Consider the following 72,089-nt stretch of genomic DNA (forward strand, 5'->3'; position numbering starts at 1 on the left):
GAAGTTTCAGATGAAGTTTCATGTTGTTCCATGAACCAGAGGTGGGTAGCAATTACTTCAGAAGTGACATGTCTTTGGGGACTGGGCTGTCCAGCCAGTGTGCTCCTGGGTCATGGCATAATCTTTATTTTTAGAAGTGATTGCCAATTGGGGATGATTGAACACCCCACCCAGTCTCTCACCAGGTCCAAAAGACTCACTCTTCCTTGGTGTCTTATTTCTGTTGCGGTGGTGAGTATTTATGGAAATGGGCCAATGTGTTGGGTCAAGGCTGGCTTAAGTTTGTCCTTTGGGAGTGTTTCCCAGAGTCCAGACGTTTTATGTGGAAGGTTGTATTCCTGATCTTCTCTGTGAGAATGTCCAGGCATTCCACTGTCTGGGACATAATGGCAGTGGGGACTTCTTAGGCCCCATGCCAGCCCTTCTGGAACTTTCTTCTAGTAAAAATGACAAGCACCACTATATTGACAAAGAGGTTTAGTTAAATTCAACTGAAGATAAACTGTCTTAGCAATCATTGTGTACTGTTTTAGGTATGTAAGTCAAAGAAAGGAAATTAAAATGGAATATCCACTGTATATCAGATACTCTATTGGCCCTTTCCTAAATTTTATTCTCAAAGGACTCTCTAATGACCCAAGGAGTTGAATGTTATTAAGTGTCTTGTCCAGCCATAGCTGGGAGGGGAAATTTAACTAAGAATCCAATGGCAATGTAATTATGTAATTACCTTCTGCCAAGTTGCCTTCTACAGGCTGCTGATCAGAGCAGGTGTTTTAACTTCTGTTTTGGGGCAAAATGCATGCTATTTTTATGCATCCTTTTAGAATTTTGTCTTCTACTCCTTCTTTGCCTATTGGGTGAGGACACCCAAAGGCCCAACCGGCTCTTTTCCTCAATATGAGGGGAAGAGTCCTCCCTCTCAATCTTCATCTCGATTGCTTCTGTGAGTGCCATCTGTCCAACTCCATAGGAATTGAATGATGTTGGTGTTCTTCTAATGGTTTAGTGGTGAGTTGGTTTCTCCCAGTGAGTATGTTTACCTGAGTATGTTCCCAAGATGCTGACCTGACCATCTTAGAAATATGGACTGTGAATTGCTCAAGGATGATGAAGGGTCAAGATGATGCTTATATCCGAATTCTAGCTTTACTGGCACTAGAAGGGCATGCTTCTGTAGCAGAGAGAGAAGGGGCAGAATTGGAGGCCAAGACCTAAAGAAATGGTGGTTGTCAGTTTGCTATGCTCTCTTAAGTCACCCTCTGCCTTTCTCTGTACTTGATATGATGCAGCCTCTGGGCTGTGCTCTTGTGGGATCCTGTGTCCTAGATGAAATCTACCTCTGTGGAAGTGAGTTTTAGTAACATCTTTTCCCAGTTAAAGAATCACAGAACGTTAGAACATTAAAGGATTTCTAATCTAACCAGTTTATTTTACAAATTAAGAGCCTATGATTTCAAACATATAAATGGGCCAAAATCCAAACCTACATCCTGTTGATATTTCACATTAGGAGCGTGTTTGTAACCATCCACAGTGCTGTATCCTTCTATCTATTATCAGGGGCAAGTGACTTTATGACCATTTTATATTGCACTATTTCTGAGACAACCAGTCAGAGGCAGCCCTGGAATTGGAACCCCAACCCCCTGACTTCTACTTTTGCTGGGTTTTATTTAGCTCTCCAGGTCTAAGCCCCTCATGATCTGGGGTAGCTGAAAACTGTGCTCTTTAGCCTGAGCCTTGGATGTTCAGGAGGAAGCTATAGGAAAGACGTATTATACATGAAGTCAGCGGGACCTTTTCAGAAATTATTTTTGTGGTTTTGCAAATGGACACAGTGACAGAAAATGAACAGAAGGGATTGAAGAGAATTTGGAGGCTGTGGTTCTTTCCCTTTCATTTGCAGGAACTGTGAGGATGCAGTAGCTGTCAGAAGAGAGACTTCTCAGCCAATAAACTCCTCTGTATGGTTAAGCCAGGGCTTATGGGATCTAGCAAGGGTGGCAGAGCTGGCAGGCTGTCTTAGAGTTCCAGGCCCTATTACTGCAAGGATGGTGTTTTTAGGGAGCTGGGGAAATCCTGGATGCAGGACAATAATAGCTGTAATCACTGTCACGGGCTGCTAGGTGTTCGGAGCTGATACCATTAGTATTTCCTGCATTCTTGACCAAACACATCCGCTATCTCAGGGGAAAGCCCCTGAACAAGCATTATTTTTGTTGCTGACCTAGTATCTCCCAAGAGCGTGATTTCTGGACATCTGTGTGACACTGCCAGCCTGTCTGTAGAAGGGCCTCATTCCCAGGAACATCTGGACATCTGTGTCCTCCTCAAGTCCTCAACCTAGTGGGTGGGGAATCGTCCTTGTGCAGTGCAGCGGTGGGTGAGTGGCATCATTGCAGACCGCCATTGTCCTCTGGGCAAAACACACCAGTTGCTTTTAGGCTCCCCGGGGGAGTGTTCCGTTGCCACCTCACGGAGCCAGTGGAGGAGGAAAAAAGAATTGGTGCCAGATGAGGCTAAGCTGGAGCGTGCAGCAGGAAATCTGAATCCAATACCACCTCTAACGAGCCTGTTATTAGAGGCTCTTGGCAGAGCTAGGAAAATTGAATGCTAATGAAAAGCAGTTTCTGGGAATAGTTTAAAACTTAGCATCAACCCCATTACCTGCTCCCTTTGTGTCACGGAGGAGGAGGATGATTCGCACATGAGCCGGGCTTGCCACTGAAACGGGGACTCACGTGGATTTGCATGTGAAAGAACTGGGCAAGGATGGCAAAATTAACAGCTGTTTAAATAATTTGATGCAGAGGCTAAGGCTGAAGGAAATTGTAGGTTCATTGTACAAGTTTTTAATTATCTCAACAGCTGGCCCTCAAATAGCCTGACTGTGCTGTCGGGTAGTGGAAGCCGTTGGAGAGATCTGGGTGAGTGGGACCACTGAAACCTGCAGTGTAAAGGAATTTCATTGCTAAGTACATCCCGGATGTACTCAAGTTGAAACAGAGGTGACCAACGGTGTTGGAGAGTGTTTGGTTCTGTGGAACTGTTGTACCCAGCCCTCCCTGGCTGATCCAATTCTCTATTGCTTTGTTCCATCTCCACTGTCAGGGGATGTAGAAGGGCAGCCTTAACAAAGGGATAAGCACCCACCCTTGCACTGACTTGCTGTGTTCATCCAGTAGTCCTACCCAGACCAAGTCTTGCCCTTTCTGCTCATTGTCCCAGAAGCAAACCCTCAGGCTATCAGGATCTCAGGACTTCCATCTGTGCCCAACTCAGCTCCCTGTCTCTGGGATCTGGGACAGACATTGAAGCTCCAGAATATTCATGATGGCAATAGGACCCAGCAGTACTTATTTGACATTCATTTGAATCAGTGCCTGGGCTAAAATCCCACATGTGGACAGCAGAGGTTGCATCTGCAGGGAGCTATAGGCTCTGGGATGGGTACATCGATTTCCATATCCTGTGCATTCCATTTATTTGCTAAGCTTTGGACAAATTTCATTTATAATTTGAGTAGATCCCTCATTTCTTCCAGGTCTATGTTTAAATGTCCCCTTATCACAGAAACCTCCCTTTGGCCACTTGAAATAAAATCATACTGCCTTCTCACGTGTTACTCTCCATCTCCTCCGACCCTCCACTTGTCCTTACTACCACTTGCAATAGATTCGTCCACCGATTTGTTCTCCCACTACAATGTCCACTCTTGAGAGTAAGGGCTCTGTCTCTTTTGCTTATTGCACTGTCGTTAGCATGTCCAACATGTGAGGCCTTTAGTATGTGCCCAGTAGAAATATGTGGGATAAAAGCAAGACTGGGAAGAGCTTGCTCGTTGGCACACTGCCAGCCTGTCTGTAGAAGGGCCTCATTCCCAGGAGAGAGCAAGGCACCCATTAGGGTTACTTTTCAATTCCTGATTTCTTTAGCCAACATTTATCGAGTACTCAGTATTAGGTGTTGAAGAGCTCCATCCTACTCTCTCAAGGCTTATCAACTGGTGGAGGATGCAGACATTTAAATTAAATCAATTTTTAAGATCCACTTCAGAAATCAGTCACTCCTGGGGGCCTTTCTTGAACATCCCTCCTGCCTCTCCAAACCTGGGTTAGGCATTCTTCTTATGATTTTTCATGGCATCTGTGAAGAGCTTTGTCATGGTCCATTTGGAAACCAGCAAGCACAGTGCAGTATGCTTTCTAAGCCTTTCCTTATCAGTAAAGGCTTCATCAGAAGGATTGTTCCTTACTCATTATTGAATATAAATGCCTGATAGATAAACAATAGTCAATAAATATGAGTCAGCTATTATTACTGCTGCCTCTGTATGCATTCAGTAGCCAGTATTTATTTAGCTGTGTGTGTGAATGCATTTTAATAGTACCTGTTCTTCTGAAGGTATGCAGGCTTAGAAACAGCTTTATATTATGTTTCGTTCTATTTTGCTATTCTCTATAATATTCTCCATTTCGGGCTCTCTTTGTGTTCTGGGAGATGCAGTCATTCAACTGGTATAGAATTTTCACAAAGAATTTTCAGGGGACTCCTTGTGTCCCCAGCTGTGAGTTGGAGCTCTGATTTATTTAAAAAATTTTTTTTTGATGTGCATATGTCAGGAACTCTTAGAAGCATGGAGTATCTGTTTATTCCAAGAAGGGCAGTTATGGGAATTCTCTCAATAAATACTTGTGGGTTCATGATATTTTGATGCTGCAACTTTGATGTGGCTGTTTTGATTCAGGGACATTTTGTCATGGCCTCGAAAGCAAACCCTTAGACATGCAGCAATTTTGTGTAGCTAAGAAATGTGCACAACAGGCATCCAGCCACATCCCAGGGCTCAGGGTTGGGTGTGTATGTTAACCTAATATTTGTGTTTTTTCATCTTGACGTGGCTGTTTCGATGCCTGAGGCTTTCATTACATCATATGGATCTTACCAGAATGTTTGCTTTAAATATTTGCTTGTCTCACTTGAATACCGACCATGTGCCTGATTCTAATTTCCATGGCAGGAGGGATGCAAGTGAAGCAGAAGGCAAGGGGATCAACAATCTCAAGGGGACCCCGAGTTTTGCCAAGGGCTGGCTGAGGGAGCACATTCGCCATCGCAGAACGCATGCTACCTCTGTTCTTGTGGGCTGTTTCCTGGTTTAGAGCTTCACATTACAGTACTGGCTGGAGAAATGTTTAAGAATGGAAAAAAAGATCCCAATGCAAACGCAGAAATATGGTCTCTCCATGTTAAACAGATCATTTTGATCATTTGCTCCTGCTGTCTTGCAAAAGTACTTTTCCTTCTGTTTCCCATGGTGATGGGAAGACGTGGTATTCACTACTCACTGATCAGAAAGGCTCTGGGCCGCAGGCTGGGAGAACCATGCCCTATTTTCTTCTTTAGGTGATATGAGGGATCATTAAATACATATGCCAGGGGTCAAAGGTTGCCTCAGACCTTGACTAGATGACTAGAAACAGAGGCCATTAAGGGGAGATTGAGAAGTGTTTGTTCTGACCAATGTTTTTATCTGAGTTTTCTACCAGATCATGCAACATTATTTCCAACTTTAAAACATTTTGGTAGCAAGTATATTAAGTGGCCTGTTATTAAAAAAAAAAAAAACCTAAGTCATCATCTTTGGGTCCCGGATCTTAACTCTGGGACTGGAAACTCAGTTCTTGGTGTCTTGATGGAATGTGGTACCACTGAATAAGTTGCCCAAATTTATACGTCACCTTTGCCATGAACTTGTCGAGAATGGTCTCTTCCTCACGTTCCCTAGAGAAAGGAACTCCTAGATGACGTACCATAAAGCATGCCTGTGCCTAATTTTCACAAGGTGTAGGTACCAGGCCCTTCTTGCCACACTCCACACAGTGAGTGAGTGACAGAGTCAGGATTTTAAGCCACAGCGCTCTGACCCTGAACCCTCGCTCTTCCCGTTATTACCAGTCTATAGATTGTCATGGGCTCCAAATGAGGGTCTGTCCAGTCTGTGGTGAGACTATCTGGGGTGGGAGTAACACTCTGGTGTCTTGGAAGGCACTGTCCTGCCATCTATTGTCATCTATTCAGAGATGGAGGCCTATCCTTCTAGGTATTGAGGATCCCCCCGCCCCTCTTGTCAAATGAGGTGGTTGTAAATGGCAGTTGCAGAAATGTATTAAGTTGTTACGTCAAAGTAAAAAAACTGTCACCCCTCGTGCCAATGCCCAGGCTTAATTGTGGAACAGCATGGGCCTGGGCCTGTCAAAGGTGGGCAAGGAGCAGCTGCAAGGGCAACCTGGGTCCACCTGGGGTTTTGCAGCCACAGATGGAAGGGACCAAAGTGCCTCTTAGATCCCTACATATTTCACTCTGTGTGGCATTGGCCTGTGGCCAGTTTGACAGTCCTCATTATACAAGTGACCTTCTAAAAGCCCCAGTAGACTGAACTTTCTTTTAGCTGGATAAGCTAGCTTTTCCTACGGGGTGTGGTGGGGTAAGGCTTGGGTTATCAGCCTCTGTAACTTTTCTGTGTCCAGGATGTGGAAGGCTAGAGCTTGGAGGCGTTTTCATCTTGGCCTAACTCAGGCCGTGACGCTCCTGAAATCACCATTTGGCTCTTATTTAAAGAATGAAAGAGCGATTGTATATCTTCTTCTGCGAAGTGTCTGTTTAGTTCAGATATTCAACTTCTCTAGTAATTAGAGAAATGCAAATCAAAACGACTCTAAGATTTCATCTCACTCAAGTCAGAATGGCAATTATCGAGAATACAAGCAATAATTAATGCTGGTGAGGATGCAGGGAAAAAGGCACACACATACATTGCTGGTGGGACTGCAAATTGTTGCACCCACTATGGAAAGCAGTATGGAAATTCCTTAGGAAACTTAAATTGGAACCACCATTTGACCTAGCTATCTCATTCCTCAATCTATACCCAAGGGACTTAAAATCAGCCTACTATAGTGACACAGCCACATCAATGTTCATAGCAGCCTAATTCACAATAGATAAACTGTGGACCCAACCTAGATGCCCTTCAACAGATGAATGGATAAAGAAACTGTGAGATACACACACACACACACACACACACACACACACTAGAATATTACTCAGCATTAAAAGAGAATAAAATTATAGCATTTTCAGGTAAATGGATGGAGTTGGAGAAGATCATGCTAAGTGAAGTTAGCCAATCCCCCAAAACCAAAGGCTGAATGTTCTCTCTGATAAGTGGATGCTGATCCATAATGGGGGAGTGGGGGCATGGGGAGAATGGAGGAACTTTGGGCAAAGGGGAGGAATAGTGGGGAAGGGGGCATGGGGGTATGAAAGATGGTGGAATGAGATGAACATCACTACCCTAGATACATGTATGACTGCACATGTGGTGCGACTCTACATTGTGTACAACTGGAGAAATGAAAAGTCGAGTTCCATTTGTGTACAATGAATTGAAATGCATTCTGTTATCACGTATAACTACTTAGAACAACAGCAACAAAAAAGAATGAAAGAGCTCAGGTTTTAGATCCAGACTATCTGGATTGGCATCTCCATCTCCTTTAGGCTTTGCAACCTTAGGCAAGTTAGTCTTTGTAAAATGGAATGGGGAATGCTTCTCCCCCACCCACAGGATGCATGGTGGGGTCTCTTGAAAACCTGACCACAGCTTGCGGTCTTCTTTTCTCTACTGCAAGGACCCAAGGAAATGGGAGTAAAAGCATCACTCACATAAGTGCTCCAGGTGTCCTACTGTCCTGCTTATAGGTGAACTGGAACTCAGCATGCCCTGCGTCACTCTTTTTTGGGAGGAGGGGGTGGTTACTGGGGATTGAACTCAGGGGCACTAGACCACTGAGCCACACCGAGTTGCTTAGAGCCTCGCCTTTGCTGAGGCTGGCTTTGAACTCGAGATCCTCCTGCCTCGGCCTCCTGAGTCACTGGGATCACAGGCGTGTGCCACCACGCCCAGCCTGCATCACTCTTGTTTTTATATGCCCAGCTGTGCCTGGGGGAGACCCCTTTACCTGAGCCTCTGAAGCTGCACAGGGAGGTGCCCGCTGACTGCACTCACCACCGTCCCTTCTGTTGCAGTGCCAACAATATGCCCAAGCAGGTGGAAGTACGGATGCTTGACAGCCACCTCAGCTCAGAGGAGCCGAAGCACCGATCTCTGTGCCTGCGCTTGTGTGACAAGCTGGGGAAGAATCTCCTGCTCACACTGACGGTGTTCGGTAGGTGCCAGATGCCATGTCACTCTCTCTTCTCGGGGGCTCTCCTGGCTCTGCAGCCAGCACTCTTACAAGAAAGGGAACCGCGTGCTCTGCCCAAGGCCTGTGGCCTAGGCAAAATCTTTCCCATCACCTACTCTAGCCATTTGTTCTGCTTTGGACTCTAGTAATCCTCAAGTGTCAGGCATAGGCTTGTCCTATGGGTGTGTTAGCACGCAGATTCCCAGGCTACACTCATGGAGACCATCTGAAGTGAGGCCCTAGACTCTGCACCTTAGCAAACCTTCTAGGCGATTCCAAAGAAGGTGGTCAGTGGATCACATTACCTGCATCAAGGCCAATGGCTGCAGGAAACCCCACTAGAAGGGCTCCCAGGCGCCTTCTGCAGATCATTAACTTAGGTTCACTGGGCACGTCAGCCAATGAGAGCAGCGTGCAAGAAGCACATGGTGAAGCATTGATCTGCTTCCTCTTCCTCCTGGCTTCAGGCCACGTGCTGGGGTTGTTCTTCTGTGTGGACTGTTGCTAAAATCTTGGTCTTCAGGTTTCCAACCAGGGTTTTTTAAAAATGGGGATAAATGGCAGTTTCTTGCAGTGACAGCCACATCATTTCCCTTTGAAATCCCTCCCTTGTTCTCCAGCCCTCACTTAGCAACACAGAGAGGCGATGATGGCTCATCCTCCCCACCCCTCACACCCACCCACACACCCTCCATCTGTGGCCCAGCCTGTGAGCCAGTCATCCTGGATGCCAGTGGACCAGGGTCAGGATGCAGAATTTGGCTCATTTCACTTAATAATAGGAAAACCATAAGTGTGGTTGGATTTTCCAAGGGTTTCCCTCCATGTAAGCAGATCTCATTCATCCTAGGACTTCAAGTTGGACAGTACCATTTCCACCTGTAGAAGAAAACGTGACCAGGCCTTCAGCCTCATTGCTCTGCCCACATTCTGGAATTTACTCCCAAAACCTCACACCTGGAAATGCCTCCCCTCCCTTCCATCCTGAGGTGCTGTGACCTCACTTGTGGGTTCCACAGCAGTGTGTAGGGCTGGCCACCCTTGTCAGGGGTCTGAAGTTTTGCTTGGGGGGATCTGTGGGTTTGTGAGGCTAAAGCCTCCTGCCAGCATCTCTGCTGGATGGGGTTCCTCCCACAGTCTATATTTTCAGTGTCCTTGAGCTCCCATAAGACCAGCAAGTTCAAGGATCAAGTAAAAGGGCAAACATGGAGGGTGAGCTATGGGGAAGTTATTGGAAGCCCCCTGCCCCCCACCCGCTGCCCCACCAGAGGACAAAAAAGGAATGCATAGTATTTTGGTCAGTCATGTTCATCTTATCTGGCCTTTGGTTAAGAAGGAAGACACATGCTTCGTGCCAAGTTGTGTGGCCAGACCTGGGCTGGGAGGAGAAGCCATATGGGGCACTGTGAGTTGTTTCTATTCATGAACAGTCAATATCTTCAAAGATGGTGGAACCAGGTCTTTTTTTTTTAGCTTGCATCAAGCCTTGAGAAGGCTCTCCTGCCTCTCCTGGAGCTGCCTGTGGGAACAGTTAGCGCTCCCCAAGGGTCTCTTGCTAATTGTCAAAATTAACTTCACTTACCTTGTGCTTTTATTACATTTTATTCATCTTCTAATAGGGCGGAGCATGAGAACGTTGAGTAGCATTGAAGTAAGTCCTAGAACTATTTATTTGACCGTGGCAAACAATAAACCCAGACTGTCCCCTTCCTCCTTTCCTTCCTCCCAGGTGTCATCCTGGGGGCAGTGTGTGGAGGGCTGCTTCGCCTGGTGTCTCCCATCCACCCCGATGTGGTCATGTTGATAGCCTTCCCAGGGGATATCCTCATGAGGATGCTAAAGATGCTCATTCTCCCTCTCATCATCTCCAGCTTAATCACAGGTAAGCCCCTCTCCCTATTGATGGACAATGGAGATTTTGAATTGACTGAAGAATCGCAGTTTGGTTGAGTGAGCAAATGCCTGTGTCATTTCACTTTAGAGCCTCCTTTTCCCAGTCTCTAAAATGGAGATAAGCAATCCTAAAAAAAGAGAGCGCTTGCTCTTTGTGTTGGTGGACCCATCTTTCCCTGTAACAAGACAAGAAGGAAACAACTGCGTGTTCAAAGGGGTGATATCTCTAGTGATTTTAAGTCTTGACATGCACTTTTCTCAATTTTCTAAATTGCGTTTTGTTCAGAAACTGATAAAAGTGAGGGATGGGAAAGGACACTGTATTATTTAACTTGGCATGGACGAAGGTGCGCATTAAAAATAAATGAAATGCTAGATATGAAAGCCCTTTGAGTTTCTCAGAACAAAGATATCCTTAATGGATGTCATCATGGTTGCTTTTTGTTTTTGTCTAAAAGAATTCATGACTTTATTTGAGAGAATTATTTTCCCCCCTCCGTGGGCTTATACTGATTGTTTCCTCCTGCCACGTCCTGTTGTTCAAGCAGGGAATATGTTAGTGTTTAAGACTTGCTCTGAGTGAGGGTGGGCAACTGGGCCTTCATCCAGGTGACCTTGAGGAGTTGCCCTTCTTTCTGGACTGTGCGCCTTACGAAGGGAATGAGGCTCCAGCAGCTCCAAGAGATTCAGATGCTAAGCCAGTCTTGCAGCGGGTTGACCAGTGAGCCCACTGGGCAGGAGGGCTGGGGTTTGGGATTGCATGCTCAGAAGCTAGCCAGGGTCTCATCATTCAGCCCTGGATTAAGTGAATCTGTTTTTTACCTCCAATGTTTTCCAACAAACCAAGAAAATTATTTAAAAAAAAAAATGTTCTCTGCTAACAGATGACCAGCCTGGTAAGGAAACCTGGCCTCCATCGCCCAGAATTGGACTGTAGGTTGTAAAGAGAAGTAGGTCGTATGTGGGTCAACTCAATTCAGAGAAGTTCGCATCAGTGACTTCCTCACCCACAGCAAAAAGAACGGATCCCCCGAAAAGGGCTCCATCCTCTGCCTAGCAAAAGCAGGAACTGAAACCAGGAAATGGACAGTTTGAAGAAACAACTAGAAAAAAACCCAGTGAAGGCTGGAGTTTTTGTGACTGGCTTGGAATTTTCTCTCACCTCCCTTCGTAGAGCTGAGGGCCACAGCTGGTGGCTGCTTTGCCAAATGCTCTTCAAGTCCCACGAGGCTGGGGGATGAGGACCATCAGCCTGCACCTCAGGGAGATGAGAGAGCTGTGCTCAATCCCTGTTCTCCTCTCTGTGTCGATGGCCAGTAATGTATTCAAAAGACACTTCGAGTATAGCATGGGTCGACCAACTTCTTATTTTCCTAAATAAGGACCTTAAATAATAATAAAGTGAAACACTGGCAGGTACCAGCACCATCACTCTACAGAAAGTACCTTAAAGCCACAGAGTAGAAAGGGCAGAGTGTCAGAATTTTAGATGGAATAGATTCAACTTTAACTCACTACTGTAGACCAATAAACATGTCGTGACCGGCCACTTGCAAACTCTGAACTGTATGATCCCTTACTCTCTCCAGTTCTCCAAGAATCTCAAAAATATCCTTGGAAAATAGAATTGTAAATTGTAGGCTAGGTCAGATGTTTAGTGGTTGGGGTGTAGTTGACCCCTGATGCGTATGAGTAACGGGGAGCCAAGGCTTAGAGACGTGCAGACGTGTAGCCTTAGCAGAAGCCTGGCAGCATTAATCCTTCTGGATTTCTTTTCCTCCCAGGGTTGTCGGGCCTGGATGCTAAAGCTAGCGGACGCTTAGGCACGAGGGCCATGGTGTACTACATGTCCACAACCATCATCGCCGCCGTGCTGGGGGTCATCCTGGTCTTGGCCATCCACCCTGGCAATCCCAAACTCAAGAAGCAGCTGGGGCCGGGGAAGAAGAACGACGAGGTGTCCAGCCTGGACGCCTTCCTGGATCTTATTCGAAATCTCTTCCCAGAAAACCTGGTCCAAGCCTGTTTCCAACAGGTAACCTGAGGTTCTGATTTTCTCTCTTCTCCAAACTTCTGAGTTATCAAGGAATGTCGAGAGAGGCCATTTCCAATGAACCAACTCTGGGTAGCAATTTTCTTAATATTTAATTATCTCTCTCCAGGCCCAGGGATTGGATGAAGTGGTCTGGGGCAGGATTTGGGATTGGAGTCTCATGTTTTTGTTTTTTTTTTTTTTAACCTTCCCTTTTCTCCTGCTCTCTTAGTGTGTGTGTGTGTATGTTGGTTTCTTCTTTTGTCTCTTCCTTTCTTTTCTGCTCCTATCTCCGAATTGTGCCTGACATATTTTAATCAGTCTTGTTTACAACCCTCTGAAGCTTAGTAGTTCTCAATCTTGGCAGTATAACAAAACCCCGTGTGGCACTTTAAAAAAAGTTCAACTACCCTGCAAAATCAGAATTTTAAATCCATCTTTAAGATAGATGGGTGGCTCGGGTATTTTTTTTAAAGCTGTGGAAATAGCACATGTATGGATTGTGAAAAGTTTAAACAGTATAAGAGGGAGATAAAATAAAAACTAGAAGGTCCCTTCCCCCACTCTAGAGCCACTTAGGTTGAAATTTGTTTCTTTCCATATATATATATATATATATATATATATATTTTTTTTTTTTTGGCCACATATGCATGTGTGCCTGCACTTAGAAGTTCAACCCAAGTGCAGTGTGTTACATGCACCTCTTTCTTTTTCACAATTGTATAATATTTCTATGGTGTAAGTTCCTAGAAGTGAAAATGCGCTGCCAGAAATCTTGGTACTTCGAATTGGCTGGATATTGCAAAGTAACCTTACAGAAAAGGGTTGAACTATGTATTCCTGCTGACAGCACACATGAATTTTTTTTTAAAAAACTGTGACTTTTAAAAACAGTTGATTCTGCCAAGTAGAACCACTGAATAACCACTGAATCAGCTGCCTAGACTCTACTGGCTTATTTTCTGTCCCCAAGGCCAGTTAGAACTTACCGGAGTTCCCAGCAGCCCAGGGAGGGGCGAGGTGACAGCCATTGAGCCTCTGTCAACCATTTCCAGGGAATCACAAAAGAAGGAACTTAGGAGACAGAAGGGAAGTCTGTGTCCCCAGTTGACCCCAAGATGCAGTTGCCAACCTCTGCTGAATCCAGAACACATGTGTTCTCTGATCTTAGATGCTATTTTACAAAGAAATGATAAATATTTGAGTGACAGATATGCCCACTATCTTGACTTGATCATTATACAGTGTGTACATATATTAAAACATCACATTGTAGCCCATAAATATTATAATAATTATGTTAACTAAAAACAAAGTAAAACTAAAAAAATGCTAGTTTGGTAGTACATGCAGCATGGACCTGTATCCGAGGAAATCATTCCAAGAGGAGAAGTATAATGGGAACCACTAGAATTAGACTGGAGAAGAGGGTGCTTTCTGTGCCCACCCCCCACCCCCCGCCATTGTGTCATGTGCTTGCCCAGCCGCCAGCCAGCTTAGAAAGATGAAATTACTTGCTTTGGAGTGACAGACGCAATTGGCTGCCAAGTCTATTCTTAAGATTTTGGAAGGAGCCCTCTGGAACTTCTGGAACTGTGACTCCTGGGAGCTGAGCTAGGAGGAGACTCTGGAGGGTCGGAGTGTGGGAGGCCCTGGGAAGGACAGAGCTGGGCCTCCCTCCCTCCTGTGCCTGCTGCTGTGCCTCCAGATGCACTTCCTCTCAGTCTGGAAGGCAGGCCCACGAAGCAGTCAAGCCCTTGGAGCTGTGGTTCCTATCTTAAAATGAATTTCTGTGATGTCCGCTGGGTTCATATTCAGGGACCTCTCTGTCTTTGCAGATAGCTGTCCATGGCAAAGGCCACCGTCTGTGACCCTGAAATAGAGGAATGCACTATTCTCTGCCTCACCCTGGCTTGGTCCTACCCTCCAGTGACCAAAGTCATATGAGAACTGAGCTTTAGTCTCTAACTCAACCCAGGATTAGAGTTCCTTTCTGTTGGGACGACCTGAGGAATAATAGTGTAGACTCCTTTACCTCATGGAGCAGATTCCTTTAGCCTGAGTAGGAGGAGGGCCTTGGAGGAGAGGAGGCCATTCTTATACAGCAACATGGCCTTGCAGAGAGATGGGGCAGGAGAGGCCCCTCTGTGCCCATGAGTCACAGCAGGAGTGGTGTGATATGCCGGTCTCCAGTGGAGCAGGCTTCCTGATCAGAGAAACAGAGACTAAAGAGGAAGAAAGGGAGCTGTCCCGAGCGAAGGCTGCCTTACCCAAGGACCTGGCTCGCTGGAGTCAGGCCCTGGGTCTCTGAGAGCAGGGAGGCTTCTGGCTTGGTGTTTAGGACTGACCGGACCAAGGTGAGGTTTCCAAGGGAGCAACTGGCTGTGACGTGTAGCCTGACAGCACAGCTCCAGTCCAGCAAGAGGCCACGCAGGATCTTTTCTTCCAGGGAACTCAGCCAATGCCTGTGGGCCCTCTGCTCAGCATCAGATGCCCCAGGAATGAGAGAGGAGGGCGCAGCTCCAGGGCTTATGCATATCCAGGGGGAGGGAGAGAGCCCCAAACACGTGTCAGGTGAATACACAGGATAGGTGCCTTCTGAGGGCCGGATGACGTGGGCTGAGTAGTCACTAGGGGAGATATTTGAACTGAACCGATAGGAAATCAGAATGAGCTGGGCCTGTGGGAGGCTGGGAAGAGAGCCTTCCGAGCTGAGGCAGAGGCCAGTGGGTGGTGTTTAGAAAGGAGAAGGGAGGCCAGCGTGAGGCCACTGTGTAGGGAAAGAGCAGGAGAAAGCCCAGCACAGGGGGACCTGTAGGCCAAAGGCAGATGTGGGTTCTTCCAAGAGGGCTTGAGCCAGGGAGGTGACTGGTTTTCTATTTAAAATCACAAGAAGAATAAAATAATGAATCTGGCAGATATGGAACTATAGGCAGCTATAACCGTAGATGGTAGGTAGACAAGAAGGAAGGTGAGTGAGTGAGTCAGGAGGGGTGTGTGTGTGTGTGTGTGTGTGTGTGTATATACTGGGGATTGGACCCAGGCACTTTACCTCTATACTACACTCCCAGTCTTTTTTTTTTTTTTTTTTTTGAGACAGAGTCCCACTAACTTTCTGAGGCTGGCCTTGAACCTGGGATCTTCCTTCCCCAGCCTCCCGAGTTGCTGGAATTCAAGGCGTGCACTGCCACACCCGGTGATTCTGCAGCTCTTAAGCTGGGAGGTGAGGGTGACCTGGACTCAGGTCGACTAGAGCTGGCACCCATGTGGGGTTGTCCACCCCAGACAGGCTCTGTGTCTCCGGGACTCAGGCAGAGGATTAGGCCTGTGTTTCAGTGTTCCCGTGTCCTCAACTTCAACTTCAGTTCCTGGCCTGTCTATTTGGAAGCTGGATTTTGGAGTCAAGCATAATACCTTTTGACCCTTGCTTCTGTCACTAACTAGCAATCTGCTCTGGGGTTGGCCACTGACAGGGGCAGTAGGTGTCAAACCTGGAGCGCCTGGCCTTCTACCTGATCCCTGCAGCCACCGTATGCTGGGCCAATGACCATGGCTGCCTCTAACACGAGCCGTGGCTTCCTTTTGCCTCCTCAAGATAGGCTGTCAGTTTTCTTTCCTGGGAGCCTGATTCCGCTCTGTGGAGGCTTCCCCTCTGACCAGTCCTGTGTCTCTCTTTCCTACCACCATCTCCCGGAGCAAGGGGCCAGCAGGCTGCCTCTTCTCTCCTTGCACAGCCTGTCCCTGCCCTAGCGCCTGGGCCAGGCTGAGAACAGAGTACCCGACTCATCTCAGAGAATGCTGGCCTCCCTCTCTCCCATTTTTATCATCTGGTCAACTCAGCGCTGCCGCGCCCAGCGGCAGGAGGATTGGGTCCGCCTAGTCTAACGTGCAGCACAGGTAGAAGGAGCAACCTCAATGATGGTCAGGCCATTTGAGCTGAAGTCCCAGTTCTGCTAGTGACGATGACGTCTGAAGATCACTTGGCTTCTCCATGCGTCCTCTTTCATATCTATTCAGGTTCAGCCATCTGTCACCTTCTGCATGCCAGCTCTGACATTCTAGGATTCTGCCTGAGTTCTATTTTAATATCCTTGGAGGTGGTGCTTTTGGGGGCTCAGATGTGAGTTTTCACAGCGGTCTGTGTGCAAGGTGCCTGACACCTTTAAAAATAGGGCCGCTGCCCGGATATCGAGGAACGGCATGGGAGGTTCCTTGGGGGCCATCTGCGTGTAGTGACGTAGGGAGCACTGAGCTAAGGACAGTGGCTGGTACTGCCCAGAAAGAGCAGGTTTTCTTTCACCGAACACTACATTCAAAATACAAGCACATGCTCCTGCCATGGTGGCTGCGGGCAGCTGTCACACCTGGGGTCCTGATGGACACCCTGGTTCTGGAAGGAATCCAAAGTGAGAGTTGGCTTTTGATGACTGTCTGACAGGCAGGGAGAACCACCTCGCTGGGTCTCCAGCTGGACATTTGATGTTGTCCCTGAGGCCCAGAGGTGCAATCATGGTAAAGAAAGACACCCATCCCCGACTTTCAGCTTGCGTTCTGTCGCACAGGACAAGCTAATTAACCAATCCTGTAATTATCTTGAGATAAAGACAGTTGTATCTCACGGTATGTGTGTAATAAAATATCATTTCTTAAATACAAACATATAAAATAGTCTCCAATTCTCATAACCTTGTTTTGGCATTTCTTCATTATTTTTAACATAAGGGACCCTTAAAATATATGAGTGGCGGGGCTTTTTGTGACCTTTCAGATCAAGTCTTATCTGTGTGCTTTTTTTGTTTTGTTTTGTTTTGTTTTTTTTGTTCCTCCATTAGATTCAAACAGTGACAAAGAAAGTCCTGGTGGCACCTGAGTCAGAGGAGACCAATGCAACCAACGCTGTTGTCTCCCTGTTGAACGAGACTGTAATGGAGGCTCCCGAGGAAACTCAGATGGTTATCAAAAAGGGCCTGGAGTTCAAGGATGGGATGAATGTCTTAGGTAGGCAAACTGATTATGGGGGGGTTCCTGGCCCAGGGAGGCACCTCTGCCCGCTGGACGCAGCCTTTCCTGCAGTTCAACCTCCTCCTCTCAGCAGCTCCACCTCCCTCACACCTTTTCAGAAAATTAACTCTGCTGACCTCTAGGTGGAGCAGGAGGCTCTCTCTGGGGAGCAACCTGAGTTTCTCTGAAGCTGATAAGAGCAAGGGGAACCGGGCTAGCAGTCAGGTATGGGAAAGAGGAGGGGGCTGACATTCACCGGGCACATTCCCTGCCTCTCTGATGTTGGCAAGTGATCTTATCCGAATCTCCATGTTATTCCGTGACACATGCATTTCTTTTGCTGCCTAAGTGTTGTTTGGTGCTGCCTGTCTGTACCAGTGCTGTGCTAGACAAGGTGTCCTCCCGTCTGTAAACAAATGCAAAGCTACCAATATCTTGGAGTATTGGAGTAGGGCCCCAGGGGCTTTGCAGATGGTCTGTTTAACTTTCTGGGATTCCAGGGAGCGCTTACCGCCAGCCAGGTGCCTTCTTAGCATTCCACCCCGGGAGTTCTTTGCTGCTGGCCAGACCTGGGTTTGGACCCTTTGTGGACCGGTCACTAGTTCTCTGACTTGGCACAAGTAGCTCCACTTTTCTGAGCCTCTGTTGTAAAATGGAGATGGGATTGTCATCTCCTTTGTGGATCCTTGTCAGGGTCACATGAGATTGTATATATAATACACAATAGTGCCTGCATGTGCTCCATTCAGATGGACTATGATCATTAATAAAAGTGGCTGAAGCCGGGTGTGGAGGCACACACTTGTGATCCTAGCAGTTTGGGAAGCTGAGGCAGGAGGATAGCAAGTTCAAAGCCAGCTTCAACAACTTAGTGAGGCCCTAGCAACTTAGTGGGACCCTGTCTGTAAATAAAAAATAACAAGGACTGGGGGTGTAGCTCAGTGGTAAAGCACCCCGGGTTAAACTCCCAGTACCACAACCCCTATAAGTGGCTAAAGAGCTGGGGAGCTCAATCAAATGCACCCCCACAGAGATCTCCCTCACGTTGGTCGTTACACTTTGACCAGTTTACTCTGCACTCCCCCACATTATGGGGGCATGCTCCCCTTCATAATCTCCACCCACCACTAGAATGGAGTCCCTAAGACAAGAAAGAGGAACATTTATTCATAAGAGAAATGGGGAATCTGGTTTTCTGAGCCAGATCTTCCAAACGACACTTTGAAGAACTCAGCTGAGAGCATGTTAGATCTCAGCTATCTAAGGGGGCAAATGCTCCGTCTCCTTGGTTGGGTTGCCAAGTTGAAATACAGGGTACTCAATTAAATTTGAATTTTAGATAAATAATAAGTAACTTTAAAATGTAAGTATGTCCCAAATATTGCAGGGGATGTACAAATACCAAACAACAACAACAAAAAGTCACTGTGTATCTGACATTCAGAATGTAATTGGGGGGTCCCGTTTTTATTCTAACTCTTCTAACTTTGATATCCCTACTGCTCACCAATCAAGACTATTGAAAGGTAGTGCGAGCAGGACTTCCCAGTTACTGAGAAATGGAAGTGGGATCTCTTTTATTTGGCCTGGCAGATAGCAGGTTGGGTAAGTGATTGAGGGAACAGATAAGCTGACTAGGTTGCCAGGCAACAGGAATATCAATAAACATTGTTGATCATCAGTGGGAGGGGAGGGGTGGAAGGAGAGAGGAGAAAGTGGGAGAGTTCTGAGAAGGAGGCTTTGCAAATATCCTTGGCCTGTGAGCAGCTTCCTCCAACTGCCCAGATATCCATGGCCCTTTCAGGACCTTCCCAGTGCCCCCTGGTTTCTTCTGACAGGTCATAACTGGAGACCTAACTCTTTAAAAAAAAAAAAAAATTTCAGTAGTAGGTGAACACAATATCTTTATTTCATTTTTATGTGGTGCTGAGGATGGAACCCAGTGCCTCATACGTGCTAGGCGAGCACTGTACCACTGAGTCACAACCCTAGCCCCAAGACCCAAATCTTTGTCACAGTGTCTGCCCCCAACTCTGGAGAAGGTGGGGGTCCTGAATAACGAGGGGTCAAGGTTTTGGAGTGAATCATTCAGAGTCTTGGTGGAAAGTCACATGACCTTTGGCTGCGCTGGGGAGTTTCAACACAACTTGCAACCCTCCCAACCCCAGTGACCGCGCATCTAAGAGGGCTTTGTTCAAGTGAAACTCGCCAGTCCCAGTGAGTGATTTCAATTAGGCAATGTTTACCCAGGGAAACGACAAGTTGTATATGGGTTTCCATCCAAGTGCAGATCAAGGCTCTGGAAGCCAAAGGAAGTTAGGCTATTGAGAAACTTCCCATGTACCAATCATGGTCGAAATAAGGTTCTTTCCATGATCTTCCAGGGGTGGAGATGGAGCCTTTTTTGGTTTGGTTTTGTTTTTCCGTCTTTCTGCTCTTTGGCTTTGGAAAGTCCCAAGGATCCAACACATCAATAAATGAAGATACAGCCCTGGCTCTGCCTCACACTCCTTTAAGGACCTGCTTCTCTCCTTTAAAAACAAAACAAAAAAAAAAATCTGAGCTCCATCTTAATCCCAACTGCTTAAATCAACTCCAATAGCTCTTTTTAAAATCTGTCTTCTGACTCATACATACAGTCCCTGTTCACTGACCCAGGGGGAAGCTTTTTCATTCCAATTCTTCGGGACCTTGAGACCCCATGCATTTTTCTCTTGAAGTTTTCAAATGGCATTAACCAAGTAAAACTGGGTATTCTCGGCCAGAATATCCACAGATTTATTATTTTTCACTCAGAAAACTGCTTTCCCTGGGCTTGAGAGAAGGGTTTAGGAGTAGCCTGAGATTGATCTTATACATTATTTAGAACTAGTCTGCTGGGTTCTGGATCCAATCTTCCCTAAGCCCTTGTCTTTCTTGGGTGAATAACTCACATGTGAAGTCACTAGTTAAACCTTATGGCCAAAAGCTAAAAGTGGAGATATTAAATGTTAAACATTAGCAATTTAGAAAGCATAAGAGTTGGATTCTTTTTGCTGGAGAGAGAGAGAGAGAGAGAGAGAGAGAGAGAGAGAGAGAGAGAGATTGATTCCCACAAAGGTTAGCTAAACAATTTGGGTAGAGATGTGCTTTTTACAGGTTGCGGTGACTAGGGAAAGCATGGAGTCCGAGATTCAATGACAGAAATTGACTAAGAAAGTCAAGTTATAATGCTATAATTTACCTGACATAGGTCAGAATTCCAAGCATAACTGCACACAATAGGAAACTGGATATAATGGGGAGAGACTGGAAATAAGGGCTGCCAAACTGGGACAGGGTTGGTGTGGAGATAGAGAATAGAGGGAAGGGGGTAGAAGATGGACCATGCTTCATGGTCAGGGTCAAAACCACAGGACAAGCAAAGCCTGTACCAAAGGTATAACAAGATTTATACATAGTTCACGCAAATAGTCAGAAATAGCCCCCAAACTGAGAATAATGAGTCAGAGGTTGGGGAACCCATAGCAATTGGCAATCAGAAATCCAGATCAGCCTCAGGAGGTACTGGGGATGTCTGTGGGCCATGTGTGTGCCCCAGTCCCACCAGGTTGGGGTGAAATTCTGAGGGGGAGAGTGGAAAGGATTAACTGGAGTGGCAGAGGGAATCTTCTAGGGAGGGAAAACCAGGATCAGCCTTGGAGGAATTAAACTTCAGGGCAGATTCCCAGGACCTCAGGCGCAGGTGATGAGGCAAAAACTAACACAGAAATAAGACCCAAGGTTGAGAGTTGGACTTAGTCCAGGACTTAGTCAATTGCATGCTGACTGACATCAAGAGGGTGGGGACCCAACTTCTCAAATCCTTCCCGCCTGGGATTAGGATTGACCCTGGAGGCTGGCATGGGGCTAAACTAGGATGTGAAGTGAATGGAGGAGAGGGGAGAGGGGCTAGGGACTAGCAAAATCTGACAGTGAAGTCTACATTCAGCCTTTATGATCTTGAAAAAGATAGATAAAAAAGAAGGTATTCTAACCATTTAATCATGAAAATAATTATGACAAATTAGAACATAAATAACAGGTTGAATTCAAACAAGATAAATTGGGGTTTCCCAATTGGCTTTGGATTTCTTATCACTTTCCATTTGAATTTTCAACATTCTTCCTCCTTTTCACGTTAGGTAAAAAGAATAGAAAGAATAGAATATACAAGAATAGAAAAATAATTTTATCTCTAGGGTTTTCCAAGAGTGAAACATGCCAACCATTTATTATGTGGGGAATAAGACCCAAATAATCTAGACATAACCCTAGCAAAGACTTTATTAACTAATTGGTCTCTGCTGTTCCAATATTGGCTGCAAAGTTTGCATGATAATCTCCAAGTCCCAACAAGTCTTTCTTCATTAATCTATGTAATAATGGAATCTGCTTACACGTGGTTTCACAGGATTTCACAAGTGAGGAGGGAAAGAAGAGAGCACTTTTTTTTTTTTAGCTAGAAATGAAAATGAATTAATTTTCTTCAAGGAACTGACACTTAAACTACTTGGAGTTTAACCTGCTGATGTGGAAAGTGTTAAGGAAAGTTGTGATTATCCAGGGAGAAAATACTTTCAGTGTGAAATATGATGGTTTTGTCTCTTGATTCCCAGGGTAAATGGCTCCCTCCCCTACATTGGGAATGGTAAAGACAGAGGGAAAAGAAGCACATGGTTTATAATTTGCCCTTATGTGTAATGTGATTCCCCCAACAGGTCTGATAGGATTTTTCATTGCCTTCGGCATTGCCATGGGGAAGATGGGTGAGCAAGCCAAGCTGATGGTGGAGTTCTTCAACATTTTGAATGAGATTGTAATGAAGTTAGTGATCATGATCATGTGGTAAGTTGTGTGTTCTTTATCGTAGTGGGGAATGCCAAGGCCTAGGGGTCCCCAGAGGATACTGGACCCTCCCTGCAGGAAAGAGTGGGTATGCACTGTCAAGTGGCTTTCTAGAAAGACCTTGAGAAAAGATGGAAATATTTTCTTGAGCTTCCCCTAGAACAGGGGCCAACATATAGTGACCGTGGAGTCAAATCTGATATATCACTTATTTTGTAGGTCTTATAAGCTGAGGATAGGTTTAACTGTTTTAAGTGTCTGTCTTAGTTCAGGCTGCTGTAACAAAGTACTGAGTAGCTCATCCATGACAAAGATTTGTTGTGCAGAGTTCTGGAGGCTGGCAGTCTGAGATCTGGGTGCCAGCATGGTTGGGTTCTGGTGAGGGCCCTCTTCTAGGTTGTAGATGACCAACTTCTCACCGGATCTTCACTTGGTGAAAAGAGAGTTAGAAACCCTCTTATATCCTTTATAAGGACATTCTTTCAGTTCATTCCAGCTGCTATAAAAAATGCCTTAGACTGGGTAAATTATGAAGAATAGAAATCGACTGCTCATAGTTCTATAGATTAGGAAGCCCAAAATTAAGGCATTAACAGCCTTGGTGTCTGGTGAGAGCCTTTTCCTCATAGACGATTCCTTCTATATGTAGAAGGGGCAAGCAGGCCTCCTCAAGCCTTTTTGATAAGGACACTAACCCCCTTCTTGAGGACTCTCCTCCTGAATGGCCCACTTGCCAACACTCTGCATGAGAAATTAAGTTTCAATGTATGAATTTTGGGGGGAAACACAAACATTCAAAATGTAGCAGGCACTAACCCCACTTAGTAGAGCTTCACTATTATAATCTAATCACATCCAAACAACCCCCACCGCCTAATATCATCACATTGGCAGCTACAATTTCAACACATGAATGGAGAGGGGCACAAATGTTCAGCTGATTGCAATGCTTAAAAAGCAAAGAAAATCAAAAGAATGGTGTTCCATGACACATGAAAATTATGTGGAATTCACATTCAGTGTCCATAAACAAAGTTTTATTGGAACACAGCCATGCCCATTTGTTTTTACACATTTCCTGTGGCTGCTTGCTTATTATAACAGCAGAGTTTAATAGTTGCCACTGTGACTGTAGATTTCCCCAAAACTAAAGTATATACTGCCTGGCTCTTCACATTAAAAAGTCTGCTGATCCCTACACTGGAAGAAAAAGGAACAAGACTGAAAAACCAACCAGTAATACTACAGATGAACCGTATCAGAGATGTAAGACCAACCCAAGATACCAGAGACAAGGCCTGATCCAAGGATTGTGGAGATTCTGATCCAATATTCTAAACTCCAAAAGTAATGTCTTCCACCCGGGTCACTCGTGATTCGTACAGAAGAGGAAAGAGGCAGTTGTCAGCCATGTGGGCAACAGTGAGGTTGCAGAGGTTGTGCTAAAACCGGACGTGCTCTTAGAAATCTGGTCCCACCCACTGGTTTCCCAACTCTGCTGAGTGTTTACTGAGCAATACTACATAAAGCAGAATAGGCCTCTCGCCTACATATTAGAATCTGCTCTTGTTCCCTAGAATTCACAGCACAAGGTACATCCTTGTTCTAAAGACACAGTTTATATTTCTGAATATGATGCCAACCATGTGGATAATGTATAAAAATTGTGTTCATCTATACCAACATCATTTCTACTGAACCCTTGCAGAAAATAGAATCTTCTAGGCAATCTGATGAGTCAGGGGGATAGAGCATAGTCTCCCTTCTCCTCATGGGTGAAGGGTGGTGTGGATTAAGAAGTTTCCCATTCATTGAAACCAAAACTCTTACAGATTTAACCTCCTTCTCTGGGAGATGAAGGGCCATTGTGAGGCATGATTCCTGACAGCTGTCTGGTTGCCTCATCTAGGTAGTCAGGAGGGTGTTCTACATACGAGGTGCCAATTCTACACATTCTATTCATTCTTTAGCCACCTCATGAGCAGCATCATCATTTGATAATGATGTAGTTGTGAGAAGGCTCTGGGAAAACAGCCAACTACCCTTTAACTGACCCCTCAAGTTAAAATCATCAGAGTTCTTTTGTATTCTTCTCTATGTAATAGTAAAAGTTTGAAATAGTAGCAAAATATAGCATTGAAAAACTAATAATAGTAATTATTAACTTTTAACAGTTGTTAAATTCTTGCTATTTGTTCATTATTATTGTGATTACTGTATATGTATTAACCCATCTATTATTGAGGAAATTATAGTTATTATTGTTAAATCACAGTTAAGATTTACCAAATTCCTGCTATATGCTTGATATAGTTCTATTTATTTTACATGCCTTAACTCACTCATTCCTCACAATAGTAACTAGATACTTAATAGATACATAAATAGATACTTCTTTTAGCCCATTTTCCAGGTGAGAAAACTAAGCACCAAGGTTGACTTTCCCAAGTTCTTTGGAGCTATATGAGCTTCCTAACTCAATTTCTTTCTGTCTTCAGATCAGATTGAATCTGAGATCCTCCTGTTACAGGCTGTGTGAACTTAGGCAGGTTAGACACATTCTAAACCCCAGTATCTTCACTGTAAAATGAGATGATTGTAGAATTCGTGTCATTGGGTTGCTACGAGAATTAGATGAGACTGTGAAACAGTCCTGGAACATTTCCTGTGTGTCAGGAACTATCTGAGTGCTTTGCACAAATTAGTATCAAAATGGTAATTTTGAGATCAGCGTCATTATCATCAATTTGAGCCGTATCTTGCATATTTCTGTGTTCAGGAATTCTCTACAAAGCCTGAAACACCCTTCATTTTGGTGTGATTTTTTTCATATCCTCTTTTTTTCTTTTTTGGAAAATCTGAAAAACTTAAGTAGAAGGTAAAACTCTCATAATCTTCTACTCTGAAAACAAAAAGGAGTAAGTAAAATCTCTATGCACCCTTCTAATTCTTTCTCCCACTTAACCACTGCCTTCCACCAACCGTCCACACTGTTAAAACGAAACTTCTTAGTGATACTTGTTAAGAAAATGAGGAAGGCATTATTCAGGACCATCTTGAGGTCTGGGGACCGTGGCAATGGATGATGCTGTGGGGGAGAGAGAATAGGCTCCACCTCTAGTACAGCTGGGCAAGTGGGGAATTGGGAGCCAAGGAGCAGGCTGGAGGTCAGTGGAGGGAAAATTTCTAAGTGGTCATCAGGAGTGAGAGATTGTGGCTAAACTGACTTAATGGGATTCTGGCTACAGACAGGTCAGGGTGAAGACATCAGCTGGGAGATGGAGGATGAGGAACCTGATCAGATATGCACAGTGATGAGAAGTGAGGATGGGATTCCTGCTAAGTGACTCAGAAGGGCTCTTTCAGGAAGTACAGGGGTGGACCTAGAAGGTGGAGGAGCCCCACTAAGTTTAGTCAGCCCGTCTATTCTCTCATTCAGTACATATCTCTTCTGTCTATCATGGCGAATAAGACAGAGGAAATTCTCTGCCCTCATGAAGCTTACGTTCTAGGGAAAGGAGAGAAGAGAGAACAAACGGAAGCACATAATTCAAATAGTAATAAGTTCTACCAAGACAATAAAGCAGGGATGTGGGATAGAGTGATATGGGGGTGAGGGTGAGGGGCCAGGCAGGGCTCTCCTGAGGGGAAGGCAATGCCATGAAGACCTGAAGAGTGGGAGGGTTTTGAAAATCAGGACAAAGGTCTGCAGTGGCCAGAGTGTGGTCAGTTGGTGAGACAGGGATAGAAGGCAAGGGAGGTGGACAGGCAGATAGATAGTAGGCAGAACAGGAAGACCCTGCAGGCCAGCTGATGGACTGGGGTTTATTTACTTGTGAAACTAAATCCATGGGGTTCCCCCCACCCTTTTTTTTGGAGGGGTGGGGAGGTGGGCAACAACCCTGGAGTCTATATGAACTGAATTTTACTCTTTCCAGATAAAAATTCTAATCTACATGTGGTGACTCTCAACAAAAATTCCTCTTGGGTAACTGAAATAACTATCCTTACCTGGGAAAAAATTGAGGTTTGGAGCTTTTCTGAGCCTGAGTCCAGACAGCACTTTGAATCAACTCTTGGGATGTGGGGTTACCTCTTTATTGATGGTCTCTTTTAATTCTGAATTCTCTTGAGATCCATCCCAAACTGTCACATGGGGGTTGCTACTGGAAACTATGGGACAGAACCAGAGGGAGTTTAGAGCAGGACTGAGAAAGTCCCTTGGCTTACCTCCATTCCCAGAGACTATCCTACCATCTGTCCCAAGCTTGAAAGTCCCAAATTTATCATTTTAGTGGGTTGGACGTCAAAGGTCTTGAGTAAATTGGAGCTAAGGTAAATGGTCTCCAAAGGCTAACCAAGTTCTATTTGCAGTTCCTCATTGGCCGATGAGATGTCTGTTCCTTGAAACAGTGGTTTCCAAACACATCAGGCCAGCTTTAGGTGGTGAGTTTTGGGAACACACACTGTTAAGACAGCCGGGCAGTGGTGACGCAGGTGGCCCATGAGTGCAGACACTGGTAGGTTGAGTGCTGGGGATGAGTTTGTGGAGTGGAGACCACGGGAAGGGGTATCTTTCTGGGCAAGTGGGGAATTGGGAGAACTGAGGTTCTTAGTGGGTAGAGGCTGGAATGGATGTCATAGCAGTAAGAACAAGACTCAGGCCAGCTCTTGATGATTAGTGGCCTTGACACAATGAACAGAACTGAGAATATCACCAGCTGAGGGTGGCATGGGAGTGAATTCACACCTGCAGCTCAGGGCTCATGTCCTTCTAACTTAGAAACAGGCCCAAGAATGACTGGACATCACTTTTTACTTTTCTACAGAACTCTCAGTTGGTCATGTAGCCTCTTGACTTTGTTGGTTTGTGACTTTCTTGGCTTCGTCTCAGAAACTTTGAGTGGTGACTGACTTTAGACCCTGGGCGTAGACCCTATCTTTTCCATGGAATGTCATTTTCAATGAGATGATTCGTTGATCTGGAAGCCAGGAACTCAGAATCTCAGCTTCTGAGTGAAGACTTGGTATTTGTTTAAAAAACAGTTGCAGGGAAGTAACAGCCCCTAACCTTAACCCAGAACAAAGGCTCTTTTCTTGTCCTAATCAATGCTCATACGAGTCCTGGACACAAGGTGTTTGGTAAACAAGGGCTCCTGCATTCCATGTTTATTGACCAGAACACTTCACCTTCTGTCCCTTGACTAACACTCTCCATTTACACTGGGAGCTCCTGCTTTCCCCTTGAGCAGAGGACTCCAGAGGTAAACTCCTGCCTCTCTCTAGTCCATTTGGCTCTGGCTCAAATGAGCTCTCCAGGGCACTCCAATAGCTGGTCTTCCTTGGCAAAGAGCCTTGAAAACATTTTCTCTCCATTCTACAAACTGCTTGACCCAGATTGGGAGAGGGAGGGGGAATGGAACGGTACCCCAAACAGCTCATGTCTGTGTTTTTTTTCTGGACATTGTTAAAGGGTGATTGGTGCTTGGGAAAGAATTGATCTCTTGGTTTATGAAGATAAACATTCTGGCTTTATAAGAAGGTGCGTTTCTGCTTAGTTATTTACAATGAGACTACCCTGCTGATTTATGAGTTTTTGTGACCATGGTTACAGCAGGAGAATGTAAGACAGCGGGAAAGACAACGGATCAATGTCATGACAGAGGTTTCAGCCTTGCTAATGTTTAGGAAAGTAGGCCTCAATCATGGCCAGCCTGTGCCCCAGGGAAAGGATCATAAGGGCCAGGCTGGATGGTCTTCAGGAAAGAGAGGGGCTATGCTCCTGTTCTATCTCACTACTGTCAGTTACTATCCTGGCTCACCCAGGATAAACTTCCTCTTGAGATAATATTTTGCTCAGAAAAGCATCTGCCATTGGGTGGCCTGCGAGATGTCTTAGGAAGCCTCGTTAATTCCGAGTTGACTCATTAAGCATTGACGATGAGGGGACACTGGGTATACGTGTGACCCCAGAGCCTCTGAGGGATTCCTGTGTCAGGAGTCAGAGAACTAACGGTCCTGGCAGGCACGGAGGAGGAGATTGAGTTTCAGCCATGCGTTCGTATGTGTGTTCAAAAGTTTCAAACTCACAGCACCAGGTGAGGTTGGAGTCAGTCTCCGTACACCTGGACAGCCGTGTCTGTAAAATGGGAATCAAGGTCATATAGTGGTGACGCAGGTGGCCCATGAGTGCAAGGTCACATAGCTGACAGGTGGCTGGACCAGCCTTGTGTCTTCTGCTGTTGCCTGTGTGACTCGCACCTGCTCTTCTGTAACCCAGGGAAGGACTTGGTCCAGGTGCAACTGAAAAACACAAGTTCCTTGAGGCAAGTGCTTTCTTTCCAGACTCCCTGCCCCTGCGGGGAGCCTTATATGGGGGCTCCATCCACCACATGGTCTTTCTCACAAATATGTTTATCATTTTAAATAACATATCAACCTTCCTACAAATATGTTCATTTCAGCCAGAAACTATCACAGGCCGAACAAATTCATGTCCCAGCAACACCACATGGGATAAAAGAGAAGAAGAAGGAAAAACAGGATGTTGCCAACACACAGAGAATAAGCTCAAGATGAGAGAGAAAATGGTTGGCTTTCCCAAGGGTGGGAACCAAATCAGTTCCCAAGCTCTCCATAAAACAACGATAAGCTAGGGATAGACGATAAGCTTATAGGGCAGATGGGGATGCGGTGGGTTGTCTGCTTATCTTCCAATAACTGGGATTCCTCACTAAAGGGAAGTCACTTGGCTTGAGAGAGGAAAACCCCTGGGTCGTGGAGATCCACAGACCTGAGTTGTTCTTTTACTTCCTGGTCTTGTGGCTCTTAGGCTGCTTATTGAACTTCCCCAAACTACAGTTTCTTCACTTGCCATATGAGAATAACAATGTCTAGATTTTAGTGTTGTGGTGAGAATTAAATGAGGCTCTAAGCCGGGTGCGGTGGTGCATGCCTGTAGTCCCAGCAGCTAGAGAGGCTAAGGCAGGAGGACAGAGAGTTCAAAGCCAGCCTCAGCAAAAGTGAAGCCCTAAGCAACTCAGTGAGACCCTGTCTCTAAATAAAATATAAAATGGGGATAAGGCTGTGGCTCAGTGGTTGAGTTCCCTGGTCAATCCCCAGTAAAAATAGATAAACAAACAAACAAATAAATAAATAAAGGAGGCTAAGTGTCCCTTTCTCACCAGGATGCTTGAAAACACAACGAACAGTGGTCAGCTTTATTGTTAAGGAAGAAGTAGTTTCAGGCTTAGAAGTAGTAAAACCACACTTCTCTAAATGCACACTTTGGTTTCAGGTGGTTTTCTTATTTTGGTAGTGTTTCTCTCTCTCTCTCTCTCTGTTTGAATATATATATATATATTTATTCCCTGCCTTACAAACAAAGCAATGCAAATTTACAAACCCCAGTTTATAAATTTCTGAAAAGCTCTAAAAGTTATCCCCAATGTCTAAGAAGGAGCTGCAGGGCACAAAAATCCAACAAGTCAGTTTCCCAGAGATAGAACCCTCACCTCTCACTTTTTCACTTGGCGGCTCAAGAAAGACGGTTGAGGTGAAAGGTGATAAGGCGAGTCCCTCTTATTCCCCAAACACACCTCAGCAGCACAGTGTGCCTTTGGACTCTTCGTCAGAGCAGGCGTCACTAGGTGCATAAACCAGACTTCAGTTAAAGCCATTAATCCAGAGGAAAAACAACATCCATTGAATCTCATGACCCCTTTTCTGAGCAGAACTCTTTTTGTGCGGAAAATGAACGGTTTCCCTGAGGGTGAAGCACATAGGAGGGCCCAGATTTGAGTTCTGAATCCCCTAATGATCTCTTCAATGCTCTTTCTTTCCTGTGTGTTTTTCAGGTACTCTCCCCTGGGTATCGCCTGCCTAATCTGTGGGAAGATCATTGCCATCAAGGACTTAGAAGTGGTTGCTAGGCAACTGGGGATGTACATGGTCACCGTGATCGTGGGCCTCATCATCCACGGGGGCATCTTTCTCCCTTTGATTTACTTTCTGGTGACCAGGAAAAACCCGTTCTCCTTTTTTGCTGGCATTTTTCAAGCTTGGATCACTGCCCTGGGCACTGCTTCCAGGTAGAGAATATGAGAAATCACCTTTCTTTCTATTTCGTCCTTTGCCCCATTGGCCACTTCCCGTTTCTCAAAATCCTCCGGTTGCAAAGTTCAATGAGAACACTTTTCACAAATTATTAAAATCCTTTAGGAAAGGTGAACACTTCAAATTTTTGGCCTTTTTCTAGGAACCTCCAAGCCTTCTGATGAACATTTTTGTTGCTGTGCAACTGAATTGGAAACATGATATTATATTTTTAAATGAATGCACACTATCGATTTGCATGCCTAACTTGCTACATAAATCATTGATTCAGTTTGGTTTTATGTCTTTTCCAGAAGGGTGTTACAGGATGTTGTTCAATTAACATCCCACCTATGATTTGTAAAAATGATATAAAAAAGTTTCACTCTTGAGATTTGGGGAAACAATTTTTCAAAAAGAGGAGGGCTTTTACAGGGTGAATGGTATATTAAGTGAGATTTTTCCAACAAAATGAGCCAAGCCTCAAAGCCAAGCCTTTGCCCTCAATATGAACCTTTAATGGGCCATTCCGCCCCAGCTTAATTTTTTTTTTCTCAAAATCAAATTGACTTGACTTGACCTTGACATAGAGTCAGATCCTCCATGACCTCATGCCAGTGCCTAGGGAGCCAAGGAGCATCGCAAATATATGCAAGGAAAATAATTTTTTAAAATATAATCTTGGAGCCCAATTAGCAAAAGCAACACATAATAAAAAAATAAAGAAATATGAATACATAAGAAATGCCTGGTTATTCAGAATTTCAAAGGCTAAAAGACTTTTATTACTTCAGGATTCTATAGTTGTTTTTGCCTCTGTGTCCATAGGTCACAAAATCAAGTCTGAGATCATGAAACAGATGGCAGTGAGGGCCAGCAAACTCTGAATCCCACAGCTTGAAGCCAGATCCTGGTTGCTAAGCCCACACACCGCTGGTGAGGTGGCCCCTCTGTGACACAGGTGTGGCCAAGCTGACCTAAGGCTACTGAGCAGGCCGTCAGTTTTTCCTGAAATGACCTACCAGGCCCAAAGTGGTAACCACCTGGGAAGCCAAATTATATTTCCGTCTTGCAAATCAATGAGAATTTGGCATTAACAGAACATAGGCTTTCATAAAAAGCTAAAATATATACATACCATCCTGGGGACCCAGATTCAGCATCCTATTTCCTAAGATGAAGGGAAACACTTTAAAATTTGCTTTTTTTAAACTTGGTTCTATAAATTATCTGTGACTAAGTATCTCTATCTATAATGACCCTCTCCCTTTAGAGGAAAAGTAAATCTTTTTTTTTTTCAAAACTAAAAACAACCTTACTCGATTGATTTTATTTTTGTTTACTAATTATGAGTGTGGTATTTGCTCATAGTGATAAAGTTCAGATAGTAAATAAAATTTTGAATAACATAATGAACATGACAAGTCAGTTATTTTATCCCCAAGTGATGATTGCTAATAACTTTTTAGTTAATCTTTATAGTTACATATATCTGTCCAGGCTTACTATGTATATGTATTGATTTAGAAACTGCTATTTTTCACTGATCAACATATAATAAAAAATGATGTTCATTCATAGATTTTTTTTACTACTATTTTGTAAAGTACTGTATGTACTATGGTACAAACTCCATCCCTTTCCACCCCCAGTAATATACATTTAAAGCCTGTCTATTAAAGGGGGCTGTGACAAGAATCCTTATAAGTATATCTCTGCAAGTTTGTCTGATGATCTGTGGAGGACATACGTCTAGAAGTGGAACTCCTGAGTCAAATGGTGTACATATTGACAGTTTTGAAACATATCACCCAATTGCAATTCAGAAAAGTACACTATTTTATGTTTGCACTAACTAGAGTGAGCCCTTCCCTTCCTACATGCCAGGAAGGCCAGATATTCTGAATAAGTGTCAGTCACTTTAACACATTCCATTCTCATTGGTGAAAAGCTATCTCATTGAATCTGTATATCTTGGAGTACTAACAAGGGGAAACATCTTTTCCTGTGCTTATTGATCCTTCTCCCCTCCCTGCCCACCCTGCACTACTCTCCCCACCTTTTGAATTGTATGTGAACCAGCTCGTTTTTTGTTTTGTTTTGTTTTGTTTTTTAAATCCTCTTCTGCTCTGTTTTCAAGCTTTTTTTGTGTGTCCTGTGCCACATGTTGCAATGATGCCCCTCCCACTTGACTTGGCCAAAAAAATTCACAGTGCTCTTTTGCCACCAAAAGTTTTAAATTTGTCCCTTGTCAAAACTGTAAACATTTCCCTTACTATAAGGAATTTCAGTTTTGCTCAAGCATATGTTTCTATTCACATTTTCAAAATATTACTTTGTTTTCTTCTAGTACCCTTATGATTTTTATCTTTAAATGGTTTCAAAAATATACATATTTTTTTCTTTTGAATGAGCAGACCATTATTCCAGTGCTTTTTAGGATGAGTCAAGGCATATCCTCGTATTTAAATCAAAGATAAATGCTTGGACCAAGACTACAAATATTAGAATTATTTCTCCCTTTACCCCTGCATTTCATTTGAACAAAACATATGGTTTTAATCTTCCCCTAAAAACATAATTTTTGCCTGGATGTCGAGTTTCCTTTTTGAAAAAGGCAATGTGGCAGGAATCATATACCAAAAATTAATTGAGAATTTCTTTGTCATAATGGACACAAGGGAGATTAAAAAAAAAAATCTCAGGGACAGTCTGTTAAATACACTTTCTGCTTCTTTGGACCTTATTCTGAATGAGGATATTGAAAGTGGTTGATTTGCTCTTCTGGATGGGTACAGAGTCTGGTGACAAGGAAGACAGATGGAGGGGTGTGGCCCAGATCAGACCTCTGTGCATCCCTGGGACTTCAGTGTATGCCATTAAAACTCATCTGGAAAGCAGGAAGACTCTCCAGAATCTGACATTATTATTAGCAACATTTGAAGACAGTCCTATGGCCTTTGAGGCAGGAGCCAAAAAGCAGTGCCAGAATGCCAGCCTGTCAACACAGGAAAGCATTGACATTCTCAAGTCCTGGTTTGGATTGATTGGGTCTTTGTGGATTTTCAAGACACAAATATAAAGTCTGTCCAATGGAGAAATAGAGAATATTTTCATGCCTTACCAATATTTTTTCCATTTTTTTTAATTGTCTAAAGACCCTTTGATGACATTTTGGGAAAATGAATAATAAATATTATGCAATAATAAAAATTAATATATTCCAGTGATCCAGAAGTTTGCTTAGGGCCATGTGATAGAGGATCCAGCTGCCAGCCATGACTGAGCAGCCCTTTTAGACCAGCTATGGTGTCCTGGCAACCCTTTGAAACAGTCCCAGGAAATGATGGGGGTAAAGGGTGAGAGAGATAAAGAGACACTAATTTCTCATTAAAACATCTGGGCAGCAAGCCAGGTACAATGGCATCTTATGCATGCAAAAAAACAGCAAAACAATGTTTCTACTGGGCTTATAATGTTTTAGTAATGGGATAACCCCCAGATATACATTTCTTTTTCTTATGATGAGGCATTATATAGACCTCTGACTTATAATCACAAAGGATGTTCTGGCAAGATGATTCTGAGCCCCCTAAGGTTATTATTATTAGCTTGTAAGTCTGTTTAAGATGCATATCAGACCTGTAATCCCAGCGGTTTGGGAGGCTGAGGCAGGATGATCGTAAGTTCAAGGCCAGCCTCAGTAACTAAGCAAGGCCTTAATCAATTTAGCAAGACCCTGTCTCAAAATTAAAAAATTAAAAAAGAAAGAAAGAAAGAAAAAGGGCTAGGAATGTGACTTGGTGGTTAAACAGCCCTAGATTCAATCTCTAGTACCAAAAAAAAAAAAAAAAAAAGTGCAGATTTGGATGTCTCTAATTTTAGAGCTTCTGGGTTCCCTGGTCCTGAACAGTATCTGGGATCTGCACTTCACTTAGATGTTGGTCTTCTCTCACTCTGAGAAACCTGGATTTTTGTTATCTGTCTCTAGCCTATTTGGAGCCCCAATTCTGACTTGTAGAAAGTAGTGATTATGACTGAGGCTCTAAGTGCAAGAGAGTAGACATTTCCAAATGCTCTCTGCATTCAGGGTTTTCCAATGCACTGTGCTAAGATTTGAATAGGAAACAATTCAAAAGAGAATGAGCCACGAAGTGCTCTCATGCCATTTGAGTGTTCTACATTGCTTTCCATATTACTTAAACTTTGAAGCAAATCTGCCCAACCGCCTATGCACCTCTCCACAAGGACATCATATTCTGGCCTTCAGCAGCCTTTGTTCTAAGAAGTCTCTATTTTAGAAGCTATATGGAGATGCCAGGATTCTAGGCTTTGACACTGGGTCATATGGTTTAATCTCCAACCCACGCCTGGGAGGAGTGTGAGTGAAGTCACTCCATATTGTCTTTGATTAGCTACAGATCACATGCCTTACTGCCCCAAGTCATTGTAGAGATTTAGAGTTGGCTGATGGCCATATATCAGGGAGTTGGACTCTATGTGAGGTTCCCCCAGCTTGAAGTTTGGGTTCATGCTGAAGAGTAACTTGACATTTTTGTCCTGCATTCTCTAAATTAGCAGGCCAAGCTCAGGGCAATTCCCAGGGGCTGGATGCAATTCATGTAGTCATTTTGTTGGAAACAGTCTTTCTAGCATGAAATTATGGGTCATTCAAAAATTCCTCAGTCCATTTTACTATTGACAGCTGATTCTTTCTCAGCTTTTTTTTTTTTTTTGCAGCCCAATTCGTGTGGGCAATCAGATGTGCTTCAGTATTTAATCCAAGATGGAAATAGTGACCAAAAGAAAAAGAGAACTTGAAGCTCTGAGTAGACCTCAAAACCAAAACCTACAAAAATATCTTTCTGCCTATTAGCATCTTAATAAGATTGAAGTTGAGCCTCTAACTCACTGGTTTTTAATTTGGCTCCAGATACTGCTTTTCTGCATGTCACATTGCCTGATGAGAACAAAAGAACAAAAAATTTGCAGTGTCATTCCATTTGTTCTTTGTCCTAATTCTCCAAAGCAGACATAACCCTCTTTCTCTCTGTTTCTTTCTGTCCCCCAGTGCTGGAACTTTGCCTGTTACCTTCCGTTGCCTAGAAGAAAATCTAGGGATCGATAAGCGCGTGACCAGATTTGTCCTCCCAGTTGGAGCAACCATTAACATGGATGGTACAGCCCTTTATGAAGCGGTGGCCGCCATCTTTATTGCCCAAATGAATGGTGTCATTTTGGATGGAGGCCAGATTGTGACTGTGAGGTGAGAAAGTGGATGGGGACAGGGCGAAGGGGGATGAGGACAGCAGAGTGACAACCTTCTACCCTGTTGCATCTCCACACTAACTCCATTTGACAGAGGCTACTTGAATTTCAGTTTTCCTAGTGGATGAAGGAAATAACAGAGGAGGAATTGTTGGCCACCTTCAAGGGGAAAGGTTGTGATAGAAAAGCAGCAGACTCATATGAATCCCTTCTGTTTGTATTACACATATTGACTCTATCCAGCAATTTAATATTATTTGATTATTGACAATCTTGTGGTACAGGCAGGACAATTATTTCTATGCCTATTTAATAAACAAGGAAACTCAGGCTACAGGAAGCATGGATATTTGTCCGAGGTTACACCACTAGTCAGTCCTGAGTTGGCAAGGCTTTAACTGGGGCTGACATCGGCTGATTCTGGATCTAATTTTTCTTTCATTAAATATTCTTCCTTTAGTATTCCAGGCAGTGATGGCAGAAATTATGAAATGCTGGAAGAAACGATTCCTCAGTATGACATATAACATTTTATTACAAATAAATAGCACATATTTTTGTTTTTACTAAAGCTATTTAAAAAAATTCAGAACACTCCCAAGAGGTCATTAAAAATGCATTGCTTCTCTACAAACTTAAAGATCACATTTACTAGCCAGGCCAACTTTTTAGCTTCTTGCTTAGATGTTATTTAAAACATCAGTCTTCAAATGGTTCTGTGTATAGACATTATAGCATGAAATAAAACTCTTTGCAATCATCATTTTAAGATTATCATTCCCAGTCCAACTAAGAGTTCAGATAAGTTAGAAGACAGTTTTGGGCTTTGATTAAAGTCAAACTAAACAAGACAAAAATAATTAGCTGGCTACTGGTCTTATTCATGTCCTGTTTCTACTCCTAGATTCTCCTTATCTGCAAATAAGGAAGATATTCAGAATTAGGGACTGTAAATTGGTAGTTCATGGGCTGAAGCCAGCTCAGAGTCTCACTTTGTCTGCCCTACAGTATGTTGTAAAAAGTTAGAATTTTACTGTCTTGTAAGATGGGTTCTTTCCAGTTCTCAACAGCCTCCCCTGCTCCCTGTTATTTGTACCTGGTCCTTGTCACCTACACCACTGTTTGGCTGTTTAAGACAGTTGAGTTTGTGACCTTTGGATTCTATGATTTACGTTTTCTTTCCTCCTCTGAGATTCCACGAGATCAGTAAATGCAGGGGACAGGAGGATCACGTTCTGTGCAACAAAGGCACTTAGAGAAGGAAAATTTCAAAACCTGTGACGTCCAAGTCTCAGGCCCAGTCTGAGAAAAACAAATAAGTAGATACTGAAACATACTTTTAGTCCCTAAAATGTGAGTAACTCCATTCTTTTGGAACTTCTGAGGTGGAAGTCTCTTTACATATGTCACCTTGAATGTTTCCAATAATCCTGGAGAGAACCATAGTCACCATCTCCATTTTTCAGAATAGTGAAGTGAGGCTCAGAGTATTTATATGACAAACCTAAGTCTCTATGGGTGCCAGAGGCAGGAGGCAAATCAACTCCATGGCCAACTTTTTTCTGACTCATCATCCCTGCTTTCTGACTTTGACACAAAGGAAAATGCTAGAATCATTATTTGTTGCTTCCCCCTCCACTGGATGGTCAGAAAAGGCAGAGGCCTTTTGTTAAGATTAAGCTTTTTCCAAACCCTAGATAACACTGTCAACCTTTACTTCAGAAATGCTGGTGATAATCAGGTGTCTGGTTGGCCCACTATTTATTTGACAGATCATTCTCTGGGAGACCTTTAGTGGCCTATGGGTCACTTCAGGAGACTTCTCCTAAGAGATGGGGGCCATTCATGTCTGATTTCTCTACAGGCTGTGCTTCTTGAACACTCCAAACGCAAGGGCTGACCAATGTCTACAGTAATACTGGAATTTGTGTGTTCTGCTGGCTAATATTGCAATGGAACCATGTGTCAGAACTTGGCTTGATCGCTCCAGCTCTGAGGTGTTTAAGAAGCCCAGGGACATTTTTATTGGCTCACCCATTTCTCATCTCCCCTTATGACTATTTCAAAAGATTTGTTAAATATCCCATATGCATCTGAGCTCAGTTTGGCAATGAAATCAGAAAACAGAGAAAAGGAAAACTTACCATGTGCAACACACAATATGAAAACATAAATAAAAATCAGATTTATTTTCTCAGCAAGAATGCAACAGCTGAAAAGTTTCCTAGAAGCTGTCTTTATCAAATGCCTTTCATCTAGTAGATAAGGAAAGGGAGGCTCAGAGAATAGGTCACACAAAACCAGATAGAGGAATCTTCAAATTCAGGTTTCCTTGAATTATGTGGGCCTCCATTTATTGAGAATGTTAACTTGTGTTTGCAGAAAGAGACCTGGAAAATAGGTGTTGGGTTTTATATTTTGCAGATGGAGAAAATGAAGTGCAGGAAAGTGAAATAACTTGTCTAATGAAAGTGGTAAAAATGGGATTTGAATCCAGGTCATCCACCTCTGGGGTCTGGCCTTTAACCACCGCACACAGTACCCACACTATTCTAAACTGTTGGTTTGCATATGTTAATTTATCTAATCCTTACAACCACTTCATGATGTATGCCCTATAGAGGGACCTCAGTTTCCTCATCTCTGCAATGAGGACGACAATCACACACTCCAGGGTGTTTGAGAGCATTGTACTGGTGTATAGTATAGTCAGCCGTCAATACACATGAGCTGTTAGAATTGTTACTATTAAAATACAACAGGACTCCTGTAATATTTAAAAAAAATGTGGCAGTGACATAGTGAGTGCTATGAGTTTTCTCACGATGGAAACTTTGCTTCAGGTCAGATTCTGAAGCCTTCTACATCATGTCCTAACAGAGAGCATGTGAGACTGCCAACTCCCTTACTTTAAAACTCCAAGGGCTTAAACCCTTTACCAAGTAAAAATGGTTTCTGGTCCCTTGATTCCTGGTCTTGACGCAACCCTGGCTCCCCATCAAGTTCATTCTGTCAGGAATTAAGAGATGGGAGAATGAATCAGTGACTAAGTGATTCGATTGTGCTGGAAGGTTTCAATTTTATCTATGTAGCGTTTATATTAATAATGATAGTGCTGAGAATTTTCACTCAGGAAAGGATAAGTTTGGCCGTGTATATTCAAATATCTGGTCTCTGGCAAGTGCTGCCAAATCTACCTTAATGGTAGATACCACAAGGGCTGCCTCTGTGGGACCTGTATAAAGTGTGTGCAGTTCACTGCTGGAAATTTATTTGGAGAAAAATAACCAAGTCCAGCTTAATGCTGTTACCAAGTAAATCCTTCATGCTTTCCTTCCAAGGATCCCAGCATATTCATTAGGTCATAGAACTTCCAGGATGGGGGTGGGAATCAGAGACATTAAGAGCCAGCAGGGATTTGGAATCAAGCTGACGAGTGTTCAAATCCCAGCAGATCATGTTCCATCTGTGTTACCCTAACTTTCTCCGTCTAGCTAGTCCACTGTTTCCTCATGATGAAGCCAAGTATTACCACACATGTATCTTGCAGGATGACTGGGAGGTTCTGCTTTATGTTGTGTATATAGCACCCAGCACAGTCTCCAGAACTGGCCATAAAGAAGTGAGTGGAAGGCCCAGCAAAGCAGAAAGGGTAGAGGGGCAGTATTGCCTAAGGAGACTTTGCAGCTGTTGCTTGGAATTACACAGACGCTGTGCCCATGGGAAGATGAAGGTATCACTGGGGCGAAGGAACTGACTCCCAGGAAGAACTTTCTTTATAGGATTTGTCTCACACAACCAAAAATAAGCCAGATAAAATGGCTACAGTGCAAAGGATGTGTAGAGTGATTCATAACAGAAGAAACTGATGCTGTAAATAAAATTCAGAGGCCAAGATCACTGGAACTTGGAAACATTCCCTTCCCTGCTATTCTGTGTTTCTTGGGGGAAATGGTTGAGAATTCCCACCTTCCAGCTCTGGGGCTTTTGGGAAGTTTCCATTGCAAAGCAGTCTCCCCCTTCCCCTGATAAAAATGACAATTCAGTTTTCCCAGGGAGGTACAGTGTGACTGGCCTCTTCAAAATGCATCTATCCTCATTAGTTCCTGAAAGCTTCTGGCTATTCTGTGCATGAGTTACCATTATTACCTCAATTTTTAAGATGAGAAAATCAAGGCACAAAGAAGTTAGGGTACCCAGAGTCATGGGGTTAATAAGAGGGTTGGGATTTGAACCTGGGTTGTTGAAGTGCAGAACTTTGAGACTCAGTACACACTGTGTCTGCTGATGCAGATGAGTTCAAAGAAGATGTAGTTTTCTAAACCCAGATACCAGATCCATATTAATGAAAGGGGAGGGGCAGAGCACAGAAGGGAACAGATGCCCAAGACAGGTATCCGCACTGACCGCGAGGGATGGCATCATGAAAAACTCAGCTCAACTCACGAAATCTCCAGGGGCCTTCATTTCCTCCAGGGTAGGATTAGGTTAATCCCTGTCCCTTCCCGCTCCCTGTAAAATCCCAGGGTTCTGTTCTCAAAGATGACCTAGGCTGGCTCTCATTCTGGAGGACAAGTGTCTACTCAGAAATTTTATAACCATAAAGAAAACAAACTCCCTTTTCTTTACAGTAATTGCAAAAATCAAGTTGGGCATCCTTCATTTTAGAAACACCCCTCCTTTAGAAATGACAGCTTTTATAAATGGCATCCATAAAAGACACTGCTCTTTGCTGGGCTTCAGAGACCCCCCTGGTGTCTAGACAGAGCACTTGAACCCTAGGTTAACCTCCCAGAGACAGACCTGGAAATGGCCTTGCTTGGAAAGAAGACAATGGGATATTTCGTAATGAAAGCTTTTCTTTATTCCATTATCGTTGCTTGGCACCTTCTTTCCGAATAATATATTTTCCAGCCCGTGGACAAGCATCCAGGCAACTGAAGCTTAATGTCATTTGAAATCTGTTGATTTCTTCCCCTGTTGTCCACTCAGTTGGGTCTGGATATTTCCTATTCTGAGTTCTCATGTTAACATTGGCAATGACCTTCTCAGACTCTTGCCACATAGTCCAAGCGACTCTGGTGCTTGTGGAGACATAAAGGCGTAAGCAGAAATGAATGCAGTTGTGTTCCCGTGGGAGGGTTAGGGTGATTTATTTTTCTTCCTTAATATTTCCTTGCCTGCTTTTAGAGCTATAGTTACCTTATTTGAGCCCTGTGATCGATTAGGCTAACTGGATACCATGATGAGAATAGGCTTTAATCCATAAACTTATAAGCTTCTATCACAGTTGAGCAGAATCCAAAAGAGACCCTAATTCCTCCTTTGGACTTCTGTGTTCCTCGGGGAGGAGAAGGGATTTTTTGGCTGGAGGAAAATTGGAATTGAAGATTTCCAGGGATGGTTTTGCCAAGACTCTTCTTCCCATGACCTGGCCTTCTCTGTTCTCACAGCCTCACGGCCACGTTGGCAAGTGTTGGTGCAGCCAGTATTCCCAGCGCCGGGCTGGTCACCATGCTCCTCATTCTGACAGCTGTGGGCCTGCCGACAGAAGACATCAGCCTGCTGGTGGCTGTGGACTGGCTGCTGTAAGTGCCTGCAGAGGGGCTTCTGCTGGGGGTTGTGAGTGCTGTCTTCCAGGGGTGGACAGGTGGCAAGGATACAATGGAGACCTTAGCTAATCCCATGGCACCCCCTCCTCCCTGGCTGCCTCCCCCCTTTCCTCTAACATTTACTGAGTGTCCACTTAGAAACCAGAGAAGAAAAAGAGGAAACTCTGAGGGCCTCACAATCTACTGGAGGAACCAGATAAACTGCAATACCAGGTTAAAAGTGAGTAGTAAGGAACAGACAAAAAAATCTCCAATCATGTATACAAAGCCAGATAGAAAGGAGCACATACCACATGATTCTATTTACATGAAGTTCTAGGAAAAGATGATATAATCTTAGCACTAAAAAGAGGTCAGGATTGTCTGAGTTTTGGGGTCGAGGTGTAGAGATGAACTGGGAAGGGGCACAAGGGAACCTAGGGAGTGATAAAAATATTCCATATGCACAGATGTCTGCATTTGTCAAAACCACATCAAACCATGCACTGAAAATGAGTATGTTCTATTGTATATAAATTACACCATAAAAACATATTAAAAATAGCACACACAAAAAAGCATAGTGGTGGAGAGAGACATCCATTCCAGTCTAGGATGCAGAGGCACAGTGGAGAAGGTCAGAAAATAGTGAAAATGGTTCCTGAATTTGAGTGCTCGCTCTGTGCTTGTATGTCCTCTTTTAACAATTGTGAAAGATTGGGGTTATTATTTTCATATTATAGACGAGGGAACTGAGGCTCAGAAAGGTAAAATAATTTGGAAATGAACAGAGATTTGACCTTAGGCGTACTGGGTTCTGGAGTCTGCCATGTTCTTGTTCATGGCCATATTCAGGCTTTAAAATGCAATGATAGCTGAGCTGAATCATACTTGACAGGTAGAAATTACCCAAGAATATGTAGTGGAGGGAAACAGAACATTCCAGTCAAGGCCAGCCTGTGCTGAGGTACGGAGGCTACTAACAGTGTACCTAGACTGTGAGGACCTATAAACGAGAAAGGCCAGGCAAGATGGAGAGCCTTGAAGCTCTGCAGGGAAACTTGGACTTGACCTTGGACGTGTAGCCCAGCTACATTTCTGATGAAAGACGTTTTCTGGCCACGCTTGAAGGTAGACAAGTCTAGCCAGGTGGTCCCCAATAGGGAATTTGGAATGGACTTTCTCTATAGTCCATTTCTCACATTTGGGCACTGCTGCTCTGTGAGAAGTACTCTGATACCTCCTGTCCAGTTGTGGGGTTAAATGGTAGCGATGCCTTGGGTTTTAGTGTCAGAGGTGCAGATTGACAAATGCTGGCACAGAGGTCTGAGGCTAAAGTGCCCACATTGGCTTTTTTGAACAGCCTTATACACCAGTGGCAATGGTCCTGACATTTATTCGCATGAATTTTAAGAGCCAGAAGCCACATTTTATGGATTCGAGTTTGTACTTCCTCCCTACTTCCATCCTTCCAAGAGAGAGAAAAAAAGCAAGAGACTGACAGGAAGAAGTACATCCAGGAAGGTAGAAGAAAGCCTGGTTTCTCCATAAAACGTGTCTGCTGGTGGTGCAGGCAGGGGGTTTACGTTAGAAGAAAGAAGGGGCTCTCAGGAGGAGTCACGTTATCTTCCTAACTGGCTCTTTCCCCATCAGAGAAATGGGTTGGAAATGGGAAGGTGAAGAGCAAACTAAATCATCTCAGGTCTGTGTCTGTGCAGCTCTCAGGAAGTGGGGGCTCCACCCTGCTAACTCGCCCTGTGTGGGCACCAAGGGGCAGACTTGCTCATGGTCTCCCTTCAGACAATGGCTGGAAGGTGCCCTTCCACCTTCCATTGTGATGCAGCTGACAGTCCATGGTGGGGTCTGGGTGGAAGGGTTGGGATGAAGGAGACAAAGAGTGGGGTCGAATTTAGGTGGGGAGGAGGCAAAAGAGAAATGAAGACCTTTGCAGTGGTTGCGGGGTTGAGCAGGAGCTCAGTACATGTGTGCTGACCTTGACCACAGATGCTGTGTGGCCCTCAGGGTCTTTCCACACAGAAGACAGGGAAGCGCTCCAATTCCGCTCCCTTCTTCCATGACTTGCTGCTTCTTTACACCCTGGCCTCCTTGTCTGTTGAGTCCCTCTACTCATGTTGTCATCCAAGGTCCCTTGCCTGTTGTGATTACTTTGCCTGGTCTCTTCTCGATCTTGTTTCTGAGGCCTGAAGTCCACCAGGAAGAGATTGATCTTTTATAAGGCTGCACCCCATCAGAATGCAAATGCCTTTGGGTTGAAAAACATTCAGTAATATTTTCAAGAATGAGGAAAAGGAGCTGACATCCGGTGGGGACTGCAGTGCCTTTCCATCTGCTTTCATTTATTCCTTAAAGAGCTCCATGTTATATTTCACAGATGAGAAATGGGCAATCAGGAGGGTCAGTCTCTTGCAGAGGACCATGTGTGGCCAGGTCAGAGCCCTTTACCCCACCCAGGCTGTTTCGTCATTTGAATCAAGCAGTTTACTCGTGGAGAAGAGGACCACAGAGGTCCAGAGCTGGTGAGGCTAGGGAAGACATAACTACTAAGGTCCCTCGTGCTTTGGTTTGGATGTCTTCCAAAACTCATGTTGAAATTTAATTTTTATTGTATCATGCTGAAATTAAATTATATTCTCAGAATTAAGAGGTGGGAGCTTTACAAGTTGATTAGGCCACTAGAGGTGGGATTGGTGCCATTGTGAAAGGGTGACTTTAGCTCCCTTCTGTCTTTGCCCTTCCACCTGCCATCATGTGATGATGCAGCAAAGGGTCCCTGGCCAGATTCTGATGTCTTTATCTTTCCGTTCTCCAGAACTGTGAGAAAATAATTTCTGTTCTTCGTAATTACCCAGTTTCAGTAAGTGTTACAGCAGCACAAATGGACAGAGCCATCCCTGGTTCTTCATCATAACCAAAGATTTTTTGGTTTGACCTGTTTTCGCCTCCCTTCTCAGCATTAAAACAAAACAAGGAGCCTAAATGGGGACAAATGGGGCATGCTCAAGGCCTCACTTAGAACTCAAGTCCTCTGGCCCCAGTAGGTCTGACATTGTGGACCCTGTCTTGCTGGCAGGCATTTGCTCTCAGTTCTATTGGATGAGCGTGACTTCATAGAACATTCAAGACCCTGCCTACTTCTGACCTAAATGTTAGCAAATGGAACCGGAGGGCTGGGTCCTCTGGGATCACCTGATGCAGGTGATCACATGCTCACGCTTGCACAGAAAAGCAGGGCTGACACATGGGGGCAGAAGGGAGTTGGCTGAATAACAACTATAAAAAAAACTGATGATATATTTGGATTATCTATATTGAAGAAATCATAAGAGAAAACTATCCTCTTTTCAAACTAGAAAGAAAAGAGCACATGAAGAGCTCTTCTCTACTTCTGGGGTTCTGATCCCAGATGGGGGGAGAGGAAGGCATGTGGTTGAGGGAAAACAAGGCCAAGGGGCAGGAGACCTGGCTCTGAGCTCTGTACTTACCGTCTATGGGACTGGAGCAAATTTCTCACTCTCTGGGCCTCAGCTTTGCCGTGTATGCAATAAAACAATGACTTTGGCCTGAATGCAGGAATCTAAACCCAATATCTTCGGGTACCTTCTGGTTGTGAGTCCTGATATTAAGATTCTGCTGGTGAAGGATGTTTGTATACAAATAAACATGAGTATTCCATTTAAGAAGGAAAGAAAAAGGGAGGGTTGGGGGTACTGGGAAGATAGGCATCTGAGCCTGTAGCTGGGTCAGGTCTGCTTTGAATTAGTAATGGTGTCACATTCTTTCTCACCAGCTAGAGGAGTTTTGGAAACGAGCTCTTAGGGTAGGCTCCATGGTTTTTGGGTGCTGGTCAGTGTGTAGGTTGGGGTGGGTGTTGAGTTGAGGTGGGGGCAAGGGGGAGGCTGAGAGAGTTTCTCAGAAAAGTAGTTGGTAGAGGAAAAGCAAAGAAAAAGATGGGGGAATTTTTGTCCTCTTTAGGCAAAGTCTGTACGCTTTTATAACTCGAGCAATTTTTCAGTCTAAAACCAAACAAAGCTTCAGTGACATTTAATGTGTCACAGTGCTTGCCAGCCGCTGGACACCAGCCAGCCTCATTACTGCCTGCGAAGCCCTGGATACTTTTCAGTGGGCAGGCTTAGCTGATCTGTAAATGTCATGGTGAAATCCAAGATTCCAGAGCCCTGAAAAGTGCCCGCGTCATAGAACAACAGATAGGCAGGACTGGTTAAAAGCAGAACCTTCCCCTGGATCAAGGAAGCCATTTGTGTGGGGGAAACCCTTGGCAGATATTTATAAGAGAGCTCACTGACACCCCCACTACAGAGACAGGATGGAGTAAAAATTTGGAGCCCATATTAGGGAGAGGTAGTAAGTAATTCGGTCTGGCTATAGGTTGAAAAGAAATCTAAAACCAATATCTTTGGGTGCCTTCTGGTTGGGAGTCCTGATGTTAAGATTCTGCTGGTGATGGATGTTTGTATACAAATAAACATGAGCATTCCATTTAAGAAGGAAAGAAAAAGGGAGGGTAGGGGATGCGGAGCCTCTCTTCCACACTCACATTTGATAGTGTTGGGGCAGGTACAGTTGAGATGGCCCACGAAGAGCCCTCATCCTGCAGGACAGACTCTGAAGCTCCTCTGAAGCCTCTCTGGAGGGAATAGAGTTTTGGTTCTCAAACTTGAGTGTGCACCAAAATCTGTTGCAGAATCTGTGTTGGGGCTCAGTAATTGTCACTTCTAACAAGTTCCCAGATGATGCCGATGATCAGTCCAAGGACCTCACTTCCAGAAGCAAGGAACTAGAGATCCTGATAAGAGTTCCTAAGGGTGGGCATATAAGCTCCTCTGCTCTTTTTTGAGAAAGTGTTCAAAGTTTCTGCTCCATTCAATAAAAATACCTCAAAAGGACACAGAATGCTAAGAGCTAATGTTTGATGAGTGTCCTTAACTGTTACACATTGCTCTAAGCACTTGACATGAATTTGTTTAAAAGTGGTAGTACACAATTAGGCAGCTGATAGTATTGACTTATCCCAGTTTAGTGGATATTAAATGTGTGAACTTGGATTCAGACCCAGATGACCTGATTGGGTCACCCCCATGGCTTGGGGGTTCCAGGTCTGCCAATGTGCATTCGTACACACACAAACACACTCTCACACAACTGACTTAAACTCCACTCCATGCCTGATTGAAAAGAATACTAATTCCCACATCTGTCTTATCTCTGAAGATTCCAGGCCCGTCTGTTGATCTTAGTCTTTGATTTCAGCACATACACTGAATTCTCCTCATTTCTACCTGCTGCCTTATCTCTACCCTCTGTCCAACCTCACTGTGAAAGGTAACCCCTATCCCACTGAGTCCTTCCCCCTCCACTAATGTGTCCCTGCCTTGGGGCAGTACAACTACAGATCAAGGAGACAGAGTAGGGGGTAGCTCTATACAGGAAAATCATTTTTAACATATTACAAAAGAAATGTGTGTTCCCAGAAAGGGGAGAGAGCAAATCTCTGGAGAGTGAGAAAATGAAAAAGTTTCCTTTACCTGCCATTGAATCTCAACTGCCCATTCTCTGAAGTACTGTAGTCACCATTAATAATGTCACGTAGCACAGGAATTAAAATTTTAATATTAGGCATCCCTTTTCTTAAAATCAACAACAACAACAAACCTTTTTATGTTCCCAGCCTCTGAGCATCTCCCTGCCCTGTTTCCACCTTTCTTGGTCTCTCACTGTCTTGCTGGATCTCCGCGATCCCCATCTGTTTGGTTCTTCCCCCAGCTCTCTGGATGCCTCTCTTATTTTCAGTTGCAAAACAGTTTGGGCTGTCTGCGTCTCCCTCCACCTCCAAGGTTATGCCCTTTTCACATCCAAAGTTTCCAGCCAGACATCTTAATAAATAAAAACCAGTTCTCTAGTCTCTAGAGTTCCTAAAGTAAAAGTCCATCCCATCCTACTTCCTTCATATACCCATCTCCCAACTTTCCCCACACCATCCCGGGCCTGAAGGAACAGTCATTGGTTTCTACATCCTCAGATTCAACCAAGAGTGGACATAAAAAAAAAGAAAAAGAAAAAAAAACTGTGTCCGACTGAACACATACAGTTGTTTTTCTTGCCATCACCCACTAAACAGTATAGCAAAACAACAGTCATAGCATTTCTGGTGTTTTAGTTACTCTAAGCAACCTAGAGATGATTTAAAGTATACGGAAGGATCTGTGTAGGATATATGCAAACACCAAGCCATTTTGTGAAAGGAACTTTCACAAAGTTCCTCTATGAACATCTATGCATTGGAGATCCACGTGGAGTCCAAGAATCAATCTCCCACAGATCCTGAAAACTATAAAATATGGTCGCAGCTCAAAGAGTTTATAGTCTAGTACTGAAGTTAAAAAAAAAATCCCAAGAGATGTGGTCAAGAAATTCCAACAGCATATGCTAGTTGCTAAAAGAGGAGTGTGCATAAGATTTGGTTGGGGAATTAAGGAGGAAGTGATCTCATTTGCTTTTTACTTGAAGTAATAATAGTAACACGCTGAGCAGTTGATGGCTGGCACCTACTTTGTGCCACGTAAGCCTTTCATGCAGAGGGTTTGTGGAGCACCTCTCAGATGGTGATGATGATTGTCTTGTCCTGTGTCTGGAGCTGGGTATTGATTTCCATATTTTGCAAGTGAGAAACGTGAGTGGGAAAGGTTAAGTAACTCACCTTGATGGATCCAGGGTTGCAGCTCAGTCCGAGATCCAAAGTTCACACTCTTGACCCAAGGTCAGAGGGGAGTCTCCTTCCCTTCCTTAACCTCACATGGCTTTAGCCCTTTATTTTCCCCCAGGCCTGGGGTTTTAGGTGACCTCTCTGCCACACGGTACCCTCATGACAGTCCCTTAGCACCCTGCCTTCTGAGAGCAGGCACTGTAGTTTGTTTTCAGTAAGTTGAATCATATGAAACTGCCAATATTTGGCCTCTTTAGAATTACAAAAATGGCAATTTCTATGGTATGACCTAATACAAAGGATCAGAGGAATCATGTGCAAGCCAACTCCCTCAGCTCTGTTTTTCTTTGAGAAACAGGCTTTTCTGACAATCCCACTTCTTTCTTGCCAAAGGATTTAGACCAGGAGATAGAGAAGAAACAGAGCACCTTGGCAATTATTTTTCTTCCCATGAGCAGACCCAGTGACTGTGCAATCACTGTCAAGCCCCCCTTCCATCTTTGGTTCCTGGCAGCCCCCAAAGGACAGCTGTGTCATCTAGTGAGTCTACTAAATGCAAGATTCTTCTCTCACCTCTGTCTTCTTCTTGCAATCCAATCACACAGCATCCAGACCCAAAGACAGGGTCTATACCTCTATTTTTTTTTTTTTTAAATCTGGACAACCTAAAAGTTGCTGAGGTCAACATAAAAGACACAGTTCCCTGAGAGGCCAGGGGTGATCATGAAGGAAAATGAAAGTACTTGCTTGTGGAGAAACTTTCCAGATGTGCACCATAAATTCCCACATCCTGCTTTGGACTTCCCCTGAGTTGGTCAGACATTCCCCTAGGTTCTCTGTGATGCTGTTTGTCAGTACATTCAGAAAGAAAGATCCAGACAGAGGAGCCATGATGGACCTCCTGGCCTGGGCATCCTGTGAATTTTCCCAGTATACTTTGTGGCAGAGAAACCTGGCCCTGACAGGGCTCTAATAGCATCACGTAATCCAAATTTGCAAATTTGCATCTTGCTCTTCACCAGATCTCCTTTCGCTGTTGCCATTTCACTTAGACATCTGCATAAACTTACTGTTCACTCCTTCTCTTCCGTAGAGGTGGGACAGAGTCCTTCTGCCAAAGACATGACCATCATCCCCACTTTGGAGCCCATCCTCTCAAATCTCCCTAGGGGCCCAACTCTGTACATGATCCCCTCTTCTCTATACCTTTAGTTCCTCTTCCACCAATTCCTTCTCGTTAGAATTTAAACATGTTCAAATATTCCACATCTTAAAATAAAAGCAAACCAAAAATTCTTCGTCAAACATTCCTTCTCCTCATCTTCATAATAAATCTTCTGGAATAAAATGATTACGTATAATGTCCCCCAATTCTTCACTTCACGATTATTTACCTATAGTGAACCGACTTCTGTCCCTACCTCCATATAGAAACTGCCCTTAGCACATCAACAACAGGGGCATCTTTATGGCTGAAACCAAGAGACGCTTCTCCTTGACCTCTAGGCAGTACTTGGCATTGTCCACGGCACCCTTCTTTTTAGAACATACTTCTTTTTATTCCTTTGCTCATTCCTTAAATGTCAGTTGCCCTCAGTGATCTAGTCTGGCTGGGCACAAAATCACGAGCCACTCAAGCAGGAACAAACTTTATTTTTTGAAACTGCCTCCAATGTCCGGTATGCGCCTGGGAAGATCACACGCAGCGTTCTCCCGGAACCGCCAGAGGAAGTTCCTCCCCCGGAACTCCCTCCTACTGTACTTCCCCAACCAATGGGAACTCTCCAGGAGTCCCGTAGCAGGCCTAGGTGAACAGCAGGAGTCCAATATCCATATGAATGCAAATCTTAACATAATCATATCATCTCAATGGCTAGCTGGTGTCACCTTTCAACCAAAAATGCCATGCATCATATACTTGGCTCTTAGCATCAGAGGAATTTTCCTATAAGTGAAGTTAGTGTTTTTAGGGGGAGATAGCAGCTTAGCCAGGTATGTTTGGATGTTCTACCAAGGAACTACCAAAAATACATTTGAATTTACCTGATAAAATTTAGAGTAATATTGAAAGTACACATATGTTAAATAATGTCTTTTGGGTCCAGACTAAATGGAAGTCTAAACACTTTGCTATGTTATTTGATCTTCACAAGTACCCTTTTTATTTGGCTGTACTGGTTATTCAGTTTTATAGCTGAGACAACTACAGCTCACAAATGCTAACATGACCAGGGTTGCCCAACATGGAAGGGGCAAATATAGCATTTGAATCCAAGTCAGTCTGCCTCTAGAATCCATGCTTTTTTCTTTTTCTTACTTTGTTCTTTCGAATTTTATTTTAAACTGATACATCAAAACAGAATCATACATATTAACAAGGTAACTAATATTTCAATACACGTATGCACGTTACATGTTTAAATCAGGTTAAAGATATCTGTCTCATTAAAAATTAATCATTTCTTTATGGTGAAAACTTCCAAATCCTTTCCTCTAGCTTTTTGAAATGTGCAATACATTGCTGCTTGCATAGCCACCTGTAGTGCACAAGTACATGAGAGCTTCATATTCCTCCCGTCACCATGCATTTCTTGACTACTGTCATATATTGCTCCTCATACCCTTGTACTGGGGCTTCCTAGTAATCTACTTCAAGTGTTCATTTGGTGGATTACCTCAAGACCTTGTCTTCATTTATATACAGACTTTATCACCCTCAGGCAGATTCTCCAGAGCAGAAGAAGGCAAGAACATTCCAAGATGGAGAGATGCTCCTGAGAGTTCAGAGTCAACCCTGATTTTGCCCCCACCCCATGGGCAGCATCTTCCTGCTTGAAATCAGGACAGCTGGTTTATACTTTTCAAACAACTGGCTTTCAAGGGAGCCAGGATAGACTTCTCAAAGTACAGCTTTATTATTATTCTTTCCTGGATGTAGGTTTGAGCACAGGAAATAGAATTTATTTTATACCTGTGTTCCAAGAAAAAAAAAAAACACTAAAGTTTACACTTTGCTTGGAACTAATCATAGTACTCATTATTTGAATGGAAGGCTAGAATGTCCTGAACTAAGAATTTCTCAGCAGCATCTTTACCTAATTTCCTTTCTTTTATTTTTTTTGTGTTGTTTACTTATTTACAAACTTGCTTAGTAGTTTTCCAGAATCCTTCTCTTTAGGACTTTGAATACCTAGTAAACATGCTAAAAGGATTTTTCACAATGATTTGGTTCATACTTACAGATGGGAGGACATTACTTACTCTTAGAAACTCACTTAACCTTCCTGGCATGGATCTCCTAAGAGGAAGAGTTGTATATCAACCATCATATATTTCAAGTTAGAATCTGCAACACATGACTAGAAGAAGGGCATTCTTAGTACTTTATGGTTCCAGAAACAGTATGGAAGATTCATTTTTTTTAGGTTAATAGAAAAAAGAAGATACACTATTTTTATTTTTCTGGGGCACACAGTCACAACACATATTTGAGAAAATTGTGGCTGGTTTCCTATCCAACAGCAATCTCTGCAGGGTTGGGGGGTGGCAAGCTGGGGGAAAGGGCAGGCTTAGTTTACACCCTTAAAAAAAAAGATGGGTTTTCTATTACGGAAAAGTTCACAGCTCCTTAGTTGTTTTTAGTAGAATTAATAAAACAAAATCAGCAGAGGTAGTATGGAATCCTTGAAGAACAGTTTGAAAGGATACAATGTCGGGCACAATTAGGTGTGTCTGGAGCCTAGATACCAGTTTTGAGACCGGGACACATTTCTCTCTAATTCTTTCTTCTCCTCTTTTCCTTGGCTGTTTCTTATTGGTTCTTTACCATTCATCGGGCATTTTTTGCTAAGCACTTTACCTACGGTATTTCATTTAGTTCTCACACAAGCCTATAAGAGAAGTGGAAATCAAGGTCCATAAAGGTTAAATAAGTTGGCCCCGGTCAGACAGAGGGAAAAGGTGGAGTCAGAACTCAACCCCAAATCTCTCTTGCTCTAGACCTTGACCTTTCAACCATCACATCACAATGCTTCTTCATTAAACTTCTTCTGTTCTTTATCCCAGGGACAGAATGAGAACTTCAGTCAATGTCGTGGGTGACTCTTTTGGGGCAGGGATTGTCTATCACCTCTCCAAGTCTGAGCTGGATACAATTGACTCCCAACACCGAGTGCATGAAGACATTGAAATGACCAAGACTCAGTCCATTTACGATGACATGAAGAACCACAGGGAAAGCAACTCTAATCAATGTGTCTATGCTGCACACAACTCTGTCATAGTAGATGAGTGCAAGGTACCTTTTTCATTCCTGGATATCGAGACTTGTATATAGTAGTGCATGCTCGACTTCTTTAAAGAACAAAAAACCCCTGCATCCATCACTGACATGTTTTTTTTTTTTTTTTTAAAACCATGTAACCTAAGCTTCTATGAGTCTCAGCTCATCTAACTCTGTGTCTAACATGGCAGGAAATCAAGTCTGACACTAAAAGAACCAATCTGTTGCTTGTTTCATCTATGTGATGTGTTACAACCGTTCTCATTCCGGCATCAACCTACTCTACTAATTGGTTAGCCTTCTTGACTATTTTACCCAAGAATGTGGAGATTGCTAGAGCTCTTCTGGCTTCTCAATCTTCTATTCCTTGAATGGAACGTTGAGAAAATACCACTCAATTGATACCGCATGAGTGTTCCTCTTTGTTGTATATAAAATTGGTAAAAAGTGTGCCCATAGAACTTTGCTTTCTCTTAATTATTTTTTTGTGGGAAGGGTAAGTTTTGACCTGGCAGTACTTTGCTCCCAAAATAGGGAAGCAATTTCAAGTGAAGAAAAACTATCCTTCAGAACAATTATCCAGATAAGTCTTTTAAAAACACTGTATCTCACATACTACCTAGCAGCGCCATCTTTTTCTACAGCGTGGATGTACTGGGTTCTTCTCCAGGCTGTTGGGGGCCAAGTCTTCAAGCGTGATGGGCTCTGCCTAGCCTTCATTGTAGCTAACTGGACCTTGTTAAAGACAGAGTGTTATGACCAGAGTAAAGCAAACTTGGAGAAACCCTGGCAGGTGGGCAGAGTCAACTTGGGTCTGGTTTGCTAAAATGATTCCATGAAGCAACTGAGGACAATCTGGTCCCACCACAGATCTCTGGTACCTTTTTAGCTTTATTTATTTATTTATCTGGTACTGGGGATTGAACCCAGAGGTGCTTAATCACTGAGCCACATGCCCTCTCTGGTACCCTTTTGATTCCTGTTGATATAATCACATTAAATCTTTGATTCTTTCCTGTGTTATATCTGAGCCATTCCAAATACATATCCTGATTTGTGACAGACATCTAAGGAAGCAATTCTCTTCACTGGACTGTGTCATAGGTCTGGAATTCTAGTGGACCAGGCACAGTCTTCTGTTTATCTCCTCTGCATCAGGTACATGGGTGGGTGAGCAGGGGCTCTGATACAAATCAGAGAAGAAACCTACCCACCAAGAAGCCATTGCATGAATTATTGGACTCAGTGAAAATAATTTAAATTTTTTAAAATTCACATCTACCTAAAGGGCATGATCCATTCATTGGAATTAGTGTTTTTCAGAAGTGAAAACACTATTCCCCATTGAAATGTTCGTCAAGGGTCCACATTCTCATGGAATGGATTTATATTCTATTATATTTCACAAATACTTATCATGTGCCTTGTAAGGTTTAGTTGAGTGTCCCCACCTCATGTCTGGGACATCCTGCATTTTGAGCATTCATCAAGTTTTTACTGACAAACCCCTTAATTAGGCACTAGAGGACAGTGAACGGAATGTACAGTGTTGTAGAGAAGATAGGACTTGAACTCAAATCATTGACATGTAAGAAAAAATTGCACGAGACAAAATGGCAATAATCATATATATTTTTTTAATTTCACAGTCATATGTATGAGGAATCCTAGTGGTTAATTGCCTGTGTCATAGCCCTTTTGGAATGTTTCAAGAGGTTTCTTAATATTGTCAAGAACATGTTTTGAAAAAAATAAATAAATAAAGGTGTATGTGCATGGAGATGTCTTTACAGTTAAAGCTTCCTGATTTTTTTTTTCTTAAAGGACACCAGGAGAAATTTGCTTCATTTCTAAGCAAAATATTTCAAACTCTAAAAGGAGATGGTTGTGAATTATTCCTGTCCCTAAGAAGTAAGCTTATGAACAGTAGAATTTTGTCCCTATTCATCACTACCATGTCCCCAACTTCTAAAACAGTGTCTGGCATGTTATATATAGGTACTCTGTAAATATTTGTTGAATGTATCCTCTTGTCATCTTGACTCCATGCTATATTTAATGTAACCTTTTTGATGGACAGTTTCATACAAATGGATCAGTCTGAGATGGACCATAGAGACTGACATAGCTCAATCTCTTCTCAGTTGACTATTCAACCAGCCACCTGTAGATGTGTTCATTTGTTAGCATTTAAATGGTCAATGACCCAACAGAGCAGGTCATGAAGATGATGACAATAGAATCATTGGCTTAATAACTATTTCAGCTGTTTGCATTTTTAGTAAAGTGACTGGGTTCAGCTTAGAGAAGACGAGATGGTCCTCAGCCTTTGGTGGGATGGGCAAGTTGGCTCCTCTCTCTCCAGGTCAGTTAATTGTGTTAACACTGACATAGAAGCAGGTAGTCAGAGCGATGGGGATGAGAGAACACCATTTTTCACAATATCTGGGCCATACTTATTCATTCCTTTGAAATTTCTTCTAGTCAGTTTCAGTCTGCTCAGTTTTTAAGCCAGCATGGGAAAAGTAAATGTTTCCTGCCAAAACTCTCCCCTTTTTCTTTTCTATCCTCAAGTGATTGGACCACAGATGGGTAAAATGGGTTAGGGAGTCAAGTCCCAACTTTCATTAGTTTAGTCAGGAAAGGAAATGCCAGAAAAAAAATCCTTTCCCAGCTCCTCTTGAAGCATAGGCAACAAACATACAAACATAAAACAAACATAAAAACAAAACAAAAAAACCCACCTCCTCCAAGGAGGAGATCCTTACAAAGGCACCACACCGTGATTGACAATTTTGCACTGCTATTGATCTGGTTCAGCACTAAGAACCAAATGAGCACATTCAAGGTCACAGTGAACAGCCAGCTTTGTCCAGTCTGTCCCTGGCAGACTTTCTTGATAGTTCACTGAAGGGGAAACCAATTTGCTGTAGCTCTGGTCAAAACTTTAACCACTTCAAGTATTGTTATGTCATGTTGGTCTATTTTCAACTCTTGCCTGGTAATAGTAGCTTGAAGTTATGTGATAGCTTTTACATTTTAATCAGAGTAACTGCATGTGGCCTAGTCATTGCTAACTGCATGGACTTCCTAAACAAAATGGTAGGGGGTGGCTAATAGGGATGGGAGGAATGAATGGCTTTTATTTTTATTTGCTTGGTTTGCAAAGGGCGCTTGGTTCTCTGTTCTCAGCATGCTGCATGCTCATGATGCATGCATTTCATTTCCACTTGGGTAAGAAGGTCAGATTTCTTTCAAACATTGCTGCATTTGTCATGTCTCCATATTCTAATGCTTCCATAAATCCAGTCTCTCCATTATGTGGAATATCAGTCGTGGGTTTAAGTTTGCACATGACGTTGAGGACAGACAGAAGGTAAGCTAGGAAAACTGGTTAGTAGTGGAGGGGAGAACCTCCCGTTCTGCATAAGGGTTCAGTTTGCTTTGAGCCAGGAAAGCATAATATAGATGGTCTGATAATTATATTTGATTAATTAAATGTCTGCACTGAAATAATTTGAATTATTATGACTGACCTCAGGCTTTGAATCCTCCCTCCTCTCCTTAAAACAATTTTTTTAATGTAAAGATAGCTTATTTGGTAGAGCCAAATCATGATGATTTCTGATTTTTAAAATGAGCAGAGACTGGGAATTTAGCTTAGTGGCAGATCACTTGCCTGGCACGTGTAAAGCCTTGGGTTCTATCCTCATCACCACAAAATGAATAAGTTATTTAATTAATTAAAAAACCAAAATTGTACCTGTGTGAAATATACCTGGCCTCATTGTAACTGAACTTTTCACATGCATGAGTAGAACTAGCTGTCTAGTTCTGGAATTTTCTCTCTGTGATTGTATGGAGTAGCACATGGCACTCACTGTATTTTTAAAATTGTTACTGTGTGATGGGTCTGCGGATAGCAAGACACCCTACAATCCTAAAACTGTATTAGGAGCTATCCCCCAAATTGCAAAACATCCGTAATCCCTAAATACTTGTGATATTTTAACTCTCAAATCACTTCTGAATGCCAAGACAGGTTCAAAAATCAATTTGGAAGGAACTCTTTTTTAAAAACAATACTCAGTTGTGTATTACAACCCTGGATCTAGTGCTTCTCCATATAACCCCCCCCCCCTTTTTTTTCTGGTTCTTGGCCTGTAAGCTGGATGCTGATGATAATTATTTTCAGGTAACTCTGGCAACCAATGGAAAGTCAGCTGACTGCAGTGTTGAGGAAGAACCCTGGAAACGTGAAAAATAAGGATATGATTCTCAGCAAATTCTTGACTAAGCTCCCCAGCGTACCTTATGGTAAAGATGATATCAACAAGCTTTCTTTTAAAAGGAAAAAAATGCATATATTTCTATGTTACTTAATCTGTTAGCTGAGGCTTAAAGGAGCTGTTGTGAGTCATGCGACAGGCAGGGTGCTGTGTCTTTGCCAAATAACGCTTCATAAACGTCTAATTTGCTCACTTGTATTATTATTGTTTGAATGGATGCTGCTGGAGGAATCACACTGAATTGAAGACACATTCTTGCCAGTTTCTTTCTTTTTTTTTTTTTTGCCTCTCAAGATGCATAACTGTGGAAATTCTTTTCCCAGGGGATATGACAAAAGCAGTGTGGTACATTCCAGGGATTTGGGACAATGAACACACATGGTGTGTTATTCCTTAAAGTGTTCATACCTTGCCTTGTTAAGCACAAGAGATTCTGCTAGAAGCCTCTAGAAGTAACTCCCCTTCAATGTCTTGTAGAGTTTGCACATGTTGAGACTAAAAGCAAATATCTCTTAGGGAACTTGGACAATTTATCTTTCAGCACCCTTTAAGTTAAATGTTTCCTGAATTTTAGTGGAAGCCACACGGCTTCAGTGTGGCTGATCATGGAACCCATTGCCTCTCCATCCCATGCAATTTGGAGATTCTAGAACGCCTGTAAGAATAATAGTTGAAATTTCAATATATATGTCATAATTCTAAGCTTGATAATGGATTAGAAAGCATCTTGTGCATAACCACTGCATCTATTGACAAAATCAAGGGAGCACAGTTGCCATGGATTTTAATCAGATTTAACTATTGAAATTCATTTATGTTTGGTCTGCACTCACCTGACACAGTGAAATCGAGTGAGATTGTTCCATCTGTGTTTTGCTTTCTTTGTTTTTCCCATAAGGTTCTCATTTGGGATTTTAACCAGAAAGGTAGTTTCCATTCCCAAACTGTTCCTATCACATTCACCCAGCTGGCCTCTCATTTTGTCCTCCTGGCACACAGAGGATGCTTGTGTTGGCCATGCCCCTTTCCATACCATATCTTGGTACTTATGTCTGATATGTAGAAAGCTTATTGTTGTATCAAAGCACATAAAGCCAGTTACAGGACACGGTTGGAAGCAGAGCCTGTCTTCCTCTTCAGTGGGAATGGAACAGAAAACAAAGAGCCACGCACAACCCTGTACAGGTGGCATTCCTATGGCAGAGTCCAGGCAGCCTTGAACCACAGAGTGGCAACAAAGGAGGCTCCACACAGCTTCCCAGATGGAATCTCTTTCAAGGCTGTGGGAGTCTGAAGGAATCCATAATCTAATTGGCATAGCCCAGTGCCTTGCCTGTGGTAGGCAGCCAACATGACCTTAAGGACTGGTTATGCGAGCTGAAGGCTGAATGCCTCTGCTACTGTCTCCTACCGAGTCACCCACAGTATTCCTCTAAGGTGGCTGGGTTTGGGAGTTAGCTGGGGACTTGAGTTATTAAGTAAAGCACATTTGACTCTAAGGAGAAGGTGAACCTTGGTCCACAGGCGGGAGTAGGGTGTGTCATCCGAGGCCAGCAGAGGGCTATGGTAGTTCTAGAACCCCAATTCTCTGAGGAGAAGGTGGTTTTGGAATCACCTACCCTTAGTAATCGACTGCTTGTAACTTCTGTCTCCCAAATAGGACAGCTTTGGAACCTACAAAAGATATGAGATTCTACCTGTCTTGTCTCTTAAACCCCATTTTTTAAAAAATAAAGATCACTATGGAGCAGTATTAGCAGATTTTTAAAAAATGATGTAGGTCTTCATTTTCATTAAATGACCAGTTAACAGGGTGGCCAAGGACATGCTCAAATGTAGTAGTGGACTGTACCTCCTTTATAGCAGATGTCCCGTAGGCCGGTAGCCAATGGGACAGTCCCAGGGTTTAGCTGTGAAACTGTTTAGGATTGTCTCTAAGTGGTAATCCCAAGAGCTTTTTTTACACCAAGTAGAAGAATCCAGGCGAGGCCTCTAAGAGCTTGCTGTTTTTTTGCTGTAGAGGGCCAACGTGTCACTGGTACAGGCTAACGAGGTTTTTCAAAGCATTGGTCACAGGATTGTCATCTCAAGGTCCTGCCCGAAAATCAATCTGGTTTCTTTTGTCCTCAGCTTTTTTCTTGCTATCCTGTTTAACCGATGAATAGATAAGGGGATAATGTGTTCAGAAGAAACAAGATGCAGCCTTACAAAGCAGGCTTTTCTGGTTTGAGGCTGTATGCATTGTCTCATGAGAATATACTCAGGAGATCACACTTATCTGTAAATTCAATAAATCATTAAAAGTAAACAATGGACCAAATTCAAGACTAGCCTGAATTTCCAGGATGTATGTAAAGTTGACATGTGACTATATCCTGTGGTGTTTTAGGCCTCATTCATTCTTCCCATGCCTTGCCCATTAGGGATTCTCTTGCCTAGAATATGTGCCATAAATAGTGCAAACAGAGTATACCTCTAATAGCCTTTATCTAAATGGGATACCTGTCAGTTAGATGTATAGATTTATTCTAATAGAGCCATCACAGATGAATGCATATAATAGTCTGTTAATGTTTGATGAAGCATAAATGTTACATAGCCACAAATTGACATAGCAAGACAGGGACATATACCACATCCTGTAAAGTTTGTGAGTCAGAGCTTTGGCAACAGCATTTGTTGTAGGGTCATTTGATCTTTGCAGGAATCAGAATTATTTCAGGAGAAAACCACCCACGTAGACATCAATCCTTCTTTTTCTCAGTTTACCCTTTGGGAAACCCAAGTAGAATCATCACCTAATGATTAACTATAATTCAGGAGATCCAAATCAGTTAATGAGAAGGATGGCTTATCTTTCAGGCTAATGTTTGACCCTAGATTTTTTCAAGATTGTGCTCCTGACCTATGAAAAAAAATAAAATAAGGAAATCTACATCTAAGAGCACAGTTCCTTGATAAAGGACATTAAGTGACTTTAGGAAGCTATTGAATTCCATTTTGAAAAAAATTCCTATTGGATACAGAAGCAGGCTGTGATGTCCTTGCCTGTAGCAGTTACCATTTCCTATAAAAGACAAATATTTATTTTCCCCTCCTACCCACTAGTCAGCCTGGTTATTCACAAAAGCTTAAAGAAAACATGCCAAAATGCCTGCCTCCTGGATTTAGACTTGTGGATGCTGAGAAGGGCTTGGGAGGAATTCTGTTCATGGGGAAATTCCTGGTAGGTGTTGCCAGGAATCCCAATGACCGGTTGATTGGGTCTCAGGTCATTTCCACTCATGCATGGAGAACGATGTCATTTGCAAGTACTTCTAGTCAGGAGGCCCTTTTGGAATTGAGTGGTTGGGAAACTTCTCTATTGGGTCCCCCAAAGAAAAACGATCCCTGTCATATTTTTTGCAAATATCACACTTCCCTTTGAAAGTTTGTTATAATTTTTCACCTTTGTCAGAATTAAGGCTTCTGCCTTTGCAATATTTTCCCATGGAGTACAGCAATAAATCCATGTAGGTATGCACATGCTCAGAGATAATTCTCCTTGGTTCTCACTCTTAAAAAACAAGTCTCGACAGCTTTTGCCTGATTTGATGACTAAAAGTGCACAGCAGTTACACCCTGGGGGAGGGTGGTTCTTCCCACTTTGCTGCTCTTGAACTCTGAGGACCAGTTAGTTGTCTGGGTTGCTGGTTTTGCTTTGTATAATGTCCAGCTGAACTCATTCCAGGCAAAGATAAAGCACCAAATGGGATTTTCAGTTATTGTAATACTCACTCTTTGAATAAGGATCCTAGATCTAGGGGCATAAGAAGATTAATTGAAAGCAAAGACTCAAGTGAGAGTTTTATAAATCTAGTTGTCAGAGAAGATTAATAGTTTCAGCATCTGTGGGAGTTTCTGGCTAGCTCTAGAAGAAGGGTCACTGTGTGCCAGTCAGGTAGGTGGCCCTAGAGTCAGAAGGTTCTCCTTGAGTGGAGTGAGTTCAAAGACACTCATGAAACATTAGCTTATGATTTTCCCTAAAAGAAAACCCAGTTTTCCCTCTTCCTCGTCCTTCCTCTTATTTCGATGCTTATGAAACAATTAAGTGACCATATATACAGGTTAGTATAAAGATTGGTTTTCAAGCAGATAACAGGGAATCTTAATTGAATAGTATCTAATTTCATAGCATAAAATAACTAATTTCAGGCAATGACATAGAGATGAGCGAAACGACATGATTTGGTAGAGGAAATATTTAATTTAGACTCTGTCCATCTTTAGCTGAATGTCTTACACAAGCTACTTTATGCCCAAGCTTCATTTTCTCCCATATGAAAAGTGAAGGGGTTGGATTAAATGATTTAAATCCCCTTTCAATCCTACAAATCCACGGTATTACAATCTCTGCTTTATTTTCTTCTTTCACAAGAGGCTTACTACTATAAAATATTACGTATTTATACTCTAAGTCAGGGGGGCCCATGATAATGAAGAATCTAGATTTTTCTTATCCCCTTTGGGAGAAATTGAATTCATTTTATGCTTTCCTACAAGCTTGGAAGGTGGCCAGGTCAATCTGCAGTTTGATTTTTTGAGACCCTGATAAACATCTTTTGTAAAAGGTCCCTTTAGCTAAACTCACTTTCCTAGTAGCAGTAGGGATTCAGCTCAGGGAACATGCTGCCATCATCGGCAGGAGGGACCGGACCTGTCTCCAGCTGTACCCAAGCTCTTGCATCATCCCTGCTGTAGCAACAGAGCCCACTCCAAATACCCAAACCACATAGTTTTCTCCAGACAGTCCTAATTGCCAACCCAGTATGGGAATTTGGGAGCCTTTGGCAAAATAAACTTGAACACTCATGAAATTTGGTGCAAGACTTACACAATCACAGCGACTGTCTGTAAATACCTTGCCTGCTCTGCGTGGGTGCAGACACGCACATCCATTCACAAGTAAGTGGGGCTAAGTCTTTTCTCTGGAGGGATGTGCAGGGAGATTTTATTGAATTCATTTTCAAATTTTCTGCTTGGTTTGCTTTCCCCGCGGGCATCACCACAGTCGAGAAGCTCTAACTTCACAGACCATTATTACCCTTTTGGATGCCTGCAGAGTTTCTGAGTGGATGGGGTATGGTGCATGGTCTGCAAGGTACATGCCACAAGCCACGACCTTTAAGCAACCTCTTGCACTTTTTTGCTATTGTTGCAGTGGGCCACTGCTTGCATCTTTGCCCTTTGTCCAAACTCTGCTAATACAGAGTAGGGTTTGTATTTCTTGTGTGGTGACTTACCTTTATGGACAGAAAAAGCTTCAATTCTCCATATTTGGAGGAGACAGACATAAAGCTGGGACTGAAAGGATTGAGTATTTTTGTTATTATCATTTGCTTTGATTTTTTGTTCCATTAACATGGAAGACCTGATGCAAAAGCAGCAAGATAAACAGTTTTTTAATCAACCCATTTAAGAAACTGTAAAAAAAGTGAAAGAAGCCCTTCAGGTCTTATTCCATTCATTCTAAATAACATCCTGAATAATTACTAATCAGGTTCTGTCTCTATGTCCAGCCTTGCTTCACCTTCTACCCTTGAGCCAAGTATCTGTTTTGATATTCTTTAAAAGTCCTGGTTATTATTCAGGGACTTTTTTTGTGCTGATAATGAAAGCTACTACTGGAACAGACCTTGCTGCTTTGCAGAGTCAGCACTTGATCTAGACAATGTGTACCAACACGTCCCAGGCTCCTTGGAGACATCCACCATCCCTGGGTGAGGGTTGGAACCCTTATCACCTTCCCCTGTGGAGATGGATATGATGCAGTCAGAGTCTTGCTACTTCTGGGTCACGGTTTCTTCTCCCAGGTACCAGTTAGCCTGCCTGGAAATAGCCCCTGGTAGGGGGCAGATACACTCACCAGTCAAGGAAGTTTGTCCAGCACATCTCTGAGGTTCCTCCCGCATGGGGCAGATAGATCCTCTGAGATGTACAATGGTCTCTCGGGTGGCTTACCACTCCATGAGGGTTGCTTTCCTGAGCAGGAACTCATCCTTTGGCATCTAGATTCTTCTACAGATTCCCTTCACTCCCTCTTGTCCTCCTCTCCCTGGAAGAGCTTAGCATTCCATCTCCATGTTGCACAACTCAGATCAGATTATCTGATCACTAGAGAGATTTGTATATAAAAAAGCTACTTTTTTTTAGAATTTTTGTATATTCCTTTTCTATTTGTTTTCTACAGTTTGAGGAAAGAGCTGGCACACTGTGAATCTAGTTTTATCTTGCTGCCAGCGGATATATTTTGTCTTCCTGGTAAGAATCTATGGTACCAGGGACAATATATTGTCCTCTCATCAGTATTGCACCCCAAAAACTACAAATCACTTTAGCTCAGTCTTGCATTTTTTTTTCTTAAACAAATCCCCATGCCTCTTTGCTATTATTTATAAAAGCATGAGAAAATGTATTTATAGTCATGGAAATTATATGTTTAATATTAATTTAGCCTTCCATAATGCTATACATTTGTATCTATTCAGAAATCATAAAGAACTCAGTATAGACTGAAGTAATCTATTTAGTATCTGTAATTTTGCAGACAGATATTTTCTTATGGTATTTTCTATATAACCACATATATAGAATTATAACTAGAGCACAAGAAGTTTCTACAGCAATTTAGAGCTATCAATTCTTTCCTGAGTATATCACCACATTTCAAAAATCGAAGGACCCATTCTTAGCAATGCAATGAACACGTCCATGAAGAACAAAGAATTACTCAAATGCCTTAGATTGTTAGGACGTGCATCTAAACAATCTTTCTAACTCAAGGAATGGTGCTGATTTTGAATTTTTGACACCAGGCCTTGTTTTTCCAGCTAAGCATTCTAATTTTGATGGTCTTTAAGATGATCAAAGGCAAGATGATAATAGCAGGATCATTTTTATATCAGAATCTCCCCTACCTCTAAATGTTTATATGAAATTTGGCTTAGGAAAACTTTGAGTAGCAAAGACTGAGTACTAGGAAGGAAATTGGAAAGCTATTTGTTGCAGTTAATTCTTGCTAAGGGAAATGCTAGTAAATATCACATTGTTATATGAATTGAGCACATATTTTTAAGGAAAATTTGAAAACTTTTTTTTTTAATACTGACAATGAAGCAATGCTGTGTCACTGGGGGCTGTAGGTGGGAGCTTAGAGTCACACTGAAATTGTTTAAAAAAGCCCAGGTAGATTTTTGTCCTCAGGTGAATAACAAACTATGTAACTTTCCCAAAAGGGAAGTGGTAAATCACTAGCCACTGAAAAGATGAGGTGTCTTTCCTCTGCCAAACATACTTTCTGATAGGGTGGTAGGATTAGTTTTTTTTTTCCCTCCCATTTTAAAAAGTAGCCAGTTACATAGAAAGCATACTAGTGTGTAGTTGAACCTGCTCCTCATTAAGCACACAGATTAGATGTGTCCTCAACTGGCTAAGATTGTATCTGTTTTCAAGTACAGCTAGCTGTCAAAGCATGAAGTTCTTGTGTGTACACGCTGATACTTGGTTCACGCATGAAGAACAGTGCCTAAGCACTTTGTGTAGCTATAATGTAGGTATCTAAGTGTAATTTCAGTGAAATGGTGTATAGATGTGTTGTAATTTAATTTAAATATTATTTTTGGCTGTTCATCTAAATGCAATTAGACACGTTGATTTGTGTTTCAAAAACCCTTCTTTTCTTCTTAGAAGCTAGAAGCAGTGAGTCTTTTCTCCTCTCAATGTCATTTGAGGATATATATGAATGAAGAACTTCTCTATGAATCCTTTCTAGTAATGATTGTGTGAAGGTCTGTGGGTGTCCAGCACCTCTGTCAATACACTTTTCAGAGCAGGGGTGGGTCAGATGTGTGGTCTGGTTCTTAGGGAAGGTCATGTGATATCGGTATAATACACGGTGAATGCAACGGGGGAGCTTTTGATTATCTTGGCTTAGGTAGGTTCAGAATGAGGACACTCACCTGCAGGTCCTCCTGCATCTGGTGGATCAGGCTCATTGAGACAAAAGGTCGGTAGGCTCCCAAGCATGTGAGCATCGTGTCTTTAGGGAAGAATCATTCTCTCTGGTTGCCAAATACTCCGTCATGATGCACATGCTCTGAAGGTTCTGAAGAGCCTAGTCTCCCTTGGCCTTTTGATTGAGGATATGGGAAACACATTTTCTGACTAACTGCCATTCAGGTGAAACCCCACAAAAGCACAGTTTGGGCATCAAACAGCACAGTTTTAGAAAGAGAGTGCCCTAGAAGCACAGGGTCAGTCAGTTTGCAGTCTTGGGGACTGCTGAGGGGCAACTTCCCATATATATGTGAAGGGAGTTTGACCTCTACCCAGTATGCTTCGTGTGTATGCTTGGAATGACTGAAGATGAGATTACTGAATGCAATTATACCTTTGTCTCTGAAAACACACATTCTGTCTAATTTCCACTAAATGCCATGCTATGAGTTCTGTAGTTCCTCTAATCCCTTTCTCCTCCCTAATAACAGAGAAGAAACAGCAATGTGCTGTGGGGAACACTGAGTGCTCTCTCTTTTCTCAAGGGACTGAGACCTGAGCTCACAAGGGCATGGAAGCACATTAATTTGCAGTGTTTTCTGCAGATAAGTGGAGTGAGGGGATACGGTGGTTGGACAGATTTTTTTTTTTCTTTGAAAATGTGGCTTCTTCCAATTCAGATTGAAAACTTGCAGAAAGAAACAAGCCTTGAGCCAGGATTATCTTTGAAGATTCTTGTAACTCCAAGACAAGAATCATAGTTTCCCTCATGTTCACAATCCCCGTTGGTCTGAAGTCATGTAGCATACAACATCTATAGCACATGGTACTAATGAATGCAAAAAGATAAAACTTCAACTAATTTTGGGATTGTTTGTTACGTATGGTATTAGGAAATGCCTTGTTGGCAAAGCACATTTTGGGGATTTGAGGTCTTACATTTTCGCCTTTAGCTTTCCAAGCTTTCTTTTGGAGTGGACTGATTAATGTAACATTTCATGTGTAAAACAACTGGATATTCTTTATATGCTGGAAATAACCTGTGAATCCAATATTTCACTAAGTGTTTTAACTTTTGTGTATATATCTCTCATCAATAAATGTGGACTTCAATTTCTCTTGGTGGTTGCTTCTTCTTCAATTCCCACTTTAGTTTCTTGTTGGATACATAGAATGGGTCTTTCTGAAGATATGCATGGACCGAAGGCTATAATATGCTGAATGTTTTCTTGGAAGCTTAGAATACATGGTGGGGTTACATATAATTATCTGAAGTTAGTAGTTTGGGGAAAAAATGGCATATAATCAGTGAACGAGCTAGTATGGGCTAGCTCAACAAATCTCAGGGGCTTAAAACAACCAAAATTTATTTTTTACTCAAGTAACATATCTCCACCAGTAAGCCGGGCAATATCTGCTCTTTGATATCCCCAGGGAATGTCTTAGTCCATTTTGTGTTGCTACAATAAAATACCAGAGATTGTGTACCTTATAAGAAAAAGAGGTTTGTTTTGCCTCATGGTTTTAGAGGCTGAAATGTCCAAGTTTGGGTGTCCACATCTAGCAAGGGCCTCATGATGCATCATAACATGGCAGATGGCATCACATTGAGGAAATACATGCAAGAGTGACCAGGGGAACCTGGGGAAGAGGCCAAACATGTGCTTTATAACAACATATTCTCATGAAAACTACTCAAGTTGGAGATGGGCATTAATCCCTTCTGAAGGTGATTTCCCCATTGACCTAATTACCTCCCACTAGGTTCCACCTCTTAAAAAGTCCATCCCCTCTCAAAAACCCACACTTGGAACAACGCTACCAGCACATGAACTTTTTTTGGGAGGGGGTGGGGGGCTATTTCTTTCAAATAGCCACCCACCTCATGGTCAGGATGTGAAGGAGAAAGAGGGGGTGGGGGGTGGGGTAGGATGGGGTGGGGAAGAAGAACACACCCAAACTATGGCCAGAAGTATAAGGGAGGCTCCATCTCCATGCTCCTGCAGTTACCAACACAGGAAAAAAGGAACATGAGGAACCTTGACTGAATCTTAGAGCTTCCCCGTGAACATATGTACCTCACTTCTGCTCATATTTCAATGGCAAAAGCAAGTCACACAGCTCTACCTGACCTCAAGGGGCCGAGGAAGTGAAACCTTCCCAGATGTCTAGGAAGAAAGCTGGAGGTAGCAGGCAAATGGCTCTAGTGGCTATCAGGCCATGAAAATTCCTTACATCATTCATAAAAGATAATTCACAAAACATGGTTCCTTAGTAGGTCCAGCACAGCCCGCTTTCCTCCAGTATGGGGGAAATTATAGTTATGGAGTTGAGTGGCAAGCATGGAAACGTTGTGTTAGAGAAATGAAATGCGTGGTCTTCAACAGCGGGATCCCCTCAGCGTGGCGAGATGAGCGTGTGGTGAATGCAGGCCCACTGGGAGATCCCTTTCCACATTTCAGGGTACCCACTGCAGATGGCCTAGACTCATTAAATTGTTCTCTAGAATTCTTTTTTGGGGGGGAGGTAGAGGAAAGGAGGCAAGTATTTGATTTTAAGTAAAATACATAAATGTGTTACATCATCAATTTTTTTTTCCAATTAATGGCAACAGTTTATTTAAATTAGTGGTGGGAATGATCACTTCATTTGAACAGACATTTTTCTCTTCCCTGGAAGGCGAAGTCTGACTCACATCCACATTTCAAAATGCTGGTCAAATCTTAATCACAGAAAACATACTTAACCGTACGAGTCCAGGCTGCCATTTTATTTTAAGAAAGCAAAGAGCCACGAATGAAGTCCACTTCTAAACACTTTAGTATGGATGCATCTTGGTCAAAATCAGCCAGTCCTTGCAAAGATGACTTACCCAGGAAGAAACTTGATTTTGCTGGGACCATGAAGTCTGGGACCATGACTCCTCTTCGCCTGGATCAGAGGTGTTAAATCCATCCACTGTGCGGGCCAGGTAAGTGTTGCTTTGTTCCTAAAGAAGAAGAGGGAAGAAGGAGAAGGTCAAGAGGAAGAAGAGGAGAAAGAAGAGGAAGGAGAAAAAATATTTTGGAGGGTGAGTATGAAAAGAGCAGTTGTGGACTGAGTAATGTCACATAGGAGTTCTCATCTCCACTGAGTCATTCAAGACTTCTGCACATGTGGCTATGCTAATCAGCTTTCTATTACTGGGGAAAAAATGCCTGCAATAAATAAACTTATAAAAAGATTTATGTTGGCTCATAGTTTGGGAGGTTTCTGTCCATGGTCTGTTGACCCCGGTTGCTTTTTAGGTCTGTGGTGAGACAACTTATGAGGGTAGGAAGTGCCTGGCAAAGCAAATAGCCACCCACCTCATGGTCAGGATGTGCAGGAGAAAGAGGGTGAGACCAGAGTCCCACAGTCTCTTCCACAGCACGTCCTCAGTGACCTAAAACCTCCCAGTGGGCCTCTTAAAGATTCCACTAAACCACCCAACAGCACCAAGCTGAGGATCAAGGCTTTAACACGAGGGCCCTTGGGGGAACATTCCAGATTCAAACAAGAGCAGTGGCCAATTCTCTTTGGAAGTATATAAAATTAGGGCTTTGAGTTAGATAATTTCTGGTCTTTTGAACACTGAAATTTGAATTATCTTGCCCAGGTAAATCGGCATGACTACAGATATTTATTTATTTATTTGTTGATCTTATTAACATAATATCTCATTATTATTCTATTATTAACATAATAGAATACATGTAACCCAGATCTAAGTCATAATGTCACATGGACTATAATCTCACAAACCCATTGCCCAGGGCAGGAACTCTGGTGCTTCTCCCATACTATATTCTTTTGCTTAATTTGGGTATATAATTTCCTTGCTTTTTAAAGAATGGTTTCATCCACATATATGCATTCCTAAACAAGCTTTGCTTATATCAGTCTTTCTAAATACTACTGCATGTAAGTTTTTTATTTTTTAATTCTATTTTTTCTTTCTTTTCTTTTTTTTTTTTCTTACACTATTGGGGGCTGAATACAGGGCACTCTGCAACTGAGCTACACCCCCAGCCCTTCTTATTTTTTACTCTTTAGTTTACAGAGAGGGTATTGCTAAGTTGCTGAGGCTGACCTCAAACTTAAGATCCTCCTGCCTTGGCCTCCTGAGTTTCTGGGATTACAGCTATCCACCAATACACTGGGCTGCATGTAGTCTTTTTGAACATGCCTTTTTTTTTTTTTCCTATCAGATGTTGTACTTCTCCGTTCATCCATGTTGTTTCAAGTAGCTGTGTCTGATTAATTTTCACTGCTGTATCATAATATGTGAAATATGACACATTTTGTCGATTCATTTTCTAGCCAAAAAGCTTTGTCTTATTTCTAGTTTTCTTTTCTGTTTCCTATATGTATAACCTAGCATGCATTCTTAGGTGAAATAATAAAAATAATAATATCATGTGTATGTGAGTGAAAATTTCCTATACTGCCTACCTTTTTGTCCACAGTCTTCTCACTGGGCCCCACTGTGCACCACCCATGATAGCCCTGGTATCCATAAAATGCCACCTGTTTCATGGAGTCCCCTTCTCTAATGAGAGCACTGAGGCAAGCAAGGGACATTTCTAGGAGGAGAGTTCAAGGTTAAAAATGGAGGCCTTCTTTTCTGAGGCTCACATGGTCAGGCCTTTGAGCCCAGGTGTGAGGGTAGCTGGGCAGGGCCCACTTGGTCCTCGGTGTCTTGTTTGAGCAACAGCCTGTGAGGCCCAGCAGGCTCCTCCAAAAGCAGCTGGTTGCTTGCTGTGATGTTCATTTCTGTCATTTGACAGAGGTTACAGGAAGTCCCAGAAAACCCCTCAACCTACCCAAGAACTGCTTGTAGCTCCTTCAGCTACACCCTTGTCTTCATCAGTTCTGGCTGCGATAACAAAGTACCATAGACTAGGTACTTTATAAACTAGAAATATTTATTTTTCACAGTTTAGAGGCTCAAACTCTGAGATTGGAGGCGGCATGGTCGGGTTCTAGTGAGAGCCCTCCTCTTGGTTGCAGAAAGAGGGCAACAAAGATCTCTGGGGTTCCTTTTACCAGAGCACTTATTCCTCCATGGGGTCCCATGCTCATGGCCTAATTGCTTCTCAAAGGCCCCACGTCCTAATACCATCCACTTGGGGGTGAGGATTTTAACATGTGAATTGCCAGGGGTGGTGGCTCATGCCTGTAATCCCAGTGGCTGGAGGCCGAGGCAGTAGGATCATGAGTTCAAAGCCAGCTTCAGCAAAAAGCGAGGCCTTAAGCAACTGAGCAAGACTCTGTCTCAAAATAAAACAAATAAAAAGGGCTCAGTTGATAAGTGGCCCTGAGTTCAATACCCAGTTCAGGAAAAAAAAAAAAAAAAGAAAGAAAGAAAAAGAAAATGTAGATTTGAAGGTGACACAAACATTCTGTTCATTACCCCATGATGGAGGACCGCAGGACCATAAACCGCAGCGTCTCTGAAGAGGATGTGCTTGTGGCTCCCACCTAAGGCACTGAACCTTGTGGGTACCTTCTTTCCAGGCACAGTGACATAAACAGGAAGCCAGTGCTCTGCATATCAAAGAGCCACAGGTGAGAGAAGTTTCAGCCACTTCCAGGCAACAGGTCTCCTTCCCACTTGTCAGCCCAGACAGGAAGGTGGGGGTGGAGATGTTGCCCACATTTGACGTGGATCACGCTAGAGACCATGGAGTCCCTGGCAAGAACACAAATGTTTCTAGTTTAATGCTTTTTTTTCCTGGTAGTTTTCTAAGTTTAGTTAATCATGGCTCCCAACGAGGCACTGAGGAACCATATTTAGTTTCCATGTTGTTGTAAGAAAAATCGAGCCACAGCGAAGTTCCAGTTCAGGAGTGCCGATTATGTCTGCATAGCTTGTCCAAAAAGAGTACAAATCCACCCAATAGGAATATGGTTTTACTTTCAAACATTTTAAAGCACTGAGTTTCAATTTTCATGGATACCATTAAGTGGATGAGTAAAGCATTATTCTATTGTCCCCCCGCCACACCCCCGCTTCCCTGAGTCATAAGAAATATGCACAACCTCAAAATCTTTGTCTGTTATTTAGGATAATTAGATTTTAACTTTCCAAATATTGTCCGGAAAAATCTAGTTTCTTCCAGTTAAGGGGAAAAAGGCAAATATAGAACTGCCCTTGTCTGTACTACCCTCTTTCTGTTGCATGACCTGGCTCTGTTGGAATTCTCCAACGGTTCCTGTCACCTCTCAGATATTTCCCAGGCCTGGAGAGCACCTTGATCACAGGGGGAGGAGCTGTGGAATTTCCCAGTTGCCTTCATCTGAGTGAAAGGTCCAGCTGGAACTGTCCTCCTTCTCCACCTGGTCCCACATTTTCATGTTGGTGAGGACAGGGATCCTTCCAGAATGCGAGACTATGGAGCATCTCAGAGGGAGACTATTTCAAGTTTAGCCCATGCCTTTTTGCAGATGAGAAAATGGATACTCTAATTTAAATGAACTAGAGATAACTCAGTGCCAAACCAAGGTTACCTCCTGGTCCCCTCCCTAGCTATGGTCCATTGGATTATTTTTTTGGCTTCACTCTCCTCCTCTGTGATATGGTGCTCATTATGCCTTTAATATAATGGACTTGATGAGAGAACGTCGATAAAGCAGTTAACATAGTACTTGGCACATAGTAAGGGTTTAATCGATGATAGCTATCAACATCATCCTCCTCATCATTCTGAGTGCTGTCAATCACAGCTTCTTAGTGACTAAGCTGGAGGAAGTCATGTATCCTTTCTCCTGGGTTGACCTTTTTCCCAGTCATATCACATGGACATCAGCATGTAACCCACAGTTCAACTGCCCTCCCCCCAAATCTGAGCTTTAGTGACGGATCCTTGTCTCTTCTGACTGAGCAAGGGATACCCATCCTCTACTCTAGGGAAGCTTCTTGGTCATTATAAAGTGGTGTTATTTTGATGCCTTCTCTTGGTCTGATGCTTGGCCACAAGAAGCACAGAATTCCTTCAGGGAGATGTCAGTCTCAGCCTGGCCAAAGTGCTCTCTCACTGAGATGGGAGCTTGAGCTGGCCCTACCAACAGGAAACAGGACATTCAGAAATGAAGCAAGTCTTTTCCTCGCTGGAAAAGTCCCTTGGGGAGTCCTTAGTTCCCAGAGTTGCATGCACTCGTAGAGACCAATGTCATGAGAAAGGCCATTTCTGTGGAATGTGCCCAACCTAGCAGAACCATCCAGAACTCCCCTGGCTGGTTCTATTCCCAGCAGCTGCCTTACCCATCATAATGTGTGTCACCCACACATTATGTTTGCTTTCTCCCCAATAGTTCCAGGCAGAGATTGAGAGGAAATTTTTGAGAGCTTTTTGACTGGGGGAGTTCATCCACAGCTATGCCAGGATCTTCTCAGAATGATGGCCCTTAATGGTTTTTAGCAACTTCAGGTCAGCCTCACAGTCTTAAGGGTCTACTACTTGTTATTAATAATAAAGTATTAATTGATCACCATATTAATAATAATAACATAGTTATTAATTGTCTTAAGTTGGGATTCCTAGAAGCATAGTCTGAGGCAGGATTCCAATTCAAATAATTTTTTTGAGAGTGTATTTTTTAGGAAGACTTGCGAGGGTATGGGGAATCCATGCATGGAAAGGAGAACATTGAACAAGCAGTTAGGTTTGGAAGAAGTCTGTGAATTTCTCCTCTCGAGGAAAGAAAGCTTTTCTCTG

The 72,089-nt window shown here is 43.0% G+C and overlaps 1 protein-coding gene across 1 annotated transcript; it reads left to right on the top strand.

Annotated features, from left to right (window-relative positions):
- The first annotated feature begins 8,101 nt into the window (after window positions 1-8,101).
- Window positions 8,102-56,294, top strand: Slc1a2 (solute carrier family 1 member 2). The gene is made up of 10 exons (XM_027936537.2): window positions 8,102-8,237; window positions 9,985-10,137; window positions 11,933-12,183; window positions 17,016-17,181; window positions 21,924-22,050; window positions 29,907-30,140; window positions 35,216-35,410; window positions 40,866-41,000; window positions 51,811-52,042; window positions 56,223-56,294. Exons 1-10 carry the CDS (start codon window positions 8,108-8,110, stop codon window positions 56,292-56,294), a joined length of 1,695 nt encoding a protein of 564 aa, XP_027792338.2. The 5' UTR covers window positions 8,102-8,107.
- Window positions 56,295-72,089: the final 15,795 nt, after the last annotated feature.

Source organism: Marmota flaviventris, chromosome 9 (assembly GCF_047511675.1).
Source record: "Marmota flaviventris isolate mMarFla1 chromosome 9, mMarFla1.hap1, whole genome shotgun sequence".
Lineage (NCBI taxonomy): Eukaryota > Metazoa > Chordata > Mammalia > Rodentia > Sciuridae > Marmota > Marmota flaviventris.

Excerpts from the sequence above, each read along its gene's own strand:
- Slc1a2 (XM_027936537.2), top strand. The coding sequence starts at position 8,108 with ATGCCCAAGCAGGTGGAAGTACGGATGCTTGACAGCCACCTCAGCTCA. Across the intron at positions 10,138-11,932 it reads CATCTCCAGCTTAATCACAG|GGTTGTCGGGCCTGGATGCT; the intron begins GTAAGCCCCTCT and ends TTTTCCTCCCAG. Across the intron at positions 22,051-29,906 it reads TTAGTGATCATGATCATGTG|GTACTCTCCCCTGGGTATCG; the intron begins GTAAGTTGTGTG and ends TGTGTTTTTCAG.